General features: G+C 44.3%; 1 protein-coding gene, 1 long non-coding RNA gene and 5 gene segments (V, D, J or C); all 7 read right to left on the bottom strand.

Moving 5' to 3' along the window:
- Positions 1-353: 353 nt before the first annotated feature.
- LOC113010369 (T cell receptor alpha variable 12-3-like) lies at positions 354-843 on the bottom strand (the record flags this gene model as incomplete). The annotated part of the segment is given in 2 exon segments: positions 354-643; positions 774-843. Coding segments are annotated over 2 exon segments (330 nt in total), but the record flags the coding sequence as incomplete, so codon positions are not given.
- Positions 844-5,102: 4,259 nt separating this feature from the next.
- On the bottom strand, positions 5,103-5,709 carry LOC113010356 (T cell receptor alpha variable 19-like; the record flags this gene model as incomplete). The annotated part of the segment is given in 2 exon segments: positions 5,103-5,425; positions 5,511-5,709. Coding segments are annotated over 2 exon segments (369 nt in total), but the record flags the coding sequence as incomplete, so codon positions are not given.
- A 14,906-nt stretch (positions 5,710-20,615) lies between these two features.
- Positions 20,616-21,244, bottom strand: LOC113010349 (T cell receptor alpha variable 18-like; the record flags this gene model as incomplete). The annotated part of the segment is given in 2 exon segments: positions 20,616-20,953; positions 21,039-21,244. Coding segments are annotated over 2 exon segments (384 nt in total), but the record flags the coding sequence as incomplete, so codon positions are not given.
- A 17,403-nt stretch (positions 21,245-38,647) lies between these two features.
- Positions 38,648-39,198, bottom strand: LOC113010364 (T cell receptor alpha variable 38-1-like; the record flags this gene model as incomplete). The annotated part of the segment is given in 2 exon segments: positions 38,648-38,967; positions 39,089-39,198. Coding segments are annotated over 2 exon segments (363 nt in total), but the record flags the coding sequence as incomplete, so codon positions are not given.
- A 6,719-nt stretch (positions 39,199-45,917) lies between these two features.
- LOC113010393 (uncharacterized) lies at positions 45,918-46,834 on the bottom strand. The gene is made up of 2 exons (XR_003270333.1): positions 46,603-46,834; positions 45,918-46,506 (listed from the first exon to the last, which is right to left on the bottom strand). It is a non-coding gene; the product is annotated as an uncharacterized LOC113010393 (long non-coding RNA).
- A 5,362-nt stretch (positions 46,835-52,196) lies between these two features.
- LOC113010728 (stonustoxin subunit beta-like) lies at positions 52,197-53,155 on the bottom strand. The gene is made up of 3 exons (XM_026149932.1): positions 53,110-53,155; positions 52,915-52,961; positions 52,197-52,750 (listed from the first exon to the last, which is right to left on the bottom strand). The coding sequence occupies exon 3, from the start codon at positions 52,674-52,676 to the stop codon at positions 52,197-52,199; it is 480 nt and encodes a 159-aa protein (XP_026005717.1). The 5' UTR covers positions 52,677-52,750; positions 52,915-52,961; positions 53,110-53,155.
- Positions 53,156-58,768: 5,613 nt separating this feature from the next.
- The window catches only part of LOC113010729 (T cell receptor alpha variable 19-like), a 13,573-nt gene continuing 432 nt past the window's right edge, over positions 58,769-71,909 (bottom strand). Inside the window, 3 exon segments of the V gene segment in view lie at positions 58,769-58,797; positions 64,681-64,723; positions 71,801-71,909. The exon segment at positions 71,801-71,909 is cut by the window's right edge and continues 148 nt beyond it. Of these exon segments, the coding sequence occupies positions 58,769-58,797; positions 64,681-64,723; positions 71,801-71,909 (181 nt within the window).

The raw sequence follows: 71,909 nt of genomic DNA on the forward strand, positions 1-71,909 counted from the left end.
GGTGCAGCAACATGTCTTTGGAGTTATTAAAGCCAGACAGACAGCACATGAACAATGTTCTTCCACTGCAGCACAATGACCAACAAATAATGTCATTGGATGAGCTCAGGTTCAGTGGGCGGGGCCAGTTTAATAGCTGAGCCAATCAAACAGTTTTGTGCTTCCACAGCAGCTCTGTCTCTGTCTCTGATCTTTACTGCTTCATTTCTCTGTTGTCTTTGTCATCAGTCCAATGACACAAGAATCAGAGGTTTAACAGTGTGTGGCTCCCTCTAGTGGATGCTGTGGAGTATTCTGTTGTCTTTGCTCCAAAGGTTTTTGTACAGAGTTTTGCTGTTTCCTGTCACTGTGGGCTGCAGAGCACAGTAGTACACAGCAGAGTCAGACACTGCAGCAGAGGAGATCTCCAGATCTGCACGTTTCTCTGTTTTGTCAATGTGAGCTGAGAATCCCGACACAGCTCGATGAACTGATCCTCCCTCTGTGATGTAGAGCAGGAACTCTGGTCTGGATCTCTGGTATTGTCGGTACCACTGGATATTGTAGATAGAACCATCATATGTACAGGTCAGGTTGATGTGTCCTCGCTCTGCAACAGCTTCTTCAGCACGTTCCTGCTTTATGCTGTTCATGGAGCCCAAAGCTGCAAATGAATGATTCATGTCAGTCAGTCTTTTTCTTCCTTTGTGAGCATAATGAGATGAAGAAATCTGCTAATAATAACTCTGATCAAATCTTGTCACAATGAGACTTTTCTGTGTTCTAACACTCACCTATGCAGTGAGAGAAAAGTACCAACAGGTAAAGGAACATGTTTCAGGTGCTGAAGTCACACAGCAGATGAACAAAGTTCAGCAGAATGAAAAGACTAAGCAGCCTCTCTGCTGCACAGCCTTCTCCTCATCATCAGGCTGGCTGGAGTTCTGCAGGAAGAGACCATCTCATTGGCTGAGTTCAGCATCAGTGGGTGGAGCCAGACAGAAACCTGTTTAGAGTCTTTATGAACAGCAAAACATCTGCAAAGATAAGGTCAAAGGGCAAAAACATAAAGAAAAGCGACAGCCAAAAGAAAAACGTACAATATGTGAAATCCAGTAAAGAGTGAGTGTTCTGTGATACTCAGGGGCACTGTTATTACCCCATATTAATAAAAGTCAGGTTAATACAGCTAAACAAATAATGACAAACAATTAAAATGTTTTCAGCTGAGAGTGTTCGCTGAGCTTTCACTGGCTCTGCTCAGGTCCCAACACGAGGCACTCCTTTCACTTCAATAAGCTCACATTTGGAGATTTCCTTACAAAGCTGAATATGAAATCCTTCACATCCACTTCTGAACGCTTCTGACTCCCTCACTGCTGCAGCGCTGTCTGCAGGAAGTCTGGCAGGATTAAAACATTGCTGAATAATCAGTTTCCTCTGAACTACCAAAGTTTCCTCAGGAAGCCTCGCAGCGACAAACTTGAATCACCCCGGGTTTATTAAAGCTCTCCTAATTCTAAGAGAAGGAAAACTCACCTGAACAAATCTGTAAACTGTGAAAAATGAAAACGCTGCATCCTACAAACGAGCTCTGTGTCGTGATCAATAAAATCGAAATCAAAGTTCTCGTTTCTTACACGTTCTGACCTTTCTCCTTGTCCTGGTCAGTGACTCAGTGTTTTCTGTATTATTATTATTATTATTATTATTATTATTATTATTATTATTATATGATTTCATCATGGTTTATCACCAGGTCAGTCCTCCCCACAACACTGACCAGGCTGTAGAGCGCAACGTGCTGGCCCACCTGGCTAGATCAACTCAGCCTGCTGTCAGACATGGTAACTCCAGCATCAGCTTCGGTCTGTTAAACGTCCGCTCTGTCACTGGTGAGGGGCATCTCGTCCAGGATCTCCTCTCCGATCCTAAGTTGATGAAACAATCAGCCCAGTGATTGTTTCATTTAGTGACTCCACTCAATCTGAGTTTGTTTACACCTGTGGACCTCACAACTCGGGGAGGGGTGGGGGTCTCGCGATAATTCACTGGAAGCACTGGAAAGTTCTCCCTGTCTCTGCCCCTCCCTCCCATTCTTTTAAAAACATTGCATTACAGCTCCCTGGATCTACCCCCACCATTGTATGTACTGTTTATCGGCCACCTGAGCCAAATAAGGAGTTTTTAAATGATTTTTCTGCGCTTCTCACTCATTTCTCTGAACTTTCTCCAGATTTGATAATTGTTGGTGATTCAATATTCATATGGACAATGACAAAATCCCTCTTTCCAGAGATCCTCCTGCCTGGAAGGTTTTGGGCTTCTATAGTACATACAATGTTCTACTCATTCCAAAGTCACCGAGGACTTCTCCTGGACCCTCACACAGACACTGCTTTCAGGAAAGCTCGCCAGCGGCTTTACTTCCTGAGGAGGCTGAGGAAGTTTGGCATGAACGCCAACATCACCTCACATTTCTACAGGTGTGCGATCGAGAGCTTGCTGACGAGCTGCATCACAGTTTGGTACGAAGCTGCTCTGCCAGCAGCCGTGAATCATTACAGAGGGTGGTGAAGGCAGCAGAGCACATCACTGGCACGAGGCTTCCTGCCATTCAGGACATTTATCTCCAGCGATGCCTCCGTAAAGCACACAGCATCATCAAGGACCACAGCCACCCAGCACATCAGCTCTTCTCCTTGTTACCATCTGGCAGACGAGCCTGTCTGCTCCGACTACAAGACTCAAAAACAGTTTCTACCATCAAGCCATATGACACCTCAACCACAACACACACTCCACAGGACGCACTCAGAAGCTGTCCTACAGTTTCACAGGTACACTCTGCACTGGTCACTTCACTCTTATCAGTATTTAAATGAATAAAAACCTTACTCCGTGCAATAACTGCCACTCAAAATGTTTGCTTTACTCTTCCCTCCATAACTGACGTATCTAATCTTTTGTTTTGTTTTTTTTGTGTCCCGTTTGGATCTTTAGCATCAGAATTGTTGTCTTAAGGCCAAGAAAGATGCCAAGCGGATTTATTTTACCAAGTGGATCATCATGGCCTTGCCATATTGGTCCATTTGATTGACCTTTATTATAATTATGAATTTATTTTATTTTCAGTTGCTACAAACGGGACAGACATGACTGGGGGATAGGACAGGGAGAAAGAATGAAAGAAAGAGAGGGAGAGAAAGAAAACCAAAGGGGAGAAGAGACGGTGAGAAGGGGGGGAAGAAAGAAAAAAAAAACAAAAAAACAAACAAAAAAAAACAAAACACCTGGATCACCTGTATGGAGAAAAAAAAACAGAAGAGAAAGCAAACAACAAAGAGCAACATAATAAAAAAAAAAAACAGCACCATCACAATAAACTAGATATCAGTAGATACTAAATAATAAACGATATTGTGCAGCACGCAAGATAGACAGCGCACAGTGTGCTTTGAGGCAGCAGCCAAGAAAGCTGTAGTCCGCGTCTGTGAATACCCGTGTGTACACCTGTGTGCATACCTGTGTGGATCAGGTATCTACCTGTGTGACGTATCTAATCTTATTATGAAATCTAAATCATCCACCTGTCACCTTGACCCTCTCCCCACTGTCTTCCCTCATTAACTCCTCTCATAAAAAGTATTTTCCATTCCTCCCTGAATACGGGAATCGTTCCTTCATCTCTGAAAAAGGCTTCTGTTATTCCAACTGTCAAACAGTCTGGTGCAGATCCCAATAACTTTGGGGTTAGAGAGGTAGCTGTGTATATTTTTGGTTTAGATTGAGTGAAACCTGGAATTATTGTGTTTTTATTGCTTTACTTTTTTATTTAATATTTGACAAAACTTATGATTATGAATGAAACGTTGATTCTATGAGTGAGAATAAACCTTAATTCCTGGATGTAAAACCCTCAGTTTTTTAATCAATTCTCATTTCTTTAAATCAGAGAGATTTTATTTCCTACTGTCAGCAAAGCACCTTGAGGAAAGTGTTGCTGTGATTTGGTGCTGTGTAAATAAAACTGAATTTAACTGAATTGTTATTGTGGTTTTTATTATTTCTTTGTGTCTGAACGTTCCTGCAGTTGGTTTGTGGTTGATGTGGATTTGCTGCTCATGTGAATCCTCCCACAGTGTTTCATTAGCAGCTGTAACCACAGTGACTCTGATAAAACAGGAATTAGCAGAATCCATCTGATATGAAGCTGTGCTTTGAATACCACTTCCCTCCTCTTTGAAGAGTAGTCAGATATCTGTGTTCAGGTTTTTGTACAGCCTCTTCTACACTTTGTATCACTGTGTTTGTAGAGCACAGTAGTAGAGAGCTGTGTCTGCCAGGGTTAGGGCTGCTATGGTCAGAGTAGTTGATGTAGAAGATGTTTCTGATTTATAACGTTTATCAGGAATATATTCACCACTGCCTCCTTTTCCTTGTTTCCAGAGTATAAACTGAGGAGCCTGAAGGTCAGAATGATGTTTGTACCAGTGAAGCCAAGCATTACTATAACCTGTCTGATAGTTACATGTGAGTGTGACAGATTCTCCTTCTGTTGCAGTGACTTTATCTCGTTGAGGAGTGATTGAGTCTCCAGCTGTTAGTCCTGGAAAAAGTAGAAGAAATGAAGCCATCAGACTAACTGAGAGGAGAAGACAGTGGAAATGAGGAAAAGTAGGACAGAAGTAAAAATCTAAAATCCTCCAGACCAATGATTCATTTCTAGCACAGAGTTCAGAGCAGAGAAAGAAATGTTGCGTTCTGAGAAAGAGACAAAAGTTCACCTATGAAGTGAGATGAAAACAAAAAGAGGTGCAGCAACATGTCTTTGGAGCTGCTGAAGACAGACAGCACATGAACAACGTTCTTCCACTGCAGCAGATTCACCAGGTAGTGCTTTTATATCTTGAAACTTTTTGCTCTCCAGACAGAAATCATCTCATTGGTTGAACTTGACTTTTGTGGACAGGTCCCACAAAATAGTGAAGTCAGTGGAAGAGAAAAATATACAGAACTGAAAAAGTAAAAAGTGGTTTAACAGTGTGTGGCTCCCTCTAGTGGATGTTGTGGAGTATTCCGTTGTCTTTGCTCCAAAGGTTTTTGTACAGAGTTTTGCTGTTTCCTGTCACTGTGGGCTGCAGAGCACAGTAGTACACAGCAGAGTCAGACAGCTGAAGCTTCTGGATCTTCAGAGGAGCTGATCTGATGCTGGAATCCAGTGTGGATGAAAATCTCTCCTTGAACTCGTCTGCTGTGTTTCCATCATCCCTGCTAACACGACTCAGGATGAATTTGGGGCTGTTGTTTCCATCCTGTTTGTACCAGAAGAGATAATTACTTGTTCCACTGCTGTTATAGAGACAGCCAAGTGTCACTGTGCCTCCTGCAGCAGCAGTCTCTTCTCCTTTTGCTTGCAGCACGTTGTCTTTTTGTGCTCTGCATTCTGTAAAACACCAACAAACAGTATCAGTGTGCTGTTAAAGAATCACGTCAATGTTGATATCAAAGAAACAGAGTTGTGTTCATACCGAGGCACATAGCAGCCAGCAGCACTGAGATGAACAGAGGCGTCATATCTGCAGTGTAGAGTAACTGTGAGCTACAGCAAGTATAAAGAAGCTGTGATCTCTCTGTTTAGTCTTCATCAACACTAAGTTGGTGGATTAGAAGGAGGAGCCTGATCACAGTGACAGGACTCATTCACAGCCCTGTGTTATTCCCCCTGCTGACAGCTTCACACTCAGCACATCTGTCTGCTGCTTTCAGTGGATATTTGCTCCTATTGCAGGAAGCAGGTTTAACAGACTAAACTGTGAGTCGAGGAAGAAAGAAATCATCAATGGAGCTCTGATACAGGGTTGACCATGACAACGGGTAAACAAAGAGCAGAGCCTCCATCTTATGAATTTATGGATTTGATCAACTGGTCCCTGAATGCAACTGACACCCTCTTCTCGACGAGAAGCCTGGGTTCGGGAGAGCCCGTGTGTCCTGGAGCGATGTTCCCTGCCAGATACACAATGGATGGGTGGAAGGGCTGGAGGGCCGTGTGTCTAGCGGGACTGTCGATCGAGGACATTGAAGACATCAACCTTTTTGGAACCAAGATAACAGGGTTCTTGCTGCTCGGCGCTGGCTTGGCCCAGGCTAATTGAAGAACAAACCTGGGCCCCGCAAGACGGACCGGACTGTCGACCGCAATGTGCTGGCCCACCTGGCTAGATCAACTAAGCCTACTGTCAGACGTTGTAACTCCACTATCAACTTTGGTCTATTAAACATCCGCACTATCACTGGTGAGGGACATCTCGTCCAGGATCTTCTCTCCGATCGGAAGTTGGATTTTCTTCGCTTGACTGAAACGTGGCACCAGCCCAATGATTTTGTTTTTTTGTGACTCCAAATCTGATAAGTGTTGGTGATTCAATATCCATATGGACAATTGTTAGATTTGTATTGTTGATTGTCATTTATGCTTAGAAACATTTACCCACATATGCTTAGAAGTGTATAATCATTTGTAGATTGAAAGAATGTCTCATCCTAGGAGGTCTGTAACAGCTCTGTGTAGCATGAAGGGGGAGTGCGTTCACTCCTCTACAGAGTGTTCCGGCGTAGATCACACCTCCTAGGAGAGGTCGTATCTTTTCTTATTGATTTATGGTATAGCAAGCACACGTATATCTGTTTAAGTATAAGAGCCTTTTGTTCAGATGGACCGCTAGACTCCTGGCACCAGCTTTGGGGAGTCTTCACAGGGTCACATCTGGACAACACACACACACACACACAGTATTCTTTGTTCACATGTATACCTATGTAAGATGTCATATGTTAATGACCCTATGCATATTCATGTAACCACAATAAAAGGAGTGCTATGGGGAGCCTGGCTGAGAGTCTGACGGAGGTCAAGTGGTGGAACGACACTCGGCTCCAGCCAGCTTTCCCTCATGCATGAGTAAGACCAGCCTGCTTGTGTCTTGCTTTGCAGTGTAACTATATTGTCTTCAACGTTCCAGCGGATAGGTACAAGCTACAAACCCATCAACAATGACAAAATCCCTCTTTCCAGAGATTTTACCTCCTGCCTGGAAAGTTTTTTCCAGTTCAGCTCCATGGTTTAAATCTAAAGGACGCCAACTCGGACGTCTATTCAAGAAAACTGGACTCACTATACATAAAGAAATGTTTCCCCCACTGTTTTCCTGTCACTTATTTTCAAGCTTTACTCTTCCCTCCATAACTGACGTATCTAATCTTATTATGAAATCTAAATCCTCCACCTGTCACCTTGAACCTCTCCCCACTGTCTTCCCTCGTTAACTCCTCTCATAACCAGTATTATTCATTCCTCCCTGAACACTGGGATTGTTCCTGAAGCACTGAAAAAGGCTTCTGTTATTCTAACTCTCAAAAGCCTTTTGCAGACCCCAGTAACTTTCATAATCTTCACCCTATAATCAAATCTCCCCTTTATTTCAAAAATTCTTGAAAAAGTTGTCGCCTCTCAACTTCACTTACACCTCAATAACCATAATCTCTGTGAACAATTTTAATCTGGTTTCCGCCCCAATCATAGCAGAGAAACTGTTCTGTTGAGGATTACAGGATGTGACAAATAAAGGCTTTCTTGACTTTAATCCAGTGAATCAAAGAATGTGAATCTCTGTGTCGTAAGGCCCAGAGGCCAACACGAGAGATGGAGCCAAATGCATCAAACCATCTGAGACAGCGATGGTTTGAATAAGTGTTATATAAAGTTATATAGTGTAGTATTAAGTGGACATGGCCCTGAATAATATCATCATCATCATCGTTTTATTTATAGCACTTTAAAAACACACCTGGTAGACCAAAGTGCTGAACAATACAACTATAAATAATAACAATATAAAAACTCAAAACAATAAAATGAATAAAAATTACTAAAAATATCAGAGAATAAAAACTGGTCTTAAAAACTGGTACTGATGTAGCCTGTCTAAGATAAGATAAGATAACCTTTATTAGTCCCACACGTGGGAAATTTGTTTTGTCACAGCAGGAAGTCTAATGTGAAGAGGAAGATTGTTCCAAAGCAAGGGGGCCACAGCAGAGGACGCCCGGTCCCCTGAGTTTCAGCCGTGACTTAGGGACTGAAAGCAGCAGCTGCTCAGCTGACCGGAGGGAACGAGTGGGAACATGAGGCTTCAACAAATCGGACAAATAAGCGGGTGCCAAACCATTTAAAGATTTAAAATACATTAAAGAACTGATCCTAAATTTGATTGGAAGCCAATGCAGAGAGGCCAAAACTGGAGTGATGTGGTCGAATTTCCTTCTACCAGTTAAAATTCGAGCCACAGCATTTTGCACTAATTGTAAGCGGGTTCTCTGCCCAGCCCCTATTAACAGTAATCCAGGCGTGAAGTAATACAAGCATGAATTACAGTTTCTAAGTTACGTTTGGAGAGAAAGGGCTTGACCTTCGATAGACGTCTGAGGTGATAGAATGCTGATTTTACGTTCACGTGGTCAAAGGTAAGTGTCATGAATCGCCGTGCGGCAGGCAGGAGTAGGACCCAAAATGCAGGACTCACAGGCACGAGGGAATGAACTCAAAACTCAGCTTTATTCGCTGGCAGAACAAATATACAAACTAAACTAAACTGGGAAACCACAAACTAAAAACTCACAGAGAGACACAGGGAGATCCACACACGGCATGAGGGACGACGTCACAGAGAGCACAGGAAAACACAGGGCTTAAGTACACGGGGAGTAATCAGGGAATGGGCCACAGGAGGGAGACACAGCTGGGAGCAATAAGGCTAACGAGACAGGGGAGAGGTAAAACTGAACACACTGACATGAGACATGAACTTTCAGAATAAAACAGGAAACTGACACAGAGAATCAGACAGGACACTGAACATGACAGGCAGACTCATGAGCAGACACAATAACACCATGGACAGACAGAGGGAACACAGAGAAGTGGGAGCAGGCAGGCAAAGAACAGAAACCTAACAAATGGCAAAATCACAACAGAATACACACTCTGAATGAACAAAAGCATAAGGAAACACAAAACACTGAGTCCTCAGACTCAGGACCATGACAGTACCCCCCCCTCAAGGGCTGGCTCCAGACAGCCCAAACACAGAAAAACAAAACCAAACAGAAAACAACCCAGGGCGGGCGGCGGGGGCCCAGGACGGAGGGCCCGGAACAGAAAACAAAAGAAGAGCACAGCAAACACTGGAGCCCAAGAAAACAACCCAAACACAGAGCAGTTCAGGGGGCCGACCATGCGGAAGGCAACGGCGGAGACGTGGAACCAGTTCAGGGGGCCGACCGTGCGGAAGGCAACGGCGGCGACGCGGAAACAGTTCAGGAGGCCGGCCGTGCGCAAGGCAACGGCGGCGACGCGGAAACAGTTCAGGAGGCCGGCCGTGCGCAAGGCAACGGCGGCGGCGAAGGAGACGATGGAGCAGTTCAGGAGGCAGACCGCGCGGAAGGCAGCGGCGGCGGCGAAGGAGACGACGGAGCAGTTCAGGAGGCCGACCGCGCGGAAGGCAGCGGCGGCCCTCCAGTCTCAGGCGTGCTGGCCATGGCCTGGTGGGCACCGGACCAGACGAGGCAGAAGCGAAGGCTGGACCAGACGAAGCAGCTGATGAGGATGCTGGGCCAGACGAAGGCTCTGAAGAGGCTGCAGCAGACGAAGGCCCGGAGGCCGGGCCAGACGAGGACGAAGGCCCGGAGGCCGGGCCAGACGAGGACGAAGGCCGGGCCAGACGAGGACGAAGGCCCGGAGGCCGGGCCAGACGAGGACGAAGGCCCGGAGGCCGGGCCAGACGAGGACGAAGAGGCTGAGGCCGGGCCAGACGAGGACGAAGAGGCTGAGGCCGGGCCAGGCGAGGACGAAGAGGCTGAGGCCGGGCCAGGCGAGGACGAAGAGGCTGAGGCCGGGCCAGGCGAGGACGCAGAGGCTGAGGCTGAGGCCGGGCGAGGTTGCAGAGGCTGAGGCCGGGCCAGGCGAGGTTGCAGAGGCTGAGGCCGGGCCAGGCGGAGCTGCAGAGGCTGGCCCAGGCGTAGCAGAAGCGGTCGCAGATGGCGGCTGGACGGGCCCCTCGGACCCTCCAGCGGAGACGTGAGGCTGGACGGGCCCCTCGGACCCTCCAGCGGAGACGTGAGGCTGAACGGGCCCCTCGGACCCTCCAGCGGAGACGTGAGGCTGAACGGGCCCCTCGGGCCCTCCAGCGGAGACGAGGAGGTGCTGGCCGGGCTCACTGGAACCCCCAGCGGACGAGGTAGATGGCGGCGTGGGGGCCGCGGAGTCCTGGATGAGCACATCCGAGCTTCCAGCAAGAGCTGATGTAGAGCCAGAGAGAATTGGGACCCCGAGCTCAACGTTAAGCTGGCTAGAAAACCGCACTGCTACGGGGAACAGGGCCAAAGGTTCAGGTGGGACCTGAGCTGCTGGACACACGGGGACCTGAGCTGCTGGACACACGGGGACCTGAGCTGCTGTCTGTAGTAACGGTGGTGGTGAGAGTGGAGTAGGTAGTGGAGTTAATGACTTCACAGGGGAACGAACTAGAGGTAGTGACGGTTGTGGTGCTGGTGGTTAAGTGGGTGACTGTGCTAAAGGGGGCTGCACTGGGGACACTGGAGACTGCACTGGGGACACTGGAGACTGCACTGGGGACACTGGAGACTGCACTGGGGACACCGGAGACTGCAGTGATGGTTGTAGTGGAGGTGTAACGGGTGAAGGAGTGGCTGAAGTGGCTGTGGGTCGGACGGCTAGTGGCTCAGCTACGGGGTATGGTAACGGCAGGGCTATGGGTTGAATGACTGACTGAGTAGCAGCCTGAGTGGCTGGGTGTAGTGACGGTTGTGGTGGAAGAGAAACAGGTGGTAGTGTGGATGATGGAGCTAAGGGCGACTGAGTGGCAGACCGAACTGATGACTGAAGCGATGGTAGAGGTGAAAATGGAGCTTGTGGTGGAGTTAATGGCTGAGCTAGCGGGGACACAGGAGACTGAACTGAGGGTGGCTGCGAGGGAGCTAACTGAACTGAGGGTGGCGGCGAGGGAGCTAACTGAACTGAGGGTGGCGGCGAGGGAGCTAACTGAACTGAGGGTGGCGGCGAGGGAGCTAACGGGGCTGTGAAGGGCTGCGAGGGAGCTAACGGAGCTGTGAAGGGCTGCGCAGGCGATAAGCCGCTCGCATTGACTTCCGCCACACAAAACACAGCCCCTGAATGAACAGTCATAATGTCTGGAAAAGACACAGGGTTCTCACTCACCACAGCAGGTGAATTAGAAGGCCGAATGTCCGGCTGTGGGGTGGCGCGTCGGCGGCGTGAATGCCGTTTTCTTCGGGAAGCCGGAGGTGCGGTGATGGAGGAAACCGGCAACGACGGAGAGATCGCGGCCGGCTCCTCATCCTCCGACCACATTGCTGCGAGAAAAGCAGCGGGTGAGTGACAGTCAGAGTGGAGGGTGGATGGAGAGGAGTCCAGTGGCAGCAGCGTGGAAACGTTTCCCGATTGTGGCGGTCGCTGTTGCGGTATGACGAGCTCGCGAGTTTGTACTGTTTCCTTGGCTTTCTGCAGATTGGACAGTAGGCCCGAAAATCCTGAGAGCTCGTGGAGATGGGGATTCCCTTTGAGAATAGCCTCGATGGCGTTTATCCCAATGGACACGGCTTTAATGTCCGAGGCGTGGGAAACTCGCTCCCACAGGCCGAAGATGCGGGCCAAATCGCTTTCCCGGGAGGAGCCTGCTGGGTCCATGTCTGGTGACGTCGTACTGTCATGAATCGCCGTGCGGCAGGCAGGAGTAGGACCCAAAATGCAGGACTCACAGGCACGAGGGAATGAACTCAAAACTCAGCTTTATTCGCTGGCAGAACAAATATACAAACTGGGAAACCACAAACTAAAAACTCACAGAGAGACACAGGGAGATCCACACACGGCATGAGGGACGACGTCACAGAGAGCACAGGAAAACACAGGGCTTAAGTACACGGGGAGTAATCAGGGAATGGGCCACAGGAGGGAGACACAGCTGGGAGCAATAAGGCTAACGAGACAGGGGAGAGGTAAAACTGAACACACTGACATGAGACATGAACTTTCAGAATAAAACAGGAAACTGACACAGAGAATCAGACAGGACACTGAACATGACAGGCAGACTCATGAGCAGACACAATAACACCATGGACAGACAGAGGGAACACAGAGAAGTGGGAGCAGGCAGGCAAAGAACAGAAACCTAACAAATGGCAAAATCACAACAGAATACACACTCTGAATGAACAAAAGCATAAGGAAACACAAAACACTGAGTCCTCAGACTCAGGACCATGACAGTAAGTGCAGAATCGATCTTTACTCCAAGATTTGTGATCGAACTCTTCAAATGAGAGGTCAAAACAGCAAAATCAACATCTGGAGGGTTGGAAAATCGATTTGGGCCAAATAAAATTGCTTCAGTTTTAAAATATTAAAATGTAAAAAAAAAAAAAAAAAAAAAAAAAAAAAAAAAATTATATATATATATATATATATATATATATATATATATATATATATATATATATATATATATATAGATAGCCATCCATGACTTAACATCACTAAGACAGTCAAGGAGAGGTTGAATTGGAAAGGTATCCGCATGACTAAAAGGTAAATAAAGCTGGCAGTCATCAGCATATGAATGAAATTACACTTTGGGATTTCGGAAAATCGCACCAAGTGGGAGAAGACATAGCGAAAATAAAAGTGGCCCAAGAATAGATCCCTGTTGCACTCCCCCAAACCACAGAGGATGAAGCCGACCACAACATAATGCGAAAACTCTTGTTAGACAAGGGATGTATAACCGCGTGCTTAAACTCACTAGGTACTTGACCAGACAGGAGACTTGTGTTAATAATGTTCAGAATGGGAGGTCCAATATTAGGAGAAAGCGGGGATCAACCACATCATTCAGAGAACCACACAGTTTAGCGTTCAACACCGGTTTCTCTAAATCAGGCAGAACAATTAGCAGGAAGGCAGAAAGCAAACATGAGCAGGAAACATGCTTAGAAGGATCAGGTATAGAAAGAGTTGAAGGTCTTAGGCTAGCAACCTTGTCCACAAAGAAATGAATAAACTTATTGCACAAAGTCTCACAGGACAGCAAGAATCAGTTAACCAGGGACTAGCCTTGGACTTGCACTTCCTGAGTCTTAAAGGAGCAACAACTTCGAGAACACATTTACAAGCAGAATCAAAATAAGAAAGTAAAAACTCAGGAGGATAGGACATGACTTGATCAAACAGTAAGGAAAACCACTCGGCAGAATCTGAGACCAAAGCACGATGATAACGAACATGAACAGCCTGTTTAACAATAGAATAAGAACGTGCTGAAGAAGAATGTCACATAAAATGGGCATGTGGTCAGAGAATACAGGTACATTACAAATACTTAGACTGTACGATAAAACCAAGTCCAATGTGTTACCACGTTTTTGAGTAGCACCTTTGACAGATTGAACAAAATTAAGAATTCACTACGTCCAGAAAGTCCTTGGCCAAGGGCTTTCCAGGGTAGCAAACATGTATATTAAAATCACCAAGCAGAAGAATCTGATCATAGCCTGATGCACAGTCAGCAAGAAACTCTGAAAACTCAGCTAAGAACTCATTATATTTAGGGGCAAACTTCCGAAGCAGTAGCATCTAGATCCACCGGTCGAAGGTTAGTCTGGTCCACTCCGCGCCAACGCAGATGCCGAAAAGAAGGGGATTTGGCAGGACTCCTCTCAAAAGTTCCAACAACAGGAACCAGCTAGGGTGCACCGGGTTAGTGCCGTCAACCTGATGACATATGTGGTACTTTGTTAATAGTCTTTTATTTAATCATGTCTTAATTTTCCTGTTTTTATTGTAAAGCACTTTGGCGTACCACTGTTTTTTTAAATGTGCTATACAAATGAAGTTGTATTATTGTATTTAAAGCCTTTCACAGTACCGCAACTGCACTCTTAAAAGTTCTTAACGACCTTTTTTTTAGCCACTGACTCAGGTGACTCGGCTGTGCTTGTGCTCTTAGACTTGACTGCTGCCTTTGATACCGCATCACAGCATCTGGATCTCCCGACTGGAGCACTGCGGTATCAAAGACACTCCATTGGACTGGTTCAGGCCATGCCTCTCCGACAGGACTTTTTCTGTGAGCCTCAGAGATTTTATCTCTTCTTCAGCTGCCTTTACTTGCGGTTTTCCACAGGGATCTGTATTAGGCCCAATTCTGTTGTCTACCTATATGTTGCCACTAGGCTTAATCTTCAGGAAACATAACATCTGTTTTCATTGTTATGCCGACGACACTCAGATATATCTGTGGATAAAGAGTAACACCTCCACTTTGCTGGAATCTTCGTTTCAGTGTCTCTGCGAAGAGAAGACCTGGATGGCCTAAAACAAATTTTTATTTTAATGAGGAAAAAACTGACGTGATCATCTTTGGACCAAGCTGCCATTCTAGTACCCAGATCTTGACCTGCACAGTTTAGCACCTTTTGTTAAACCGCATGCAAAATATTTGAGGGTTATACAGGATAGTAAATTTACCTTTGAAAAACAGATTAACAGATTAACTCTGTAGTACAGCTGCCTTTTTAAAAATTGAGGCTCTTATCCAAGGTGAGATCATACTTACCTTTTAAAAACCTGGAAAGGGATATTCACGATTTTATTCACACTGTGGACTACTGCAATTCATTACATGTAGGTGTTAGCCTTGCTAGCTCTTGTCTAGCATGGCTCCAGCTGGTCCAGAACACTGCAGCTCGTCTCCTGACACACATGAAGAGAGATGAACGTATTTCCCCGGGTCTTGTCTCACTTTGCTGGCTCCCACTCCACTTTAGAATTATATACAAAATGTTATTGATGGCTTATAAAGGGCTGAACAGTCAGGCTATCTGTCTGACTTAGTCATTGGCTTTCTACACAGCGTGAGAGTGATCTATTTATCCATATACGCGTCAGCTACCAGGTATTTGTTATTTGTTACTGTGTAATTTTTTTTATCTTTGTACAGCACTTTAGCCAACATTTTGTTGTTATTAAATGTGCTATATAAATAAAGTAAAAACACCAGCCACTCACCCAGACAGTGACCATCTGCTTCTGCACAATCTTATGACAAGAAACACACTCAGTGGAAAGAGAGAACAAGCATGAGAGGACAGGAAGGTAACTTGAGAGCTGCTGTCAACACAGGGACTGACTCTGTCTCTGATCTTTACTGCTTCATTTCTCTGTTGTCTTTGTCATCAGTCCAATGACACAAGAATCAGAGGTTTAACAGTGTGTGGCTCCCTCTAGTGGATGTTGTGGAGTATTCTGTTATCCAAAGGTTTTTGTACAGAGTTTTGCTGTTTCCTGTCACTGTGGGCTGCAGAGCACAGTAGTACACAGCAGAGTCAGACACTGCAGCAGAGGAGATGCTCATCTTGATTTCTTTTCCCTCCACATGAATCTTCAGTCCACGAATTTTTTCTTCTCCTACTGATCCTGAAGGTGAGTGTGAGATGAGGAACTCTGGAGGTTTTCCTGGATGTTGTCGATACCAGAAGAAATAATTAGCACCTGTGGTGTATTTGTAGGTCAGAGTAACTGTGCTGCCTTCTACACTGGACTCTTCATCTTTGACTGGAGTGAGGTCTTCACATGTGACACCTGAAGGAAGAAATGTTGAATAGTTTCAGTGGATAATCGACATTCATATAAAGATTGAATTGAACATAGTTTCCTGTGTAGGTGAGCAGACCTGTGAGAGTGAGAAGAATCAGAGGAAACACACAGTGATGTAATGACAGCATGTTGAGGAACATAAAGTTTGTTTTGTGTTGAACTCTGTTGAATGTGGAGGTTTTTCTCTCTTCTATAGTTCAGTAACAGCTCAGCTCCTCCCTGAATCTCTGCTCCTCCTCTCTGCTCTCAGTCACTCCTCCTCCTGTGCTTCACACACTTTATAACCAAAATGATTTAAGGGAGCCGTGTGACACGTCACACAAGCAGAAGTCACATTAACCATGTAGACAGAGTCAGAGAGTCGCTGATACTCACACAGTTAAAAAGTCTGAAACTTGAGACATTTGGAGAAAAATGTGTAAGAAGTCCTGAATTCAAGAAACATCTCAGAATAGTTTGTGTATGTTGGGAAGGATTTTTGTTCACAACTGTTTGTTCAAATGAAGCATCATCTTATTTGATTGGATCTTCAAACACAAACCTGAGAGACGTCATGTCTGTGGACACGACATGCAGGAGTGTTGTGGTGCAGCAGCAGTCCCAGTTACAGCTGACACTGTTGGACACAACATCTGTTTTATTTTGTGGCTGTTTGGTCAGTTTGATGGTTTGTGATCCTACAGGAAATATTTACTTTAATTTACTTTACAGTTTATTTAAATGCTTCACTTATATTAAAGTATATTGTTGATAAAGCATATAGTTAGAGCTGGACCAGTGACCCTGAATCCTCCTTTAGTTAATCTGGACGTAGCATTTATGTCCAGATGAACAGAACCAACTTTTGGAGATTTACTTACCTGGATGTGTCATGATTCGTTGTGTGGCAGGCAGGAGAAGGACCCAAGATGCAGACTCAAAGACACGGGGATAAACTTAAAGATCACAGTTTTAATGCTGGCTTAAAGGTGAAACACAAAACAGTACTGAACTAAACTGGAAAAACTAAACATGAGCTGTACCAGGAACCACGGGGAGAATAACACACAACATGAGGGAGAACGCGACGCCGAACAGAGGGAGACGCAGACAGAAATACACAGAGGGTTAACGAGGAAAGTGGGAACACACGGGGAACACAGCTGACACAGATAATCATAACGAGACAGGGCGGGGTGAACATAACACTGACGGGAGACGGGCAGAGTCAAACAGGAAGTACACAGAGGTTCAGACAGGAGGAGAGAGCACGGGGAGAACACAGACATAACAGGCTGGGGAAAACATGGAATAAAACACGAAAGGGGACAAGGGCTCATGAATACATAGAGGGGCACACAGGGGGTGAGAGTCACAAAGGGAAAGCACACAGGGAACAACATAACAGGGCAACTCAGGAAACAGAACCTAAACAGGGAACTGAATACAAAAATACAAGAGAACTAAGAATACTGGGCCAACACGGCCCAGGACCATGACAGGATGACTGATTGTGCATCAAGACCTCCTTCAGTTACTCTACAGTCGGTGTCGGCTGCTGGGAGACTCCCATGATGCACTGAGATTTTCTTCTTCACTCACTATGTGTTTATACACCTCTCTGTATTGACTCATTCGTTATTATTCATCTCTGGCTCTCTTCCACAGTGGGTCTCTGTCCTGTCTTCCTCCCATCACCCCAACAGGTCACAACAGATGAGCCTGGTTCTGCTGGATGTTTCTTCCTGTTAAAAGGGAGTTTTTCCTTCCCACAGTCGCCAAACTGCTTCCTCATAGCGGGTCATGATTGTCGGGGTTTTCTCTCTTGTATTATTGCAGGGACTTCACAATGTAAAGCAACAACTGCTGTTGTTATATAAATAAAACTGAATCTACCAGAGTGAACATTTATAGAAGAAGAAATAAAGAATAAGACCTGCATCAGTGACCTTAAACAATAACATAAACACAATATATAAAAGTTAAAGCTTAAAAAACTAACTTGTCATTAAGGCGTGTGTCTTTGAAACACAGCCTCTGTCAAGTCAAGCGACATGAAAAAGAAAATTTAACTGGTCGTCAGATAACAGAGACCCAGACACGCTCTCGGCTCAGTCATCGGTTACTAGCGGCCATCATTTAACGTAGCTGTGATTAAAGCAGCAGTGGTGTCTTCCAGAGGGAGGGGCTAGCAAAGTAAAATGAACTGGATCATACCTGGATCCTGCATGCATGCAGCACAACACTGTAGCTTTAGCCCACATTAATGTTACCTTCATATTGTAGAGCTTCCTCTGATTGTGTGTCTTCTGAAACTTTTCCTGGACGAGTAGAGCCAGATACAACTCCTTTCCACAGTCCAGAGCAGGTCTGAGGATAAATCACTGACTAGTAGAACCATCGCTTCAGGAACAAGTGACAAATGCATTAATCTAAATCTAGAATAGTAATAGTACACTGGAAAATAAATGAATACTGAGTATTACTCATAATAATAATGGATTGCATTTATAAAGCGCTTTTCGAGGCCCTCAAAGCGCTTTACAATGCCACTATTCATTCACTCTCACATCCACACACTGGTGGAGGCAGCTACAGGTGTAGCCACAGCTGCCCTGGGGCAGACTGGCAGAGGCGAGGCTGCCATATCGCACCATCGGCCCCTCTGGCCATCACCAGTAGGCGGTAGGTGAAGTATCTTGCCCAAGGACACAACGACCAGGACAGAAAGAGCTGGGGATGGGTTGATGTTTGGTTTTCTTGTCATTTGGAGTTCTTATTAGATCGTTTAGTTTCTGTTTAGTTTCTGGATCGTAGGTTCTTAGTGATCATAGTTCTCCCTCCCTCTGAGTCTAATCTTCTCTTGTGGTTAGTCAGTCTCTCTCTGTGTTTCTTCCTGTCTCCCCAGTCGCTGCGTCAGTTTGTGTCTGTGTGTTTCCTGTTTTATTTTGATAGTCCCGTGTCCTGTGTTTAGTGCATTCAGGTTTGATTCCTGTGTCGTTGTATCAGATTAGTTCCAGCTGTGTTTCCCTCATTACTCTCTTGTATATTTAAGCCTTGTGATGTCTTTTGCCCTTTGTGGCATCGTACTGCCTCATGTGTGTAAGTCTCCTTGTGTTTGGTAAATGGACTCATTCTTATATAGCGCTTTTCTACTCCCCTGGAGTCCTCAAAGTGCTGTATACAGCATGTCTCATTCACTCATACAAGCACTGCTAAACACAAGTGCAAACTAAACTACATTCACACACATTCATACTCCGATGATCGGAGGGCAACTCGGGGTGAGTATCTTGCCCAAGGATAATAGGCATGCAGTCTGGGGAAGCCAAGAATCGAATCACCAACCTTCCGATCAGTAGCTGCTCCACCACCTGAGCCACAGCCACACTGTTTCAGTTTTAGTTCCACGTTTTCTCATTTCCTAGTGGTTTAGTTCTTGTTTCTCAGTGTTCTGTTCCTAGTTTTCATGTTCAGGGTTTCAGTTTGTTTTTTGTGAGTTAATGTTCTTGGACAATCCTCCCATCAATGAAGCTGCAGCCTTAAGTTTGCCTTTGGTGTTTGAATCCTGCATTTAGGTCCACTTCCTGCCTGCTACAGTCTCACATGACAGTTATTTGTGTTTATGTCGGCTTTTGATTTCCAGTTTTAAAAAAAATGACCTTTTTAGGAAAAACAAAAACATTTTCAGATTTCTGAACGATGATCAGGAAGTGATTCATTTCACAAATGTTGTTTTCTAAATGAAGTAGACAAAAAGTACAGATACAGAAACCCTGGACAGACACAGGTGACAGTGATCATCTCTGCTGTGGGTTCAACTTCAGCATGTACAGATGAGAGAAACCATACCACTGTATTTTGTATTTTTGCACAATGAAGCTGCTTTCCTTTCTCGTTGTATTTTCTTGAGCTGTGCTAAAGATGGCGCCGCTGTGATTGCAGCCATTCCCCAGCTCTCTGTGAATGGGACTCATGACCATTGATCAGTGGTTGTTGATCAATGGTGATGGATCAATGGAATTTGCATAATTAAGATTAAGGAACTGACCTCACAGCTCATTGTTCCTTCAGTGTGCTGGTTTCAGTCATTATGCAAATGTCCTGTTTATAAGATTGAGACCTGCAGTCAGCTGAGACTGAAGAAGCCACTTGGATGATGATGAAACGTTTCTCCCACAAAACGCTACGAACAGAATCAACTTTTGGAGATTTACTTACCTGGATGATTGAGATGCATCAAGACATTTAAACTGGTTATTTATGGTTGGTTTACACAGCTTGTGTAGGTTTGTGTATGTATGTTTAGCTCTATATATGTGTGTGTGTGTGTGTGTGTGTGTGTGTGTGTGTGTGTGTGTGTGTGTGTGTGTGTGTGTGTGTGTGTGTGTGTGTGAATTGTGTTGTTTACATTGTTGGGATTTACATTGCTGTGCTTGAGATTCACCATTTACCGAAACCAAATTCCTTGCATGTGTCTGTGCATATACATGGCCAATAAACGCAATTCTGATTCTGATAATATAAATATAACTAAACACCTGTCTAAGAAGCAACATTCATGAAATATGTGTAAGAAAAACATCTAGCAAAAATATCTGAGAGAAACATAGAATGATGGATGAAGATTAAAAGTCACTAACAGGTCTGCTACCATCAGGCTGTGATCTGCACATCTGATCATGAAGAGACAGTTTTAAAGAAACTGCAGTGAAGAGAGAGGAAGATTCATTTATGTGAGAAATCTCTCCTTTACGAAGTGAATTAAAGCTTCTGTTTTTATGCAAAAGACATTTTATTAACTGAGTGAAACAAACCAGAGAAGTTTAACAGTGTGTGGCTCCCTCTAGTGGATGCTGTGGAGTATTCTGTTGTCTTTGCTCCAAAGGTTTTTGTACAGAGTTTTGCTGTTTCCTGTCACTGTGGGCTGCAGAGCACAGTAGTACACAGCAGAGTCAGACAGCTGAAGCTTCTGGATCTTCAGAGGAACTGATCTGTTGCTGGAATCCAGTGTGGAGGAAAATCTCTCCTTGAACTCGGCTGCTGTGTTTCCATCATCCCCACTAACACGACTCAGGATGAATTTGGGGCTGTTGTTTCCGTCCTGTTTGTACCAGAAGAGATTATTACCTGATGGAAAGCTGGTGTTATACTGACAGCCAAGTGTCACTGTGCCTCCTGCAGCAGCAGTCTCTTCTCCTTTTGCTTGCAGCACGTTGTCTTTTTGTGCTCTGCATTCTGTAAAACACCAACAAACAGTATCAGTGTGCTGTTAAAGAATCACGTCAATGTTGATATCAAAGAAACAGAGTTGTGTTCATACCGAGGCACATAGCAGCCAGCAGCACTGAGATGAACAGAGGCGTCATATCTGCAGTGTAGAGTAACTGTGAGCTACAGCAAGTATAAAGAAGCTGTGATCTCTCTGTTTAGTCTTCATCAACACTAAGTTGGTGGATTAGAAGGAGGAGCCTGATCACAGTGACAGGACTCATTCACAGCCCTGTGTTATTCCCCCTGCTGACAGCTTCACACTCAGCACGTCTTTCTGCTGCTTTCAGTGGAGATCTTGTCTTGGATGTAGGTTTGTAGGTTCTCAGTCATCCAGGTGGTGGTAGTCTTAGGAGCTTGAAAGGACGGCGGCTGGACTTCATTATATTATCTGAAGGCGTCTCAAAGCTCATCCAAGAAGCTTCTTCAGTTCTAAATCCAAATGGTGGAGAGTCCCAGGGACTTAAAGCCCAGTGAGAGTTGCCCTTTAAGAAGGTCATTGATCCATGATTAATAATGTTTCTCATCATGAGCCAAGGTGTGAATCATCACCACCAGAGGTTCCAGTGAAACCATTCTGAGACCTCGTCCTATCATCTGATCTATTGAGATCACCTGACACAAGATGTGCGTGGGGGTGAGGCGTCTGAGAAGGATCTCACACTACACTGTAGGTAGCAGACGGTTGGCGCCCGCCCTCTATTTAAAGGGGGTCATTCACAGTGGACACAGATGCTTCTTTCCCTCCTCTTTCAAACCATCTGTCTTCTCTGCCCAGAATATGAACACTGGCATCCTCAAGAGTGATTTGACCTTTGACCTTTAGGTGCAGATGTATACCTGAGTCTTGTCCTGTTCTATGTTGTGTCATGCATTTATGGAGTGGCTGTTTGTTTTCTCCAGTGTAGAGGTGTGAGCACTCCTCACTCCACTGCACAGCATGCACTCCATTGTCTCTCTGCTGGACAGTCTAACAGATAGACTTTGCCCAATGTGTCCACATGTGTACAATCTAACATAGATATTATTGGGTGACCGTGGCTCAGGGGGTTGGGAATCGCATCTGTAGCCGGAAGGTCGCCGGTACGATCCCCGGGCTCTCTGTCCTGGTCGTTGTGTCCTTGGGCAAGACACTTTACCCTACCGCCTACTGGTGTTGGCCAGAGGGGCCGATGGCGCGATACGGCAGCCTCGCCTCTATCGGTCTGCCCCAGGGCACACACCAACAAACATCAAAGGTGACATAAAACAGGCCTGATGATAGTTAAAACTCATTTGATCCAAAAGTAAAAAATTGAGTTTGAAGACGCGATTTAAAAGAAGTACAGACTCAGAAGTGCGAACAGAAGCAGGGAGACTATTCCAGAGTGTAGGTGCTGCAATTGCAAAGGCCCGATCACCTCTGGACTTCAGCCGGGGTCTAGGTTGCTTCTAAGAGCATCTGGCAAGAGGATCTTAGTGCCCTCCTGGGGTCATACAGGTGGAGGAGTTCAGTCAGCTAACTGGTGCCAAATTGTTTTAAATTTTAAAAGTAAGCAAAGAATTTTAAAATCTATACGGTGTTTGACAGGGAGCCAGTGCAAATTAGCCAGAAGTGGGGTGATATGATCATACTTTCTGGTACCTGTTAGAAAGCGTGCAGCAGCATTTTGAAGTACCTGCAAGCGGTAGAGGGAGGATTGTTGGAGGCCCAGACACAGAGAGTTACAGTAGTTCTGTCTACAGGTGATAAATGCATGAATGAGTTTTTCAAGTACTTTTAAAGGAATATAGGGCTTCGCCTTTGATATCAAACACAACTGATAAAAGCTTGTTTTTACCACTGAGAACACTGGCTTCTCCAATTTCAGAGAGCTATCCAAAAAGACTCCAAGGTTTCTTACCGTGTGAGAGAGAAGCTGGCAAGAGGACCAAGGGTGTCTGTTCACTGACCCAGAGCGGTATGACTGTCAGAGACAATTACTTCAGTTTTATTTTCATTCAAAGTGAGAAAGTTTTGTTATAAACAAACGTTAACATCATGAAGACAGCTGAACAAAGGTTGTAGTGGGTCAGAGACATCCAAGTTCAGGGGGAAGTAAATTTGGATGTGGTCGGCATAGCAGTGGAAGGAGATGTTATATTTGTTGAAAGTAGAGCCCAAAGGCAGCATGTACAGGCAGAACAAAGTAGGACCAAGAACAGACCCCTGCACTCCACAGTGGACAGGGGCAGAAGAAGAAAAGTACTGGCCCATAGCAAGTCCTCTCTGAAAGAGATGATTTAAACCAAGATAGTACTGTGCCTTTGAAACCAACAACAAGCTCCAGCCTCGATAATAAAATGTGGTGATCAACCGTATCGAATGCAGAGGTCAAATCAAGTAAAACCAAAACCACAGAGCAGCCTGAGTCGCCAGTTAAAAGTTAAAAGTAAATCATTAAAAACTCTTACTAAAGCTGTTTCTGTGCCATGGCGAGGTTTAAAACCAGACTGGAACTTTTCACCAATATAGCGTCTAAGAAGGACTGAAGTTGCTTAAGAACTACTTTTTCCAAAATTTTTGACATGAAAGGGAATTTGGGAATTGGCCTGTAACTGGAGAGAGATTTTTCTTCTTAATAACAGGTTGTACAACAGCATGTTTCAAGGCAATCGGCACACAGCCTGATGACGGTGATGCGTTCAGCAATGGTAGAATATCAGGCCCAATGGTGTTCAAAGCTTCCTTGAAGAATATCATGCAGGGAATTAGAAATGATCTCCTTTAAGGTGGAGAAAGACACCGGCTCAAACTGATGAAAACAATCTGAACTTGAGAAGCAGGAACTTGACCAGCCAATGTCGGCAAGTATGGAGGCCTTAGGGCTGAGATTTTATCAGTGAAATACTGTAGGAAGTTATCACAGAGTGCGGGTGAAGCATCTCTATGAGTGATGACATCAGGGTTAATCATAGAGTTATGACTCGAGGCTTGTGACTGATTGTTGTAATTATACCTGACAGGAAGGCAGACTTGGCAGCTTTAACAGTCTTTTGATATTTTGATAAACAATTTTGGAGATTGTCAGAAGAGACCTGAAGTTTGTCCTTTTTCCATTTTCTCTCAGCATGATGGTAGTAGGTAGACGGTAGTTTGGTTCAGCCAGGGTTGACGTAACAGTTTAGTCCTTAGAGGAGCCACGGTATCGAGAACAGAGGAGGAAGCTGAGTTAAACAGATGACTGAGCTCATCAACCGAAAGATCCGCATTACTGTTAGCATCACAAAGGACAGAGTTAGTAAAAGCAGCAGAGAAAGGAGCAGTAGTCTGGGAATTAATCGTGCACCATTGGTGCAACGGACCCACACCGCTCAGCTCCACGTTACACACTGAAACGTTGTTGTTATTCTTTGATTTCTCCTTTGTCTATAACTTCTTGTATTCTGAGTTCTGTTTTTGAATTCTAGTTCTTAGGTTTAGTTCTGTGCCCAGTCTGTTTCCTGTTTTACTTTCATGGTCAGTTATAAAATATGCTAAATGTGAGATATTTGTTTATCAGAAGCTTTTGCTGTTTGACTGTATTCACTAATTTGTTTCTGTCTGAACGTTCCTGCAGGTGGTTTGTGGTTGATGTGGATTTGCTGCTCATGTGAATCCTCCCACAGTGTTTCATTAGCAGCTGTAACCACAGTGACTCTGATAAAACAGGAATTAGCAGAATCCATCTGATATGAAGCTGTGCTTTGAATACCACTTCCCTCCTCTTTGAAGAGTAGTCAGATATCTGTGTTCAGGTTTTTGTACAGCCTCTTCTACACTTTGTATCACTGTGTTTGTAGAGCACAGTAGTAGAGAGCTGTGTCTGCCAGGGTTAGGGCTGCTATGGTCAGATTAGTTATTGTTGGTGATGTTTGGGATCCATGTCGTTTATCAGGAATATATTGACGATCACTCTGTGATCTTGCTCCTCTCCAGAGTATAAACTGAGGAGCCTGAAGGTCAGAATGATGTCTGTACCAATAAAGCCAAACATCACTTGCACTTGTCTCATAGCTACATGTGAGTTTGACAGATTGTCCTTCTGTTTCAGTGACTTCAGGTTGTTGAGGAGTGATTGAGTCTCCAGCTGTTAGTCCTGGAAAAAGAAAGAAGAAAAGTAGTGAAATGCAGTCTGTATATCTGCTTAATGCAGCAGCTTCAACTAAACTTTAATCCCTGTTCTTAAACTCACCTATAATGTGAGATAGAAGCAAAAAGAGGTGCAGCAACATGTCTTTGGAGTTATTAAAGCCAGACAGACAGCACATGAACAATGTTCTTCCACTGCAGCACAATGACCAACAAATAATGTCATTGGATGAGCTCAACTTCAGTGGGTGGGGCCAGTTTAATAGCTGAGCCAATCAAATAGTTCTGTGCTTCCACAGCAGCTCTGTCTCTGTCTCTGATCTTTACTGCTTCATTTCTCTGTTGTCTTTGTCATCAGTCACACAAGAATCAGAGGTTTAACAGTGTGTGGCTCCCTCTAGTGGATGTTGTGGAGTATTCTGTTGTCTTTGCTCCAAAGGTTTTTGTACAGAGTTTTGCTGTTTCCTGTCACTGTGGGCCTCACAGCACAGTAGTACACAGCAGAGTCAGACACTGCAGCAGAGGAGATCTGAAGAGTCATCAGTGTTTGATCATTGTTCATGTTCACAGACAGTCTAATGACTGGATCTGATGTCAGCTGTCCTTTGTCTGAGTGAGAGATCAGGAACTCTGGAGTTTTTCCAGGATATTGTCGATACCAGAAGAAATAATCACCAGGAGCTGCTTGTCTGGAGTATTTATAGGACAGAGTCACAGTGCTTCCTTCTAAACTGGATTTCTGAGTGTCGATTGCTGTGAGCTCCTCACAGATCACACCTGCAGACAGAAAAAACTCAGTTAGAACATGGAAAAGTCCTACTGTCTCACACACAACAGAGAGAGTTATTAAATATGAACTCACCTGTTAACAGGAAGAGAAGCCAGTAAGGAAACAAACAGTGATGTAATGACAGCATGTTGAGGAACATAAAGTTTGTTTTGTGTTGAACTCTGTTGAATGTGGAGGTTTTTCTCTCTTCTATAGTTCAGTAACAGCTCAGCTCCTCCCTGAATCTCTGCTCCTCCTCTCTGCTCTCAGTCACTCCTCCTCCTGTGCTTCACACACTTTATAACCAAAATGATTTAAGGGAGCCGTGTGACACGTCACACAAGCAGAAGTCACATTAACCATGTAGACAGAGTCAGAGAGTCGCTGATACTCACACAGTTAAAAAGTCTGAAACTTGAGACATTTGGAGAAAAATGTGTAAGAAGTCCTGAATTCAAGAAACATCTCAGAATAGTTTGTGTATGTTGGGAAGGATTTTTGTTTACAACTGTTTGTTCAAATGAAGCATCATCTTATTTGATTTGATCTTCAAACACAAACCTGAGAGACGTCATGTCTGTGGACACGACATGCAGGAGTGTTGTGGTGCAGCAGCAGTCCCAGTTACAGCTGACACTTTTGGACACAACATCTGTTTTACTTTGTGGCTGTTTGGTCAGTTTGATGGTTTGTGATCCTACAGGAAATATTTACTTTAAGTTACTTTGCAGTTTATTTCAGTGCTTCACTTGTGTTAGACTACAATGTATATTTGATTGTTTTCATGACCCTTTGGGTGCAGATGTAATCCTTCTTTATTAATAACTGAACATCTGAGCCATTTTTATTATTTTGTCCAGTTTAACAGCTCAGCTGCAGAAGGCTGAACATTATGGGCTGCGATGAAACAAGTTTTCTAATTAGTTTAATTATTGTAATTAATTATTTGATCTTTACTTTAAACAGAACCACACACAAGAACCTGAAGAAGTTAGCAGAACTTAAAGAAATAAGGCAGCTGTAACACAGTGGGGATTCGCTGAAAAGAATATATCAATGGGCCAATAGTTTGACTATAGCAGCACAGGGTTGTGTTTACATGAGACACAGAGACATGAATGTTGCTCAAAAGAACCAGCTTTAGGGGTTAGGGTTTCGGCTTTAGTGAAATAAACCACAGGTTTGACAAACACATGTTAAGGTACTTTACAATTGTAGAGAGAAAACTTACAAAACATGAAAGAAAACTAAAACACATAAAACTACTAAAATAGTGACTTGGCCAAGTGTTACCTTTTGGTTTTCAGTGTTGGGTGCACCCTGACTCCTTAACTGTTACGGAAAACAGATCACTGAAATTCAATGTCCTTTCAAATAAAACTCTCACACTCCTTTCACATGTGGAGAATGTTCTATACAACAGCTTATTATTCAAAGTCCCAAGTAAAACATGTCCAAGGGGTAGAGTCCAAAGATTCCCAGGGTGTGAAAGAAAATAGGGATGAGAAAATGTCAGTCAGTGGTCTCATGTATAACCAGCTGTGTGGGAAAGTGTGAGTGATACAGTCCTACCACACCACAAGGTGCAGCAGATCATCAAGTGGAAAAGAAGAGATTCTCAGTCTCTCTAAGTCCAGGTGGGAAGGCTCGCCATCTAATTCAAAACAATAATAATAATAATAAATTTTATTTGAAAGCGCCTTTCAGAACACTCAAGGAACCTGTACACAGCAGAATAATGAAAGCACAAATTTAAAATAGCAGAGTGGAGAGGTTATGTGGGATAAGCTATTTTGAACAAGTGAGTTTTGAGTTGGGCCTTAAAGAAAGAGAAGGAAGAGATATTTCTTAAATCAGGAGGTCGGGAATTCCAGATTCAAGGAGCAGAGCAGCTGAAGGCCCTGCTCCCCATGGTGGCACGACAGGGAGAGGGGACAGAGAGAAGAGAAGATGATCTGCTAGATCACCAGTAGTGTCATTAGAAGACAAGAAGGGTTACACTGACTGGAGGAAGTATTGCATATGCAACAATTTTTACTCAAAACAATTCAGATTAATTCAGTTTCTCAACAATAAAGTGCAAAACAGACTAAAACTGAGACATACAGTATGTGCTCACCAATCTCAGTGCATCATGGCCAAAGACAATGGTATGGTATCTCTCGGTCTGAATATGCAGGGCTCTAAATAACATAACAGGGCATGTTTTTTACTCTTTCATGACAGTAATACGACGTCCCAATGTGAATACAAATAAGCAAAATTACACTTTAAGTGTTACCTTACTTCTGTAAGCAGATTGAGATGAACTTTCAGGCAGTTGATAATTTGGCAGCAGGAGGTGGGAATTCACAAATTGACAGACAACGCCACCCTGGGAATTTCACCCAGAGAATACTGGATATAAGTAATACTAATTTAATTCAATTTAATTTTATTCATACAGTGCCAAATCACAACAAAAGTCACCTCAAGGCGCTTTATATTGTACAGTAGATACAGAGAAAAACCCAACAATCATATGACCGCCTATGAGCAAGCACTTTGGCGACAGTGGGAAGGAAAAACTCCCTTTTAACAGGAAGAAACCTCCAGCAGAACTAGGCTCAGGGAGGGGCGGGGCCATCTGCTGTAACAGGTTGGAGAGAGAGAAGGAAGACAGGATAAAGACATGCTGTGGAAGAGAGACAGAGATTAATAACAGATATGATTGAATGCAGAGACGTCTGTTAACACATAGTGAGTGAGAAAGGTGACTGGAAAGGAAAAACTCAATGCATCATGGGAATCCCCGGCAGCCTACGTCTATTGCAGCATAACTAAGGGAGGATTCAGGGTCACCTGGTCCAGCCCTAACTATATGCTTTAGCAAAAAGGAAAGTTTGAAGCCTAATCTTGAAAGTAGAGATAGTGTCTGTCTCCTGAATCCAAACTGGAAACTGGTTCCACAGAAGAGGGGCCTGAAAACTGAAGGCTCTGCCTCCGATTCTACTTTTAAATACTCTAGGAACAACAAGTAAGCCTGCAGTGTGAGAGTGAAATGCTCTAATAGGGTGATATGGTACTACAAGGTCATTAAGATAAGATGGGGCCTGATTATTTAAGACCTTGTATGTGAGGAGCAGGATTTTGAATTCTGGATTTAACAGGAAGCTAAAACAGGAGAAATCTGCTCTCTCTTTCTAGTCCCTGTCAGGACTCTTGCTGCAGCGGTTTGGATAAACTGAAGACTTTTCAGCGAGTTTTTTGGACATCCTGATAATAATGAATTACAGTAGTCCAGCCTGGAAGTAATAAATGCATGAACTAGTTTTTCAGCGTCACTCTGTCAAGGGATATTTCTAACTTTAGAGATGTTGCACAAATGGAAGAACACAGTCTTACATATTTGTTTATTATATGCGTTGAAGGACATGTCCTGGTCAAAAATGACTCCAAGGTTCCTCACAGCGTTACTGGAGGCCAAGGTAATGCCATCCAGAGTAAGAATCTGCTTAGATACCATATTTCTAAGATTTTCAGGGCCGAGTACAATAACAATAAGCTCAGTTTGATCTGAGTTAAGAAGCAGAAAGTTAGCGGTCAATCAGTGATGAATAGTAAGATGTTCTGGCTTTGTGGAGGGCTTTCTTATAAATCAGCTCAACTATTTCTCTAGGGTAAATGATGATCCTCTAAATTTGTGACACACCATTTCCTCTCCATCTTACGAGTCATCTGCTTTAGGCTACGTGTTTGAGAATTATACCACGGAGTCAGGTACTTCTGATTTGAGACCTTAGTTTTCACAGGAGCTACAGTATCCAGAGTCGTACGTAGTGAGGAGGTAAAATTATTAACAAGGTAATCGACCTCTGTTGGAGTAGTGTTCAGATAGCTGCTCTGCTCTGTCTTGGTACAGGGCATTGAAGATGATAACAGTGGGTGGATTATATTCTTAAACTTAGTTACAGCGCTTTCAGAAAGACATCTACTGTGATAAACGTCTACTCTCCACTGTTGTGTAATCAATTATTGTAAATGTAAATGTTATCAGGAAATGATCAGACAGGAGAGGGTTTTCAGGAAACACTGTTAAATGTTCAGTTTCTATGCCATATGTTAACACAAGATCTAGAGTGTGATTAAAGTGGTGGGTGGGTCCTTTTACATTTTGAGAGAAGCCAATTGAGTCTAACAACAGATTAAATGCCATGTTGAGGCTGTCGTTTTTAGCATCTACATGGATGTTAAAATCACCCACAATAATTATTTTATCTGAGCTGAGAACTAAATCAGATAAAAAGTCTGAGAAATCAGACAGAAACTCTGTGTAAGGCCCAGGTGGATGATAGATGATAACAAGTAAGACTGGTTTCTGAGTTTCACAGCTGAGGTGGACGAGGCTAAGCATCAGGCTTTCAAATGAATTAAAAGTCTGTCTGGGTCTTTGGTTGATTAATAGGCTGGTGTGAAAAATTGCTGCCACACCGCCCCCTCGGCCTGTGCTTCGAGGTTTCTGAATCAGAATCAGAAAGGGTTTTATTGCCAAATGTTGAGCAGGTTTACAACATTAGGAAATTGCTGCGGTGCTTCCCTAACCCCTAACCCTAACCCTAACCCCAAACATACTGTCATAAATTACGCTAAAATAGACATGAAAATAAAAATAAGAATAAGAATTAAAAGTGCTAAGTAGATAGATATATACATGAGTGCAGGTGGTGATCAGTGCCAAACATGGAATGATGCAGTGAACACAGCGTAGGGTCATGTGTTAGTGGTGGGAACAGTCATAGGGTTATTGTTCATGTGTCCAACAGCAGAGGGGAAGAAACTGTTCTTGTGGCAAGAGGTTCTGGTGCGAATGGACCGGAGCCTCTTGCCTGAGGGGAGCAGGTCAAACAGACTGTGCCCAGGGTGAGAAGGGGCAGCTGAGATCCGAGCTGCACGCCCCAGTGTCCTGGAGGTGTACAGGTCCTGCAGAGATGGGAGTCTGCAGCCAATCACCTTCTCAGCAGAGTGCACAACACGCTGCAGTCTCTGTTTGTCCCTGATAGTGGCTCCAGCGTACCACACGGTGGTAGTTAGAATGACTCAGGGGTGTTGATTCATTTAAACTAACATAATCATCCAGCTGCAGCCAGGTTTCTGTAAGGCAGAGTAAATCGATTTGTTGATCAATTATTAAGTCATGTACTAACAGAGACTTGGAGGAGAGAGACCTAATATTTAATAATCCACATTTCACCGTTTTACTCTTTGGTTCAGATGTGGATACTGTATTGTTCTTTCTTTGTGATGGTTTATGTTTAAGTTGTTTATTGCTGGTTTTTAGTTTGTGTTTTGTCTTTTTGGGAGCTGACACAGTCTCTATGGAGATGGGTTTTTGGGGGGGTAGTAGGAGGAGAGAAGCTGCAGAGAGGTGTGTAAGACTGCAACTCTGCTTCCTGGTCCCAACTCTGGATAGTCATATTTTGGGGGGTTTAATAAATTTGTCCATATTTCTAGAAATGAGAGCTGCTCCATCCAAATTGGGATGGATGCCGTCTCTCCTAACAAGGCCAGGTTTCATCCAGAAGGTTTGCCAATTATCTATGAAGTCCACATCGTTTCTGGGACACCACTCAGACAGCCAGCAATTTAAGGAGAACATGCGGCTCCTGGTCTGATTGGGGAGGGGACCAGAGAAAACTCCCACATTGTTTGGCAAAGTTGCACACCGATTCAATATTGATTTTAGTGACCTCCGATTGGCGTAACCGGGTGTTATTACTGCTGACGTGAATTATGATTTTACTGTATTTACGTTTACCCTTAGCCAGCAGTTTTAAATTTCCTTCAATGTCGCCTGCTCTGGCCCCTGGAAGACAATTGACTATGGTTGCCGGTGTCTCTTGCTTCACATGTCTGAGAACAGAATCACCAATTACCAGAATTTGACCCCCGGCGGGTGTGTGGCCGAGTGGGGACAAACGGTTAGACACATGAATGGGTTGGTGGTGTACCTGGGGCTTCTGCTTAAGACTATGCTTCCTCCTCACCGTCACCCAGCCGCCCTCTTTCCCCAGCTGCTTGGGTTCTTTCGAGGAACAGCTAGCGGGGCCTACGCTATCGTCGGCTGCACCAGCTACAGGGGCCTGGCTAGCTACAGGTGAATGAAGGGTGTGAAGCCGAGTCTCCAATTCAGTAATCCTGGCCTCCAGAGCTGCAAATATGGGGCAATGAGGGTGCCGAAGCACAACAGGTTTAAATTTTGCAGGCAAAACAAAGTAGCTCACAATTGCTATTGCGCCATCCAATGGACACAATTGGAACAGCAGTTTCGTTATTGAAAAATTGCTGCTCATTTTTATACTTTACAAAATCATCTCACGGGCTGGATTAAACCTGTTTGCGGGCCTGTTCTGGCCCACGGGCCGTACGTTTGACACCCCTGCTTTAATGCAAACAGTCATATTTCACCAGAAATTCACAGGGACATATGTGCTGTGCATACTGTCATGGTCCTGGGCCATGTTGGCCCAGTATTCTTAGTTTTCTTGTATGTTTGTATTTTGTTCCCTATTTAGGCCATGTTTCCTGAGTCGCCCTGTTATGTTGTTCCCTGTGTGCTTTCCCTTTGTGACTCTCACCCCCTGTGTGCCCCTCTATGTATTCATGAGCCCTTGTCCCCTTTCGTGTTTTATTCCATGTTTTCCCCAGCCTGTTATGTCTGTGTTCTCCCCGTGCTCTCTCCTCCTGCCTGAACCTCTGTGTACTTCCTGTTTGACTCTGCCCGTCTCCCGTCAGTGTTATGTTCACCCCGCCCTGTCTCGTTATGGTTATCTGTGTCAGCTGTGTTCCCCGTGTGTTCCCACTTTCCTCGTTAACCCTCTGTGTATTTCTGTCTGCGTCTTCCTCTGTTCGGCGTCGCGTTCTCCCTCATGTTGTGTGTTATTCTCCCCGTGGTTCCTGGTACATCTCATGTTTAGTTTTTCCAGTTTAGTTCAGTACTGTTTTGTGTTTCACCTTTAAGCCAGCATTAAAACTGTGATCTTTAAGTTTATCCCCGTGTCTGTGAGTCTGCATCTTGGGTCCTTCTCCTGCCTGCCACACAACGAATCATGACACATACATACTGGCATATTTCACTTATGAATACAGAGACTAGAATATTCTTTTTATCATAGTTATAATAGTAATTTTAATAGATCATATACATTCTGTAGCACTTGTTTTGATTTAAATAATTAATGAAATTTAAGGTGCTTGTAAAGGTTAATGCTGAGTGTAATAATGATATCAAATATTGTATATATGCGGATGATTATTGGTTCATGAGTTCATTTATTGATAACTGATGACCAGGCCTGGTCACATTCAGTACTTTTATTTTTACAGGAGGCTGAGAGTCTTCCATGACTGGCACGGTCCAGAGTCGGGTGACTCCGTGTTTAAGTTTTGATTTTGTTCTTTGCTTTTTTAAACAATATGTTTATTAGTTGGGTTTTTTTTTTCATTTTCACAAACAATTGATAATTACATAACATAATATTGTGTACAGTTCACAGCAATACAAACAAACAAACCAAAAACTAAACACAAAACCAAACACCAGCTCAGATCCTTCTAAAATAAACACACTACAGTACAGCTGTCATGGGCCTGTGTCTGTGAGCCTGGGGTCACCTGTTAGTTTGGGTTAGATGAATATTTATTAGTTTCATTTGTCTTCTGGAGTGCTTATGGTTGGTTGTTGGTGTGAACTGCTCCTGGTCCCTCACTTCCCTGTTTATGAGTTGGAGTGAGTGTGTGTTGCGAGTGTGTGTGTACCATGGTATGTTGGTTTTGCTGCCACACCAGGCCCAGAGAGTCTCCCGCCTTAGAGCAAGCCACACCTGGGATTAATCACTCACCTTTTGCCGATCTGCCTAATCAAGCAGCCCTACTTAAGAGAGCAGTGGAGCAGGAACACAGTTAGTGGTCCAACGCATGTGATTGTGGTTTCTGTTTTCCCCTGTGGAATGATTTAAGTGTTGTTGTCAGATGGTGGATTGGACTGTACTGAATGTGGCGCCTCTAGTTTCTAGGTCAAATGTGAAAATGTGTGGAGGGAGCAGCACACTGTGTCCACAGGCAGCAAGGAGGACAAAACTTCACCACATATCAAGGAGAGGACCCCCGGCCTGGGAATTGGGAACACACTGTGGGTTGTTGGCACTCTTTCATAGTCTTTTTGTAAATAAACACACTTTTTCCATTCAGAACGTTCTGCATTTGTGTCATCCTTCAACCAACCCTGACAACAATACCTGTGGTCCCAGTAGTAATGTGCAGTTTGAATCCTTGTTGCATAATATTACAGACATCAGGTTCGACGTAATTCCACTTGTTGAAGAATTGGTCTGTTTTTGAGTTTAGTACACATGTAAGATATTCCAGTGGCACTAGATCCAACACTACTCTTTGCCAGCCTTTGATAGTTGGTCTTTTTCCTTCATCCGCTGCAGTAGAATATTCTTCCACACATGGGTGAGAAAACAATACAACCTGCTATTATTCTTTGATGTTATACGCCGGCTGTGGAGGCCCAGTATGAGAGACACAGGGTTCTAATTCACAACCCAAAATCTTCTCCATTTCGACGTACTGATCGCCAGACCTAAAGTGTATGAAGTGTGACTGGATTATCACAGCTCGATGTAACAACAGTAAGTCCACTTAGTGGACACTTTGAAAGGGAAGTTTCAATTCCCAACCAGATAGAGAGTGAGTTATTTGTGACCCAGGCATGAATACACCCCATGTGAGTCAATTGATATGTTCCAATATTTGGTAAAGACCCCCTACTGAACCTGGGCGCTGTAGTGTAGCCATCTTAAGTTTGGTATGTGTTTGCTAAAAATAGAAGAGCTTAGCCAGCAATTGAGATCCTTCATCACACTATTTGAAAATATAACTGGAATCATTTGGACAGGATATAACAATCGAGGCAAAATATTCATCTCAACCGAAGCCATATGTCCTAAGTAGGAAACTCCAAATCCGGCTTTACCTTCTCAAACAAGGCAAGGGAAGGGATATATATATATATATATATATATATATATATATATATATATATATATATATATATATATGCATATGCATATGCATATGAAGGCATGCCGGCTCGGACGTCGCCCGGATCAACAAGGTCCGCGTCAGGTGTTGAGGAACCAGGGCACCCTGACGAAAAGTGGGCTACTGGAACAAGAAGGCATCAGTGGGCAAGAGACGAAAACAGGGCGTTGTTGGAATGCTACTACGCAAGTAACCCCGGCGGAAGGGGCTACATGAATAGGATGAGGGACATATGGATTCTTCGATACCCAACATCCCCAATGACGGCGAAACAACTAGTAGCTCAGTGTTCCAACATTCGAAAGAAGGGACTGCTCTCACAGCTAGAGATTGACGAGATACAACACAAATGCTACGGCAAGGAGGAGTCAGGACGCCAGGTCAGGGGGGCGACATCATCACCCCCACCCGAGATTGGGTACATAGCCCCAAGTGAGATAGGAGAAGGATTGTTGAGTGTGAGAGGAACTGACCTGAAAAATAGGATCATGGCCAAGCTTGAAACCTGTATCCCCCGTAGCCGGTTACCAAGATTACGTGAAGTACCCTCAGAAGGTCTGCTAGATGATGTTAATGCAGCACTACGGGCAATACCTACAACCACGATTACCGACACTAACAAGCTGATCTACAATACGGCAGCAGTGATCAGTGAGATGCTTGGCTACAAGTTGAACAGCGACAAGGAGCAGTACCCTCCATGGAGAAGGAGGCTAGAGGGCAAGATCAAAGTAGCACGGAGGGAGGTTAGCCAACTAACGGAGTTGCAGAAAGGTGCGCCAAATAAGGTGCCTAAGAAATACAGCAAGCTGTCCATACCTGAGGCCTTGGAAACTGCCAAGCAAAGACTCACAGCCTTGGCCAGCCGCTTGAGGAGGTACACCAGAGAGATAGAAGGCAGGAGAATAAACCAGCTGTTCTCCACAGAACCAGCAAAGGTGTACTCTCAGTGGCAAGGGAACAATAAGAGAACAGCACCACCAAGGCTGGAGACGGAGCAATACTGGAAGAGCATATGGGAGAAGGATGCAACCCATAACGGCAATGCTCAGTGGCTAGAGGATCTGAGGGCAGACCACAGCGACCTCCCTGAACAGGGTCCAGTAACCATCACAGTGGCAGATATCCAAGAAAGGGTCTCCAGTATGAAGAGTTGGACAGCACCAGGGCCCGACATGGTTCATGCCTACTGGCTGAAGAAGCTGACTGCACTCCACGAGCGTCTGGCAGCACAAATGAACCAGCTGCTAGTTAACGAGAGACACACGGAATGGCTAACTGAAGGCCGGACGGTCCTGATCCCCAAGGACCCCAAGAAGGGACCGGTCCCCTCCAACTACCGACCAATAACCTGCCTCAGTACTACATGGAAGCTCCTGTCAGGCATCATATCGGCTAAGATGAACAGGCACATGGGTCAATACATGAGCGGGACACAGAAAGGAATTGGCAAGAATACCAGAGGCTCAAAACACCAGCTACTGGTAGACAGAACAATCAGCCGAGACTGCAAGACCAGACTGACCAACCTGTGCACTGCCTGGATTGATTACAAGAAGGCCTATGACTCAATGCCCCACAGCTGGATACTGGAATGCCTAGAATTGTACAAGATCAATGGGACCCTAAGAGCCTTCATCAGGAACTCAATGGGGATGTGGTGTACAACACTAGAGGCCAACTCCAAGCCCATAGCACAAGTCACCATCAAGTGCGGGATCTACCAAGGAGATGCTCTGTCCCCACTGCTGTTCTGCATAGGCCTGAACCCCCTCAGTGAGATCATTAACAAGACTGGCTACGGATACCGACTACGGAACGGAGCAGTTGTCAGCCACCTCCTGTACATGGATGACATCAAGCTGTATGCCAAGAGTGAACGAGACATCGATTCACTGATCCACACTACCAGGCTATACAGCAATGACATTGGAATGTCGTTCGGACTGGAGAAGTGTAGTCGGATGGTATCAAAGAGAGGGAAGGTAGTCAGAACTGAGGGGATTGAACTACCAGAAGGCAACATTGCAGACATAGAGGACAGTTACAAGTACTTGGGGATCCCGCAGGCGAATGGGAACCATGAAGAGGCCGCTAGAAAGGCTGCAACCACCAAGTACCTGCAGAGGGTCAGGCAAGTCCTGAGGAGTCAGCTGAATGGTAAGAACAAGATCCGGGCCATCAACACGTACGCCCTGCCCGTGATCAGGTACCCTGCTGGGGTAATAGGCTGGCCAAAGGAGGAGATAGAAGCCACTGACATAAAGACAAGAAAGCTCCTTACCATGCATGGAGGGTTTCACCCCAAGTCCAGCACCCTGAGGCTGTACGCTAAGCGGAAGGAAGGGGGCCGGGGACTGGTGAGTGTCAGCACCACAGTCCAGGATGAGACAACGAACATCCAAGAATACATTGGGAAGATGGCCCCAACTGACCGAGTGCTCAGTGAATACCTCAGGCAGCAGAAACCCAAGAAAGAGGAGGGAAACGAGGAACCATCATGGAAGGACAGGCCCCTGCACGGTATGTACCACCGGCAGATAGAGGAGGTGGCTGATATCCAGAAATCCTACCAGTGGCTGGACAAAGCTGGACTGAAAGACAGCACAGAGGCACTAATCATGGAAGCACAAGAACAAGCTCTGAGTACAAGATCCATAGAGGCTGGGGTCTATCACACCAGGCAAGACCCCAGGTGCAGGCTGTGTAAAGATGCCCCAGAGACAATCCAGCACATAACAGCAGGGTGCAAGATGCTAGCAGGCAAGGCATACATGGAACGCCATAACCAAGTGGCCGGCATAGTGTACAGGAACATCTGTGCCGAGTATAACCTGGAAGTCCCGAGGTCAAAATGGGAGATGCCCCCAAGGGTGGTGGAGAATGACCGAGCTAAGATCCTGTGGGACTTCCAGATACAGACGGACAAAATGGTGGTGGCTAACCAACCGGACATAGTGGTGGTAGACAAACAGAAGAAGACGGCCGTAGTGATCGATGTAGCGGTTCCGAATGACAGCAATATCAGGAAGAAGGAACACGAGAAGCTGGAAAAATACCAAGGGCTCAGAGAAGAGCTCGAGAGGATGTGGAGGGTGAAGGTAATGGTGGTCCCCGTGGTAATCGGAGCACTAGGTGCGGTGACTCCCAAGCTAGGCGAGTGGCTCCAGCAGATCCCGGGAATAACATCGGAGATCTCTGTCCAGAAGAGCGCAGTCCTGGGAACAGCTAAGATACTGCGCAGGACCCTCAAGCTCCCAGGCCTCTGGTAGAGGACCCGAGCTTGAAGGATAAACCGCCCGCAGGGGCGTGCTGGGTGTTTTTTTTTTATATATATATAATTTAACACCTGTCTTAGAAGCAACATTCATGAAATATGTGTAAGAAAAACATCTAGCAAAAATATCTGAGAAACATAGAATGATGGCTGAAGATTAAAAGTCACTAACAGGTCTGCTACCATCAGGCTGTGATCTGCACATCTGATCATGAAGAGACAGTTTTAAAGAAACTGCAGTGAAGAGAGAGAATGATTCATTTATGTGAGAAATCTCTCCTTTACGAAGTGAATTAAAGCTTCTGTTTTTATGCAAAAGACATTTTATTAACTGAGTGAAACAAACCAGACAAGTTTAACAGTGTGTGGCTCCCTCTAGTGGATGTTGTGGAGTATTCTGTTGTCTTTGCTCCAAAGGTTTTTGTACAGAGTTTTGCTGTTTCCTGTCACTGTGGGCTGCAGAGCACAGTAGTACACAGCAGAGTCAGACAGCTGAAGCTTCTGGATCTTCAGAGGAGCTGACTTTTCTGCTTTGTTGATTTTAGCTTCAAATCTGTCGTTGTTGAACTCTTCAGATTTTTCTGTTGTTTCTGAGAAACATTTGAGCATATACTTTGGGTAACTGTTCACTTCTTGTTTGTACCAGATCAGTGTAGGATTTGTGTAACTGGTCTCATATCTACATCGAAGTGTAACTGTGTCCCCTTCAGCAGCAATGACATCTCCTTGTTCCTGGATCACTTTGTCTTCTCCTTTACACTCTGAGGAAGAACAGAACATGCAGAGGAAGAGATGGATCAATAAACATGATTAAAAACTCACCATTAATCAGACTCACACATTTATTTAAGCAGAGGAAACATGTTGATGTTTGTATCTCACCAAAGAAAAGAGCAGCAAGAATAATCCACAGCCAATGTTCCATCTGTACAACAAGGTTTAAATCAACAGGAGAAACTAGCTGATGTTCAACATTCAGTCTGAGAATTGTTCTCTTCATAGCAGCACTTATTATTGACACAATGGTTGAACACAGTGCAGAAGGAGAGCCCCGCCTACTGGATGATGTCGCCCTCCAGTGGAGCATCTCTGTGGGTTTGCTGTCACTGTGGGCCTCACAGCAGAGTCTGTCACTGCAGCAGAGCAGATCTGAAGATCCATTCATCTTTGATCATCAACAACTTTAAGTCAGAACAGACAGAATAACTCTGTAACTTCATGATCTGTGTTCATGTTGAATATGTCAGCTCCCTCTGACTGTGAGCAGAAACAAAGTCAGAAACAGACTGAAGATCACTGACAGCCTGTGAGAGACAAAAATGTCTCTCACAGCTGGATTCATGTGACGGTGTTGTGTTTAATATGCTGCTCTCTTTTATCGCTCGTTTTCTCTTATTTTTTCTCACTGATCCGGGAGATTGTTTTTCTAAGTGCCCTTTCTCACTGTCACTCTTCCCCTCTGTTTTTCTTGTCCTTCATATTTCTTTCTCTCTTTCCTCTCCCACAACCATGTCTGTCCCGTCTGTAACAACTGAAAATAAAAATAAAATAAATTCAATAATAACAACAACAAAAGTCGATTAAATGGACCAACATGGCAAAGCCGTGTGATCCACTTGGTAAAGTAAATCGTTGGGTATCTTTGTTGGGCTTCAGACAACAATTCTGACGGCTAAAACAAACAGGACAGGCAAAAAAACAATGAGAACAACAAAGCAGCCGTCATTGTGCGATTTGGTGACAGAAAACACAAACCTGATAAAACAAGGGAAGAAACTGAAAGGATGTGACGTCTTCATGAATGAACATCTGACAAAACAAAATGCTGACTCACCAGGAAAACACGTTACTTGAAGAAACAGAGAGATAAATACATGGAGCACAAACTGTAAAGGATTCATTAAACTCAATGGAACACCAGAACAAGCCAAAGTGTTGGTCATCAGAAACATTTAGGACCTGGACAGATACTGATGTTCATCTTACTGTCACGGTTCTGGGTCATTTTGACCCAGCATTGCCTGTTTCTAATGTTTTGGTGCTTTTCTGTATTATGATTTATGTCTGATTCTTTATCCTGTTTTAATGAGTGTTATAAATCTGTTTCAGTTTGGTTCTGGTCATGAGTTTAGTTTGATGTTAATTCTTCTTTAAGTCTCTGTCGTCTCTGGGTTCCATGTCTTTTATTCTTTCAGTCTGTCTCTCAGTGTCCAGTCTGCGGGAAAATGTTCCAAGTTTCCAGAATTTTATTCAGTCACGTAAAAATCCACACGAGAAGTTAAACTCAGCAAAGCAAAAACATGAGATTTGTTGTTTTTTAGAATAATTAGATGTTGGATTGTAAATGTTGAGTTTAGTTAAGTTTGTTTTTTACTTGGATTTGTTTTAGATAAAGTTTTGTTCATGTTAGTTATTGCTTCATGTTGCTCAGGGTATTTTTGGATTCATTTTGGGTTTAACGAGAGTCTAGCTCTGCTGTGGACCAGCATGCATTGGCGACAGCTCAATGTTTTGCATTTTGAAGGTTTGTTTTTTTTACCAGTAAATGACAGGCAGAAGGAGCTGTGATGACATTTTTTTGCTTACCATGGATGAACTCCACAGATTTAGATTTTTGATAAATAGTCGTGACACAAAGTAAAAATCTCGGCCCTTAGATTGAAGGAAAGATCCCCTCATGGATGGATTTGTTTGTTGGAATCTTTCGATCTGATCTGTGCAGACTGGTTTATCCGTCCTTCACCTGCAGAGACTACACCAGCGGGCCCTCGCTGTACTCTTTGTACACATATGACTGTGTGGCCACTACCAGCTCCACCACCATCATCAAGTTTGCTGACGACACCGTCGTGGTGGGCCTGATCTCTGATAACAACGAGACGGCCTACCTGAAGGAGATTAGGAATCTGGAGAACTGGTGCCAGAGGAACAACCTCCTTCTAAAAGTCAGTAAGACAAAGGAGCTGATAGTGGACTTCAGCACTAAGCAGGAGAGGAACTACCAGACCCCCGTCATCAACGAGTGCCCAGTGGAGAGAGTGGACAGCTTCAAATACCTCGGAGTTCACATCACGCAGGACCTGTCATGGTCCTGTCACATCAACACCGTGGTGAAAAAGGCCCGTCAGCGTCTCTACCACCTCAGACGCTTGAGAGACTTCCAACTGCCCTCCAAGGTGCTCAGGAACTTTTACTCGTGCACCATAGAGAGCATCCTGGCGGGAAACATCTTAACCTGGTTCGGGAACAGCACCATGCAGGACAGACGAGCTCTACAGAGGGTTGTGCGGTCAGCTGAGCGCACCATCCGCTCCGAGCTCCCTGACCTGCACTCAATCTACAGCAGGCGGTGCTGGACCAAGGCCAGGAAGATGGTGAAGGACCTCAGCCATCCCAACAACAGACTGTTCTCTCTGTTGAGGTCAGGAAAGCGATTCCGCTCCCTGAAGACCAACACAGAGAGACTGAGGAGGAGCTTCTTCCCGCAGGCGATACGGTCTCTCAATCACACCACCACACAGTACTGACCCACACATACAGTTCTTACACACACACTGGACTTTCTGGACTTTGGTTTTGCACAACACTGGTCACTATATTCTTCATTTCCGGTTAATACTTGTACAGCTGCTGTTATTGTGTATATATTTATTTATATTTAGATTTCTTCATACATTCTTATATAGTTCTATATTGTGTATTTTGTTGTACAGTTATTTTATTTTCAACTTTAATTTATATATTTATCTTTATCTTATTCTTCCCAGTTAAATTTACCCTTCATTCTAATTTGTGTTGTACAGTTATTTCATTTTTAACCTTAATTTATATTCTATTCCTTCCTAGTTAAATTTACCCTTTTTAATTTTTCATATTTATTTCCTATCTTATTCATAGCCTTTTCCTTTTTTTGTTTTCTTTAGGTCACGAGCAGTTGTCCAAGCATTTCACTACATATCGTACTGTGTATAAGATAAGATAAGATAAGATAAGATAAGATAACTCTTTATTGTCATTGCACAGTCATACATAGTACAGTAGTACAATGAAATTGGAAAAACTGTCCTACGTCGGCACTACATATAACACAACACGACACGATATGACACATCACAACGTAACAAACAACACAACACAGTATAATAACTTAGTATAAAAAAGAAGAATAAGTGTATGTGTATTGCACACTGTTATTATTGCACATTAATTATTATTGCACCTTGTTATAAATATAAATATTATTGTTATCGTTTTAAACATTGTTACCTCCCCCTAAAAAGTCCAGGGAGGTATCCAGTCAGGTCAGCTATTTACATTGATCAGGGCTATTGCCCTGTTGTAAAAGCTGTCCTTGAGTCTATTTGTTCGGGACCTCAGCAGCCTGAACCTCCTGCCAGACGGCAGCAGCTTAAACACCCGGTGTCCTGGGTGTGTGCAGTCCCGTAGGATGCTGCGTGCCCTCTTGAGACAGCGAGTGCTGTACAGGTCCTTCAGGGAGGGAAGAGGATGTCCAATGATTTTTTGGGCCATGTTGATGACCCTCTGGAGTGCCTTTCTGTGTGCTGTGGTGCAGCTGGAGAACCACACACCGATGCAATATGTCAGCACACTTTCAATGGAGCAGCGGTAGAAGACGGTCAGCAGCTCCTTCTTCAGGTCCATTTTTCTGAGGATTCTCAGAAAGTGGAGACGCTGTTGGGCCTTCTTTAAGACCGCAGAGGTGTTAGAGCTCCATTGGAGGTCTGTGTCTATGTGCACACCCAGAAACTTGAAACTGGAGACCCTTTCCACGCACTCCCCGTTGATGCTGACAGGCTGCAGCTCGGACTTCCTCCTTCTGAAGTCAACTACCAGTTCTTTTGTTTTGGTGGTATTGAGGTCCAGGTTGTTGTCTGCACACCAATCTGACAGCCTCTGAACTTCAGCTCTGTATGCAGTCTCATCTCCCCCTGAGATGAGCCCCACCACAGTGGTATCATCTGCAAACTTGATGACTGTGTTGTCTGGGTGGGAACTAACACAGTCATGTGTGTACAGAGTGTACAGTAGGGGACTCAGTACACAGCCTTGTGGAGAGCCGGTGTTGAGGCTGAGGGCTGAGGAAAGATGAGGCCCCACTCTAACTCTCTGTACACGGTCTGAGAGGAAGTCTCTGATCCAGCGGCAGGTGGTGGAAGGAAGTCCAATTTCCAGCAGTTTATTTATTAGTCTGTCCGGGAGTATCGTATTGAAAGCAGAGCTAAAGTCAACAAAGAGCAGCCTGGCGTAACGGCCCTGCACTTCCAGGTGAGAGATGGTGGTGTGGAGCGTTGTAGCAATGGCATCTTCAGTTGATCTGTTAGCTCTGTATGCAAACTGGAGCGGGTCGAGTGTGGGTGGCAGGCAGGACATGATGTGACGTCGGACCAGTTTCTCGAAGCACTTCATTATAACAGGTGTTAGAGCAACTGGTCGGTAGTCGTTGAGGCTGCTAATGTTGGTACGCTTTGGCAGTGGGACAATTGTGGCTGACTTTAGGCACGGCGGGATGCAGGACTGGGACAGTGAAGTGTTGAAGATCTTAGTGAAGACCCCAGCCAGCTGGTCTGCACACTCTTTTAGGACCTTTGCGGTTACCCCATCTGGTCCGGTGGCCTTCCTGGGGTTCACTGCCCTCAGTGTGCGCCTCACCTCATATTCCTGCACTATGAGGCTTGGGCTGCTGCTGTCCGATGTTTTTGCTGCTGCTGCCTCTGGTCCCTTCACCTCAAAGCGTGCGAAGAAGTGGTTCAGCTCCTCTGCAAGCTCCGCGTTACCCTCAGTCAACGTGGTATTGCCAGGTTTGTAGTTGGTTAAGTGCTGAACTCCCTGCCATACCTGTCGTGAGTTGTTGGTGGTGAAGTCGTCTTCGATCCTTCTCTTGTACGCTGCCTTGGCCTCTCTGATGCCTCTTTTCAACTGAGATCTGGCTGCACTGTACTGCATACCATCACCGGATCTAAAAGCGGCGTCACGTTGCTTCAGCAGGACCTGGACCTCTTTAGTCATCCAGGGTTTCTGGTTGGAATACACCCGGAGACGTTTGTCCACAGTGACACTGTTGACACAGAAGTTAATATATGAGAGCACTGATGTTGTGTGCTCTTCAAGGTCCTGATGTTCGAACACGCTCCAGTCCGTGTTTTCAAAACAGTCCTGCAGCTGATGTGATGCACCTTCTGGCCAGGTTTTCACAGTTTTTGTGACTGGGGGGGCTCTTCTCCTAATGGGAGTGTATGCAGGGATCAACAGCATGGACATGTGGTCTGACAAACCTAGATGTGGTAGAGGGGTTGCTCTGTAGCCTTTTTGGATGTTGCTGTAGGCTTTATCCAATGTGTTTTTCCCCCTCGTTGCACATTTAATATGCTGTTCAAATCTGGGGAATACTGACCTTAAATCAGCATGGTTGAAGTCCCCAGCTATAATGTGCACTGCGTTTGGATGGGAGTTCTGCTGGTTGCTTATTGTCTTGTGCAGCTCCTCCATGGCAGAGTTAGCATTAGCATCGGGTGGTACATACACGGCCGTTACCATGACAACAGTAAACTCGCGAGGTATGTAGACGGGTCTGCACTTCACAGTCAAGTATTCCAAATCCGGGGAACAGTGGCTGTCTACAGTCTTTGTGTTTTTGCACCAGCTGTCATTGGTGTAGATGCATAAACCCCCTCCTTTGATCTTACCGGAGTGGCCGTTCCTGTCGTGACGGTGAACCGTGCGGCCTGCTAGCTCAATAGCCGAGTCCGGAATTGATGGCTGCAGCCAAGTCTCTGTGAGTAATATTATGCTGCTGTCCCGTACACACTTATTGACTGCAATTTGTAATCTCAGTTCGTCGATTTTGTTGGTTATGGACCTGACGTTGGAGAGAAAAATACTCGGAAGCGGTGGCTTAAATGGCTGTTTCTTTAGCCGAGCTAGTGGACCCGCCCTGCAGCCACGCTTTTGCCTCCTTTGTTTACGTTTCCTCTTTGTCTTGCCGCTGGGAAGAACCAACCACGGAGACCCTGGAGCTCTTATTATGTCCTCCGGAATGCTGTGAAAGTGGTGGTAGTCCGATGTAATGCTCCTTGCACAGCGTAATCCCAAACTCAAAAGGTCCTGACGACTGTAGGTGGACTCTACTCGATGTATAATGATAAAAAGCACACACATCCACACAGATACACGTAGAGAAAGTAAAAAACAAAACACCGAACGTGAGGAGCAGTGAGCCGCTGCGTCTGTGCGCGCGGCCATCTTGGTAATTTATGACTGTGTACGTGACAAATAAAATTTGAATTTGATTTGAATTTGGTGTCGGGCTGCATCGACAGCACGTTCAGTGTTCTTCTGGATCTACTGTGGTCATACTTTAAGAACTCTGTTGGAAAACCATCAAACGACTTAAGTTTGAAGTCTGGACTGCTGTGATTCCACAACAGCTTTCACAGCTGCACGCATCATTCATGAAAACATGAACAAATTGTTGACACTGAGAGGAGGAAACACTTAAACATGAGAGCAGGACAATGATGAAGGAGAGCATCATCATCTGATGTGATGAGTTCAAAAAGAATAAATGGAACAAGCATGAGATGGTCTTCCTGGTTGGACTTTTAGCTTCATGTGAGAGATTTTACCTTAAAGAGATAAACCTCTGTTACTCTGTTTATTTTGCTTCTGCTGCATTTCTGCATGTCCTCATCCACTAAATATAAAATAGTGTAAATGAGCAGCTTTTGATGTTTGACAGTTTTTATTGTGTCTGAACGTTCCTGCAGTTGGTTTGTGGTTGGTGTGGATTTGCTGCTCATGTGAATCCTCCCACAGTGTTTCATTAGCAGCTGTAACCACAGTGACTCTGATAAAACAGGAATTAGCAGAATCCATCTGATATGAAGCTGTGCTTTGAATACCACTTCCCTCCTCTTTGAAGAGTAGTCAGATATCTGTGTTCAGGTTTTTGTACAGCCTCTTCTACACTTTGTATCACTGTGTTTGTAGAGCACAGTAGTAGAGAGCTGTGTCTGCCAGGGTTAGGGCTGCTATGGTCAGATTAGTTGATGAAGAAGATGTTTCTGAGTCATATCGATTATCATGAATATATTGAGCCGCAGATCCTTTTCCTTTTTTCCAGAGTATAAACTGAGGAGCCTGAAGGTCAGAATCATGTCTGTACCAGTAAAGGTTAGCATAATCCGATGTTGTCTTATAGCTACATGTGAGTTTGACAGATTTTCCTTCTGTTTCAGTGACTTCAGGTTGTTGAGGAGTGATTGAGTCTCCAGCTGTTAGTCCTGGAAAAAGAAAGAAGAAAAGTAGTGAAATGCAGTCTGTATATCTGCTTAATGCAGCAGCTTCAACTAAACTTTAATCCCTGTTCTTAAACTCACCTATAATGTGAGATAGAAGCAAAAAGAGGTGCAGCAACATGTCTTTGGAGTTATTAAAGCCAGACAGACAGCACATGAACAATGTTCTTCCACTGCAGCACAATGACCAACAAATAATGTCATTGGATGAGCACAGGTTCAGTGGGCGGGGCCAGTTTAATAGCTCAACCAATCAAACAGTTCTGTGCTTCCACAGCAGCTCTGTCTCTGTCTCTGATCTTTACTGCTTCATTTCTCTGTTGTCTTTGTCATCAGTCCAATGACACAAGAATCAGAGGTGTAACAGTGTGTGGCTCCCTCTAGTGGATGTTGTGGAGTATTCTGTTGTCTTTGCTCCAAAGGTTTTTGTACAGAGTTTTGCTGTTTCCTGTCACTGTGGGCCTCACAGCACAGTAGTACACAGCAGAGTCAGACACTGCAGCAGAGGAGATCTGAAGGTTCAGACCGTTTCTGTCATCGACCATTCTGACAGAAAGTTCGGAATTTGTTGTGTTTTGTGTTCCCAAGTTAAAGGTCAGGAACTCTGGTGGTTTTCCAGGATATTGTCGATACCAGTAGAACTGATCACTTCCAGTTGCTTGTCTGGAGTATCTGTAGGACAGAGTAGCTGTGCTGCCTTCCAAACTGGACTCTTCAGCTTTGCTGGCAGTGAGTTGTTGACAGCTGACACCTAAAGAAACAGAAATCTGTAAATATTATACAAAGAAATCGTGAATAATAATTAAAATATTAGGATGAAGTTTTTTCACATGTACCTGTTAGAATCATGATGATTAACAGAGAAGTTTCATAACAGCCCAACAACAACATGTTGGACTGAATCTTCTGTGTTGAATGTGGAGGTTTCTCTGTCTCGTCTGCTCTTCAGTCGCAGCTCAGCTCCTCCCTAAATCTCTGTGTCTCCTCTGGTTTTTATTTCCTGATCAAATCTTGTCACCATGAGACTTTTCTGTGTTCTAACACTCACCTATGCAGTGAGAGAAAAGTACAAACAGATAAAGGAACATGTTTCAGGTGCTGAAGTCACACAGCAGATGAACAAAGTTCAGCAGAATGAAAAGACTAAGCAGCCTCTCTGCTGCACAGCCTTCTCCTCAACATCAGGCTATTGTTCTGCACAGAGAGACCATCTCATTGGCTGAGTTCAGCATCAGTCTGTGGAGCCAGACAGAAACCTGTTAAGGGTCTTTATGAACAGCGAAACATCTGCTGGTGTTAAAAGAAACTAAAGAGGTGCAGTTACAAGTACAAGTACATCCAGACAGTGACTTTTACGGCTGGCTTCTCCACATCAGTGTCTGCACAAGTTTCCCGTTCAGACTGTAAAGTTTGGGGAGGAGAGGATTCCCTGGAATCATCAGTGACAGTGAATTCACTGATAACTACACAATTATTTGACAGCAGGGAAAAAAGCATATCTGAACCTGTGTTTATGTTCGGCTGTGATAGTTGTAGCAGTCAGACAGTGAGTGAGAGAGACAATCTGCTGTGTACTTAGAAGCCATTCTTTCTGCTTCTGTTCTGATTCTGAGTTAATTTGGGTTGAACCCAGGACTGTATCGGCGTTGGCTGAATAGCAGTGGTGTTCACCTTGCGGTGTCAGAACACACAGGACGCACAAATAAGGTTATTCCGTCTTTACTGTGATTCTGTAGCTTAACAGCGCAGCACAGCAGCACAGTAATGCAACCGCAGGCTTTCAGAGGATGTACAAGAACTCGTAGGTGGGGGGGGTTAGCTGTTAGCTAACAAGAGCAGAGCATATACAAAATACTGAATATAACAAACATTTAAGTCATGAATTAAGATTCATGAGCTTTCTTCCAGTCTGACCAGAACTACAAATGGAAATTCCGATATGAAGATCTCCATGCACTACTCAGAAAACCTTACAGTCCATGACATTAATTGCCAATACACCCAACAACACAAAACAGCCAATCAACCAAAGCGGTCGCCCCATGATCGTAAGGTCAGGGGTTCGAATCCCCTGAACGGCTACCCTGAGGTACCCCTGAGCAAGGTACCATCCCCACACAGTGCTCCCCGGGCGCTGCACTGGTGTCTGCCCACTGCTTCACTGAGTGAATTTCCCCACGGGGATCAATACAAAGTGTGCATTATTATTATTGTGTACAACATTAGCAGCATGAACTAGCCACACAGGTGAACAGGCCAATACACATTGCACTTCTACATCCACTAAATGCCTAAAAGACTAAAGCTGTCCTTTCCAGGCAGGGCTCCACGTCCACTCAGTTCTTTAGCAACGCGCACGACTCACACTGTGTGTCGACATCCCCCACTGAGTCAGTCCGCTCAAACTCTGATCCCTGGAACATGTGTTCAATAGTGCACCTGTGCCCTCTCGCCACAAGGGGGCTCCCACACACAGTTGACAGCCTTTCCAACACAGAGGACAGATTCTGTAAAATATCGGCTGCACATGATCTTGGGTCTGATTATTGTAGGGTCTACCTCACAATATAAAGCACCTTGAGGGGACTGTTGTTGAGATTTGGTGCGATGAATAATGTTTGAACTTTTAAGGTTGTTCAACATTCGTAGTTCTGTTTTGCATTTGGGAACATTTAGTTGTTTATTATAATGCAGTCTTAAGGCTTTACATTACATATTTTGACTTTGTGTATCTGTGTTGGTAGGCAGGTTGGACTCAAATATATGATTTGTAAAGTTCATTGGAGGCGTATAGTGCTCCAGGGAGTCCAGGGAGGAAAGGAGTCCACACAACACTCTCTCAACTCAGGGTTTGTCTTACCACACACCTGGGAAGATCAAAACCAGGAGTCTACACAGAAGAAACACACAGCAAGTATCTTGAAGCATCAGAAGCAGCACAAACACTGAGCAGGAGGAGCCAAGGCTTCACTAACTCTAATCCAACAGTCCAGTGAAGAATGACAGCCAGCTCAATTCTGCATTTGAGATCATCGGAGACACGTGGGTCAGGTCAGAGGCAGCAAGCTGAGACGAGGCCCACTCAGGAACACAAACAACAACAAAGGAACACAAACAACAACAAAGGAACACAAACAACAACAAAGGAACACAGACAGAGGAGAGAGAGAAAACTAAAGTCCAGAGACAGACAGCAAACAAACCGAGAAATCAGCTGGAGACGACTGAGACCATCACATTTGGCTTTTAATTCAATGTAGGTTTAATAAGTTTTTAGATTGAGTTGAATCATTTCAGTTTAGTTTGCAATGTTTAAGAATAATTATTTTTAACTGTCATTGTCTGTTTTAGTTTTAGTCTTTATTAATTATTATTGCCTGGATGGCAAACGTCACATAAAGCCTCATAAAGCCTCATAAAGCCTCATAAAGCCTCATAAAGCACATTCTGAACGTTTTGATCAAATTCACAAATATTGAAACTACGGGGATTTCCACCGTTAATCTTTCTTTTTTCCAAGTTCACAAAATAATTTCAGGTCTAGTTTTTATTTTTGTTTTAGTTAACCAAAAGGCTTTTCACATGCAGATTATATTAGTTCACTATAATAACCGTGATATATACACAGTAAAGGTGTTCCTCAAAAATGCACTGTAAGTGTAAGAAGTGGACACGAGTGATGACGAGCAGGTCCAGATGCTTCTAAACACGGAAAGAAAGAAAGGAACATTTTGGCTTCATCTCAGGAGAAAGTAGCGCTGACTGAACTGGTTGTTGCTACTGCAGTGGTCTGAATGCTCCCATCTGTTAATCTACAGCAAAAATCATGACATTTCAAACGTGATCCAAATAAATTAGTTAATCCTGTGAAATTACACTGTCAGAGTGAGGGGCTGCATTAAAATAGGTGACTCTGAAAAATATTTGTAACACAAAGTATTTGCAGTAATGTTGTTCACCTGGTTCAGAGTTTAATTTGTTCCCTTTCCAATCGTGTCCTCTCGTGTCAGCTCCCCTAGTTAAAGGTTCTGACGTCCTGACGGTTGCTGGTCTAGTTTTACCTTCTGTCTCATTGCTTCTGATGATCCTCACCTGCGTCTTGTTACACTCTTGTTTCTCCTGATGCCTCTGACCCTCGGGTGTTTAAATAGTGCTGTTTATTCCTCAGTGTCTGTGTCAGTCTATGTTGACCTACCATCATGTGTTCCCTGGTTGACTGGAGATGAGTTTTCTGGAGTTCGTCTGTTGCTGCCTTCTTAGTCAGCAGTCTTATTGCACCGGTCACCCAGGTCACCACCATCACCGCTGCCACCCAGCATTCAAGCTGTGACGCTGGTGCCCAGCTTGTAAGAGCTCCTGTTATTCGGCATTCCAGACAGTTCCATGAATGAACCAGCTTCATCATTGGTGTGGTTGTGGTGGGAGGATGAGGAGCCATGCTCCCTCTTCCAGGAGGAAGAGTGTTCTTGTCACCGGTTCTCCCCGTGGTTCAGTCCAGATGAAGCCAGTGAATGTTGTGCCTGTTTACCCAGACTAGCTCAGTTAGGCACAACGAGAGCAGGCAAACCCTGAGAGTTTCCTGACCCCAGGCAACCAGCGCAGTGTCCGCAGCCTATCAATAAACACTGTTCCAGGTTTATGTAGACGACTTAGCTGCTGCTCCTCTCATTCAGTATTATTAAAGTGAAATTCTGTAGTCTGCATTTCATGTTGTGCAGCCTCATTTAACTACAGTTGGTGCTACAAGTTGTTGTATAAACTTCCTGAGATTAAAACCACTCGTGGCTCTGATCATGTTAATGACTATTACATATCTGGACTTCATATGATTGCTGGGTTTCTCTCTGCGTGTAATATTGTAGGGTCGACCTTACAATATAAAGCACCTTGAGGCGACTGTTGTTGTGATTTGGTGCTGTGTAAATAAAGTTGAATTCAATTTAAACATCATGATGAATTTCTCATCTAAAGCTCTCATTGAAAGGCTCCAGGTGAGGAAAAACGTGGTTGTTGTATCAGTGACTTTAAAATACTCGAAGCAGAAGAAACACACTTCACACAAAGCACATCAGTACAGAAAATTGAATATCAATATATATTTAGTCTCTATCACACAAAGAACATTGTTCAAGCAGGAATTTCTCTTTCTGATCAGCAGTGCAAAATATTTTCTCAGCCCCATGTCAGAAGAGCTTTGGTGCAGAGGTCAGCACCGTCACCTCACAGCAACAAAGTCCCGAGTCCAGCTTCACCTTCATGTGTGGAGTTTGTATGTTCTCAGCTTGTTTGTTTGGATTCTCTCTGGGTGCTCCAGCTTCCTCTCACAGTCCAAAGACATGCAGTTAGTGGAATGAAGTTAATGTCAGCCCTGTCTCAGATTGGTGACCTGTCCAGCTTGGACCCTGGCTCACACTCTACGGTTGCTGGAAGCTTCAATCTTCAACGGATTGAAATTAAGAAGGAATCATTTAGAGGAGTTTAAAACATTAAATCATTGAATCCATGAATCTGAAAGTGTTTTTGAGTGCAAGATGCAGACTGAAAGGTCTATTTAGCAGTGCTTCTCAGAGTTTTATACTGAACTAAGCACAGACTGACTGGAGAATTATGAAACCAAGCTTCAAATCCAGGATAGAGGTTGTTTGCTGTGCCAGCAGGACGGTCCACATACACTGCTACTCTGTTGGAGGAGAGCAGTGCACATGGACCGGCTTCATTATTCTCACTGAAGAATTATGAGACCAGACTCCAAATCCAGGATACAGAGGTTCAGTGAATGTGGTGTTGAAGGTGTGGAGGTGGATCAGAGAGTCCAAGAAGATATTGTAGAAGGACAGCGTGCCGGCAGGATGGTCCACATACACTGCTACTCTGTTGGAGACAACGTCTTTGGGGATGAAGGTTTCTGTGTTATTGTGCAAGACAGAGTAAGAGTAAGAGCAGTCCAGGCTCCAGGACTGACTGTTCAGTCCAAACAAGCAGTCATCACTGTGTCCTCTCCGTTTGATTCCTTTGTAGCTCACTGCTATAGAAACATATCCACTCCACTCAACCTCCCAGTAACAAGGACCAGTCAGCCCGTCTGTGCACAGCAGCTGAGGGCGGTCAAATCTCTCTGGATGATCAGGATATGGCTGCTGTGCATTCAAACGCATCACCTCTCTGTTGCTGTCAGACAGCTGGATCCATTTGTATACTGTGTTTGGGTCGATTGTGAGTTGATAGGAATCTGATAGAGAGAACAAATAAATCCAGCTGCAGTTATTGATCGATCATCTATTCGTTGATCGGCTCTTTGATGGTGACTCCTGATATCAGAGATATGAATGAGCGACACAGTAGTTTAAAGACGGTTGGATTTGTTTCCAAGAATCATCATAAAATCAAACGTACACTTCTTCAGATCCGAGCTCACCCGTCGGACGCCATCAGGCTCCACCCTGCAGGGAGAGGAGGGGTCAAACCAGCACAGTCGTTGGCAACATGCTAACATGGACATCATCACTCATACTGTCACAGAGGGAAGACTTCATGTAGCTCTTACATCTGCATAAAACAAACAGGCTGAGTGAAGGGATCTGTTCATACCTGTTTAGAGACTCCTTTCCTGCAGACCACTGCTTCACTTCTTCAGGTGCATCTTGAATCAGAATTGCTCTTTTAAAATCAAATATTACAATTTTCACAACACCTACATGTTTTGTTTTTTTGAATGAAACAGAACAAAAGTAGGAAGTCAAAGTGTTTTTTCCTCATATATCAGTTGAGTGGAAGCAGTAAAGCCACCAAGAGACTTTGATGTGCTGACATTCGTCCTCTGCTTGTCATGGTCATTTTTAGTCTACATAAACTACTGAAGAAGATTGATGGATTCAACGCATCCATCAGAATATAAATATGTGTGCATGTTAGATAGAAAGCTCTTATATAGAAAAGGTGAATGAGGCACGTTGTGTTGAGTTAAATAAGAACCAGTCCATTTACCGTTTATTCGATCTAAGCAGCTCTGGAAGACGGCGACTGGACCTCATGAAGCTTTTTGAAGAGGTTTCTCCTTTGGTGTTTAAACTCTAGTGGGAGTTGTCCACTTAAGAGGATCATAGGCACACTATTGATCATGTGCCTCATCACAAGATCCAAGTTATAAAAAAAGGTGTGGGTCATTATCAGCAGAGCTTTTGGATGAAACTATGGTGAAACCTTGCCTCACTCTATCATGTGACCCATTGAGACGCAAGATGTGAGTAGGGGTTGAGGTGCCTGGGAAGACTCAACATAACTGGAGCACGGATGGTACAGTTGTTGACAGCTGGTGTGTCGATCAGGTGAACTTCACAAACACAATGAAACACAAACACAATGAAACACTGTGAGCCATGCACCGGCTTCCTCAGAGCCTGGACCTCATTATTGAAGCCCTGTGGGATCATGGAGGACTCTCATATGGACTGATGCCACGCAGAACTGTCCACTGGGAACTTAATGCTGTGGGATGCTTTTCTGTTTTGTTCATCATCATCATCATCATTGCTCTTTAGTTCCATCAGTCGCTCATCGATGTGAATAAACCAGACTGAACATTTCATGCAGTCTCGTGTGTCCTGTCATCCCAAAACAACACAATATCTTAAAGTCACATCAAAAACCTGTAACACTAACTTTGAAACACGTAGAAGCGCTTTGTCAGAGTGTCTCTCTCTTTGGTTGGCATCTGCTCAGATGGGAATTCTTCAAAGCTTTGCATGACCTGTTGGTTAGACTGCACACACAGATAGATAGACTTTGTCCAATGTGTCCACATGTGTACAATCTAACATAGATGTTATTGGGCGACCGTGGCTCAGGGGGTTGGGAATCGCATCTGTAGCCGGAAGGTCGCCGGTACGATCCCCGGGCTCTCTGTCCTGGTCATTGTGTCCTTGGGCAAGACACTTTACCCTACTTGCCTACTGGTGTTGGCCAGAGGGGCCGATGGTGCGATACGGCAGCCTTGCCTCTATCGGTCTGCCCCAGGGCAGCTGTGGCTTCAACTGTAGCTGCCTCCACCAGTGTGTGAATGTGAGAGTGAATGAATAGTGGTATTGTAAAGCGCTTTGGGTGCCTTGAAAAGCGCTAAATAAATCCAATCCATTATTATTCATTGTCTGCAGGTGTCCCGTGCTGGAGCTGGAGGAGTTTTCCACAAAAGCTGGGTTAGAGTTACAGTAGTTCTGTCTACAGGTGATAAATGCATGAATGAGTTTTTCAAGTACTTTTAAAGGAATATAGGGCTTCGCCTTTGATATCAAACACAACTGATAAAAGCTTGTTTTTACCACTGAGAACACTGACTTCTCCAATTTCAGAGAGCTATCCAAAAACACTCCAAGGTTTCTTACCGTGTGAGACAGCTGCTGGCAAGAGGACCAAGGGTGTCTGTTCACTGACCCAGAGCGGTATGACTGTCAGAGACAATTACTTCAGTTTTATTTTCATTCAAAGTGAGAAAGTTTTGTTATAAACAAACGTTAACATCATGAAGACAGCTGAACAAAGGTTGTAGTGGGTCAGAGACATCCAAGTTCAGGGGGAAGTAAATTTGGATGTGGTCGGCATAGCAGTGGAAGGAGATGTTATATTTGTTGAAAGTAGAGCCCAAAGGCAGCATGTACAGGCAGAACAAAGTAGGACCAAGAACAGACCCCTGCACTCCACAGTGGACAGGGGCAGAAGAAGAAAAGTACTGGCCCATAGCAAGTCCTCTCTGAAAGAGATGATTTAAACCAAGATAGTACTGTGCCTTTGAAACCAACAACAAGCTCCAGCCTCGATAATAAAATGTGGTGATCAACCGTATCGAATGCAGAGGTCAAATCAAGTAAAACCAAAACCACAGAGCAGCCTGAGTCGCCAGTTAAAAGTTAAAAGTAAATCATTAAAAACTCTTACTAAAGCCGTTTCTGTGCCGTGGCGAGGTTTAAAACCAGACTGGAACTTTTCACCAATATAGCGTCTAAGAAGGACTGAAGTTGCTTAAGAACTACTTTTTCCAAAATTTTTGACATAAAAGGGAGTTTGGAACTGAGAAGCGGGAACTTGGCCTTTTATCAGTGAAATACTGTAGGAAGTTATCACAGAGTGCAGGGGAAGCATCTCTATGAGTGATGACATCAGGGTTAATCATACAGTTACGACTCGAGGCTTGTGCCTGATTGTTGTAATTATACCTGACAGGAAGGCAGACTTGGCAGCTTTAACAGTCTTTTGAAGTTTGTCCTTTTTCCATTTTCTCTCAGCATGACGGTAGTAGGTAGACAGTAGTTTCGTTCAACCAGGGTTGACGTAACAGTTTAGTCCTTAGAGGAGCCACGGTATCGAGAACAGAGGAGGAAGCTGAGTTAAACAGATGACTGAGCTCATCAACCGAAAGATCCTCATTACTGTTAGCATCACAAAGGACAGAGTTGGTAAAAGCAGCAGAGAAAGGAGCAGTGGTCTGGGAATTAATCGTGCACCATTGGTGCAACGGACCCACACCGCTCAGCTCCACGTTACACACTGAAACGTTGTTGTTATTCTTTGATTTCTCCTTTGTCTATAACTTCTTGTATTCTGAGTTCTCTTTTTGAATTCTAGTTCTTAGGTTTAGTTCTGTGCCCAGTCTGTTTCCTGTTTTACTTTCATGGTCAGTTATAAAATATGCTAAATGTGAGATATTTGTTTATCAGAAGCTTTTGCTGTTTGACTGTATTCACTAATTTGTTTCTGTCTGAACGTTCCTGCAGGTGGTTTGTGGTTGATGTGGATTTGCTGCTCATGTGAATCCTCCCACAGTGTTTCATTAGCAGCTGTAACCACAGTGACTCTGATAAAACAGGAATTAGCAGAATCCATCTGATATGAAGCTGTGCTTTGAATACCACTTCCCTCCTCTTTGAAGAGTAGTCAGATATCTGTGTTCAGGTTTTTGTACAGCCTCTTCTACACTTTGTATCACTGTGTTTGTAGAGCACAGTAGTAGAGAGCTGTGTCTGCCAGGGTTAGGGCTGCTATGGTCAGATTAGTTGTTGTAGGTGATGTTTCTGAGTCATATCGATTATCCGGAATATATTGAGCTGTCCCTCCTTTTCCTTGTTTTCAGAGTATAAACTGAGGAGCCTGAAGGTCAGAATCATGTCTGTACCAGTGAAGCACAGCAACACCTTCATCTGTCTCATAGCTACATGTGAGTGTGACAGATTCTCCTTCTGTTTCAGTGACTTCAGGTTGTTGAGGAGTGATTGAGTCTCCAGCTGTTAGTCCTGGAAAAAGAAAGAAGAAAAGTAGTGAAATGCAGTCTGTATATCTGCTTAATGCAGCAGCTTCAACTAAACTTTAATCCCTGTTCTTAAACTCACCTATAATGTGAGATAGAAGCAAAAAGAGGTGCAGCAACATGTCTTTGGAGTTATTAAAGCCAGACAGACAGCACATGAACAATGTTCTTCCACTGCAGCACAATGACCAACAAATAATGTCATTGGATGAGCTCAACTTCAGTGGGTGGGGCCAGTGTAATAGCTCAGCCAATCAAACAGTTCTGTGCTTCCACAGCAGCTCTGTCTCTGTCTCTGATCTTTACTGCTTCATTTCTCTGTTGTCTTTGTCATCAGTCCAATGACACAAGAATCAGAGGTTTAACAGTGTGTGGCTCCCTCTAGTGGATGTTGTGGAGTATTCTGTTGTCTTTGCTCCAAAGGTTTTTGTACAGAGTTTTGCTGTTTCCTGTCACTGTGGGCTGCAGAGCACAGTAGTACACAGCAGAGTCAGACACTGCAGCAGAGGAGATGTTCATCTTGATTTCTTTTCCCTCCACTTGAATCTTCAGTCCACGAATTTTTTCTTCTCCTACTTCTCCTGAAGGTGAGTGTGAGATGAGGAGCTCTGGAGGTTTTCCTGGATGTTGTCGATACCAGAAAAAATAATTAGCACCTGTGGTGTATTTGTAGGTCAGAGTAACGGTGCTGCCTTCTACACTGGACTCTTCATCTTTGACTGGAGTGAGCTGATCACATGTGACACCTGAAGGAAGAGAGAACGTTTTCAATCAATAATTGACGTTAATGAATCATTTAATTGAACATAGTTTCCTGTGTAGGTGAGCAGACCTGTGAGAGTGAGAAGAATCAGAGGAAACACACAGTGATGTAATGACAGCATGTTGAGGAACATAAAGTTTGTTTTGTGTTGAACTCTGTTGAATGTGGAGGTTTTTCTCTCTTCTATAGTTCAGTAACAGCTCAGCTCCTCCCTGAATCTCTGCTCCTCCTCTCTGCTCTCAGTCACTCCTCCTCCTGTGCTTCACACACTTTATAACCAAAATGATTTAAGGGAGCCGTGTGACACGTCACACAAGCAGAAGTCACATTAACCATGTAGACAGAGTCAGAGAGTCGCTGATACTCACACAGTTAAAAAGTCTGAAACTTGAGACATTTGGAGAAAAATGTGTAAGAAGTCCTGAATTCAAGAAACATCTCAGAATAGTTTGTGTATGTTGGGAAGGATTTTTGTTCACAACTGTTTGTTCAAATGAAGCATCATCTTATTTGATTGGATCTTCAAACACAAACCTGAGAGACGTCATGTCTGTGGACACGACATGCAGGAGTGTTGTGGTGCAGCAGCAGTCCCAGTTACAGCTGACGCTTTTGGACACAACATCTGTTTTACTTTGTGGCTGTTTGGTCAGTTTGATGGTGTGTGATCCTACAGGATATATTGATAATAATAATAATCATTTCCTGAGTGTTCCTGGTTAGTTTCTAGTTTCTCTGTTTATTGTTTTCTAGCTTCCAAGTTGTTAGGTTTCAGTTTATGTAATGTTGGTTTTTTTTTTGTAATGTCTGAATGTTTCCACAGCAAACAAAAGCATCTCTCAGTTGAACCTTTTCACTCATGTCCTGCATTTGGGGCCTACCTCTGCCTGCCTCACAGCTCTGCCTGACAGATTGTGTATCTTCTGACAACACAAGTTTCTCATTTTGATCTAAACGGAGCTTGTGACCCATAAACTCTTCACTGAGGTTGTCACCGTTGGCCAGCGTCAACCGTGGGGATGTGGGGAAAGGAGGACCCAGAACGCAGGACTCTTCACTGCAAGCGATGCATTTATTTACAGTGCAAAAAAGGCAATAAATCCCCCTGCTCTCCCTTTACTCCTGTGTCGTGTCTTCTTCCAAAAAACGTTAAGTGCTCTCTGCTCCTGTGTCTTCTGCACTCCCCGTGCTTACTGTTCTCTCTCGTCCCACACTGCTCCTGAGGGAAGCAATAGAGGCAGCCGTTAAACACTTTTCCCAGCAGGCGTACACTGACTGACTTTTCAACTAAACTAGAAGACTGACGTGAAGTCTAACGCAATAATCCCGTGTCGGTGGAAGCTCCATCGCTCTCCTAAATTGCTCCCCCGACGAGCTCTGATCAGCAGCAGCTGTGTGGCAAGGACTTCGGATGTGGCCAGTCCCCTAGCAGGGCCACACCCACCAGGCCACACCCACCAGGCATGAAGGTGGCAAAACAGCTACAGACACATGCACACACACAGCTGCCTACAAGTAGCAGTGCAGACGACACACATACCAAATAATATGATGATGATAATAATAATAATGATAATAATAATATAATAATAATAATAACAAAAACAACAACAATAATAGTCCACGCTGCTCACAGACCCCGAGTCCCCAGAGCCGGGTCCGTGACTGAGGTTCTGATTTCAGGCATCCTCAGTAACTCTTATGAAAAATACATTTGTGAGATTAAATTCTCAACACCAAACTCAACTGAAATATGAAAAAATGTTGGTTTTTCATTGTTAGTTTTGTTTGTTTTTGTGTGGACCAACAGAGACGATCTAAAAGTGGGAAAAAGCAGAAGATCAGTTTCAGGCTGGATGGAGAAAATGAGAAGCTTGTTGTGTTTGGAGGCCCCACAGAGACACTTTGATGCTTTCAGCAGAGACAGTTATTGTTATTGTTATCATTGTTATCATTATTGACTTTAAAGTGTAGGTTTATATGTCAGATATATAAATGCTTTAATGCAAACACTCATATTTCAGCAGAAATACACAGGGACATATGTGCTGTGCATACATACTGGCATATTTCACTTGTGAATACAGAGACTAGAATATTCTTATTATCATAGTTATAATAGTAATTTCAGTAGATCATATACATTCTTGATTTGAATAATTAATGAAATTTCAGGTGCTTGTAAAGGTTAATGCTGAGTGTAATAATGATATCAAATATTGTATATATGCGCATGATTATTGGTTGTTGGGAATCAGGCAGCAACATGAGTTCATTTATTGATAACTGATGACCAGGCCTGGTCACATTCAGCACTTTTCTTTTTACAGGAGACTGAGTGTCTTCCATGACTGGCACGGTCCAGAGTCGGTGACTCCGTGATAAAGTTTTGTTTATGTTCTTTGCTTTTTTTAAACAATATGTTTATTCGTTTTTTTCATTTTCACAAACAATTGATAATTACATAACATAATATTGTGTACAGTTCACAGCAATACAAACAAACAAACCAAAAACTAAACACAAAACCAAACACCAGCTCAGATCCTTCTAAAATAAACACACTACAGTACAGCTGTCATGGGCCTGTGTCTGTGAGCCTGGGGTCACCTGTTAGTTTGGGTTAGATGAATATTTATTAGTTTCATTTGTCTTCTGGAGTGCTTATGGTTGGTTGTTGGTGTGATCTGCTCCTGGTCCCTCACTTCCCTGTTTATGAGTTGGAGTGAGTGTGTGTTGCGAGTGTGTGTGTACCATGGTATGTTGGTTTTGCTGCCACACCAGGCCCAGAGAGTCTCCCGCCTTAGAGCAAGCCACACCTGGGATTAATCACTCACCTTTTGCCGATCTGCCTAATCAAGCAGCCCTACTTAAGAGAGCAGTGGAGCAGGAACACAGTTAGTGGTCCAACGCATGTGATTGTGGTTTCTGTTTTCCCCTGTGGAATGATTTAAGTGTTGTTGTCAGATGGTGGATTGGACTGTACTGAATGTGGCGCCTCTAGTTTCTAGGTCAAATGTGAAAATGTGTGGAGGGAGCAGCACACTGTGTCCACAGGCAGCAAGGAGGACAAAACCTCACCACATATCAAGGAGAGGACCCCCGGCCTGGGAATTGGGAACACACTGTGGGTTGTTGGCACTCTTTCATAGCCTTTTTGTAAATAAACACACTTTTTCCATTCAGAACGTTCTGCATTTGTGTCATCCTTCAACCAACCCTGACAACAATACCTGTGGTCCCAGTAGTAATGTGCAGTTTGAATCCCTGTAGCATAATATTACAGACATCAGGTTCGACGTAATTCCACTTGTTGAAGAATTGGTCTGTTTTTGAGTTTAGTACACATGTAAGATATTCCAGTGGCACTAGATCCAACACTACTCTTTGCCAGCCTTTGATAGTTGGTCTTTTTCCTTCATCCGCTGCAGTAGAATATTCTTCCACACATGGGTGAGAAAACAATACAACCTGCTATTATTCTTGGATGTTAAACGCCGGCTGTGGAGGCCCAGTATGAGAGACACAGGGTTCTAATTCACAACCCAAAATCTCCATTTCGACGTACTGATCGCCAGACCTAAAGTGTATGACGTGTGACTGGATTATCACAGCTCGATGTAACAACAGTAAGTCCCTTAGTGGACACTTTGAAAGGGAAGTTTCAATTCCCAACCAGATAGAGAGTGAGTTATTTGTGACCCAGGCATGAATACACCCCATGTGAGTCAATTGATATGTTCTAATATTTGGTAAAGACCCCCTACTGAACCTGGGCGCTGTAGTGTAGCCATCTTAAGTTTTGTATGTGTTTGCTAAAAATAGAAGAGCTTAGCCAGCAATTGAGATCCTTCATCACACTATTTGAAAATATAACTGGAATCATTTGGACAGGATATAACAATCGAGGCAAAATATTCATCTCAACCGAAGCCATATGTCCTAAGTAGGAAACTCCAAATCCGGCTTTACCTTCTCAAACAAGGGAAGGGATATATATATATATATATATATATATATATATATATATATATATATATATATATATATATATATATAATAAAGGCTGGGGTCTATCACACCAGGCAATACCCCAGGTGCAGGCTGTGTAAAGATGCCCCAGGGACAATCCAGCACATAACAGCAAGGTGCAAGATGCTAGCAGGCAAGGCATACATGGAACGCCATAACCAAGTGGCCGGCATAGTGTACAGGAACATCTGTGCCGAGTATAACCTGGAAGTCCCGAGGTCAAAGTGGGAGATGCCCCCAAGGGTGGTGGAGAATGACCGAGCTAAGATCCTGTGGGACTTCCAGATACAGACGGACAAAATGGTGGTGGCTAACCAACCGGACATAGTGGTGGTAGACAAACAGAAGAAGACGGCCGTAGTGATCGATGTAGCGGTTCCGAATGACAGCAATATCAGGAAGAAGGAACACGAGAAGCTGGAGAAATACCAAGGGCTCAGAGAAGAGCTCGAGAGGATGTGGAGGGTGAAGGTAACGGTGGTCCCCGTGGTAATCGGAGCACTAGGTGCGGTGACTCCCAAGCTAGGCGAGTGGCTCCAGCAGATCCCGGGAACAACATCGGAGATCTCTGTCCAGAAGAGCGCAGTCCTGGGAACAGCTAAGATACTGCGCAGGACCCTCAAGCTCCCAGGCCTCTGGTAGAGGACCCGAGCTTGAAGGATAAACCGCCCGCAGTTTTAAAGAAACTGCAGTGAAGAGAGAGGATGATTCATTTATGTGAGAAATCTCCCCTTTACGAAGTGAATTAAAGCTTTTTTTTTTTTTTTTTTTTTTTTTTTTTACTTTACCAAACTGACCATCCCAGCCTTGCCGTAATGGTCCATTTGATTCACCTTTTATTGTTTATTTTATTTTCACTTACTGAATACGGGACAGACTTGACTGGGGGAAAGAAGGGGAGAAAGAAAGAGGGAAAGAGAAACAGTTGAGAAGAGGGACGGGGGAGAAGGGCAAAAGACAAAAACCAACAGAACGGGCAGAGAAAAAAAATGCATATATCGATCACCTGGGTCACCTGCTGAGAAAGAAAAAAGAAAGCAAGCAGAAGAGAACAAGAGTAATAGAATAAACAACATCACAATGATATATGGGAATATGACAGTAAATACTAAATATTAAACATTATTGTGCAGCACATAAGATCAACAGAACACAGTGTGCTTTGAGGTAGGAGCCAAAAAGGGTGTAGTTTGTGGGTGTGATCACCCGTGTGTACACCTGTGAGCATGGACGCGCTTGTTTTTTGTTTTTTTAAAAGGTTCCTTCATGTAATAATCTGCTAGAGGGTGTGGGGGAGCCACAGCCCCGTCCTCCAGGGCGTGAAGCAGGTATGGAGGAGATCAAAACTCCAGACATCCAGAGGCCCCCAGAACACAAGAGACCAAGGAAGACCAACAGAGGGGCAGCTGCGCCACTGTCCCAGAAAGAGCTGAGGAGAGTCCCAGATGAGGGCTCACTCAGCAGCCGCGGAGCAGAAGCCAGGGGGAGTTGCAGTGACGCGCCCGTGAGCTCCGCCGGCAGCCAGCTGCGCCTGAGTGACCGAGCCCCAGGCCGAGAGGCCGGGGGCACCCCACCTCCGAAGTGGCCCGAGCGAGCCCCAGGCTCCAGGCCTCGATAAGCGGCCGCCAAGGAGTGAGCCGGTGTGTACCTGGACGCCCATCCCCGGACACAAAGAACCACCAACGCACCGATGTCTGAGGGGGTCCGCCACTGGCAGGGGATAGGGGGGGTAGGGGGAGATAGGCCTCCAAACCTTGGAGGGCCTGAGATGTCCCCAGAGAGGTGGCGCCTGACACCCAACCTGACATATAGACACAGACATACAGGCACACACAGACACAAACATCCATTCCCACCCTCATGCTCTCATATGCACTTACTCCACACTCAACCAACGTGGAGACAGACATAAAGAGACGTTGTACACACGATCACACTCCCCAAGCGTACTCTACAAACCGGGTCTAGGTGCCCTTGCCCCTGGAGGGGGGAACTGCACCCAGACCCAGGTGGTGTTTCCCTTTTCCCTGCGGTGGGGGGAGGCAGACCGCCCCGACTCCGCAGCAGCAGGAAGGCTCCACACTCCAGACCGCAGTCGGACGGCCAACTCCTCCTCCTAGTCCTAGCCCCCCTGCTCCAGCAGGTCGCAGAGAACGGGGGTGAGAGAAGACTCCAAACCTCCCTCCACCCGCTCATTGTAATGTTGATGCATGTGTGTTCTAAGGTGCAATTAAAACCCAGGAGGGCATGGAGCTACCTGCCAGAGAGCAGCAGGTAAGCGCATAGTCCCTCCTGCTAGCCCTCAATGTCTACGTGTATTTAAAATTGAGAGGTGGGCAATGATGCCAGGGGTGGGGTGTACACCCTGATGGTACTTTGGACTCCGTGTATCGTGCCCACCCCCAAGATCCTATATGTATGTGTAATGAGAGTGTGAGTAATGTGAATGTCTAAGTTGTGGGATAAAATTGAGGCAGAGGCATCCAGAAGGGGACGGGGGGGGGGGGGGGGGGGGGGGTAGCCTCCTCTGCACCCTGGTGACATACCCCTACTCCAAGGCCCTGCATGTGTGGGTGGTTGTGGTGGAGCGGGAAGAGGGAGGCAGCTGGAGATGGGGAGGGAAGGAAGGGAGGGGCAAGTGACCCCTCCCTGGGGCCAGCTCCCCTGCTGACCCCAGTAGGCACCCCCATACTCCGCGACCCGCCAGGGAAAGGGGGCCCAGGCCCATCCAGACCGGGCCCAGTGCAGCAGCACCGCCCGGCCCCACAGAGCCCGGGACAGCCCACCCAACCCCACCACAGAGAAAACTGCACCCACCCCACCATCCACTCATCTTCCAGACTACATAAGACAATAAACACACAGGCTGAGATCTTCCTCCACCTCTCCTGTATGTGAATTAAAGCTTCTGTTTTTATGCAAAAGACATTTTATTAACTGAGTGAAACAAACCAGACAAGTTTAACAGTGTGTGGCTCCCTCTAGTGGCTGTTGTGTAGTATTCTGTTGTCTTTGCTCCAAAGGTTTTTGTACAGAGTTTTGCTGTTTCCTGTCACTGTGGGCTGCAGAGCACAGTAGTACACAGCAGAGTCAGACAGCTGAAGCTTCTGGATCTTCAGAGGAGCTGACTTTTCTGCTTTGTTGATTTTAGCATCAAATCTGTCGTTGTTGAACTCTTCAGATTTATCTGTTGTTTCTGAGAAAGATTTGAGCATATACTTTGGGTAACTGTTCACTTCTTGTTTGTACCAGAACAAAGTGGGACTGGGGTCACTGGTTTCAAATGTACATCCAAGTGTAACTGTGTCTCCTTCAGCAGCAATGACATCTCCTTGTTCCTGGATCACTTTGTCTTCTCCTTTACACTCTGAGGAAGAACAGAACATGCAGAGGAAGAGATGGATCAATAAACATGATTAAAAACTCACCATTAATCAGACTCACACATTTATTTAAGCAGAGGAAACATGTTGATGTTTGTATCTCACCAAAGAAAAGAGCAGCAAGAATAATCCACAGCCAATGTTCCATCTGTACAACAAGGTTTAAATCAACAGGAGAAACTAGCTGATGTTCAACATTCAGTCTGAGAATTGTTCTCTTCACAGCAGCACTTATTATTGACACAATGGTTGAACACAGTGCAGAAGGAGAGCCCCGCCTACTGGATGATGTCGCCCTCTAGTGGAGCATCTCTGTGGGTTTGCTGTCACTGTGGGCCTCACAGCAGAGTCTGTCACTGCAGCAGAGCAGATCTGAAGATCCATTCATCTTTGACCATCAACAACTTTAAGTCAGAACAGACAGAATAACTCTGTAACTTCATGATCTGTGTTCATGTTGAATATGTCAGCTCCCTCTGACTGTGAGCAGAAACAAAGTCAGAAACACACTGAAGATCACTGACAGCCTGTGAGAGACAAAGAGAATCTGTGTCTGCATTTAGTTATAGCCGTGAAAGATGAAGAGAAGATGTTTTTTACATGGAAAAGAGTTGGGGATGAAATCAAGATCAAATTATGGATAAGAGTTGGAAAGGGCAAAATAATTTGGGGTTGTGGTTTGATGAAAGGGTGACATGGATATCATATCGATTATCAGGAATATACTTTAGATGACTGTCTGATCTTGCTCCTTTCCAGAGTATAAACTGAGGAGCCTGAAGGTCAGAATGATGTTTGTACCAGTAAAGCCAAGGATCACTATCACTTGTCTTATAGCTACATGTGAGTTTGACAGATTCTCCTTCTGTTTCAGTGACTTCAGGTTGTTGAGGAGTGATTGAGTCTCCAGCTGTTAGTCCTGGAAAAGTAGAGAAAATGAAGCCATCAGACTAACATTGTCCATGAGGCTGAGTATCTGTGAGTATTACTGTGTTTTGTTTTGTTTTTTAACAGCTTTTACTTCTGATTTCTCAGACGTTTCTCTGATTTCACAATTGAAATATTTTTCTGTTTAATCATCAATCCAAACTGGATCCGTAACGCTGTAAACATGTCTTTGAATTTCAGGTGTTCCTGTCAGAAACATACGTACCTACGAGAGCTGCAAAGATCCAAATCACAGCCAGTTTTTCCATGTTTCCAGAGGAGAAATGTTGGAAGTGATGTTCACTGGGAGTTAGCTGTGAGTGGTCTGATGTTCACAGCTGGAGTCAGACAGGTTTCTGCAGTCAGGAGGAGGAGGAGGCTCAAATCACATTAACTTCACCTGAAGCTCTTCATCACAGCTGTGTTATGTGTTAGTCTGTATCCTAACAAAGATGTGTGGCTCCCTCTAGTGGATGTTGTGGAGTATTCTGTTGTCTTTGCTCCAAAAGTTTTTGTACAGAGTTTTGCTGTTTCCTGTCACTGTGGGCTGCAGAGCACAGTAGTACACAGCAGAGTCAGACACTGCAGCAGAGGAGATGTTCATCTTGATTTCTGTTCCCTTCACTTGAATCTTCAATCCAGGAACTTTTTCTTCTCCTACTGATCCTGAAGGTGAGTGTGAGATCAGGAGCTCAGGTGCTTTTCCTGGATGTTGTCGATACCAGAAGAAATAATCACCAGTTGACACTTTGTAAGTGTAGGTCAGAGTAACTGTGCTGCCTTCTACACTGGACTCTACACACTAACTACACAAGAACATAGACATAACAGGCAGGGGAAACATGGAATAAACACAAAGAGAGACGAGGGCTCATAAATACACAGAGGGGCACACAGGGGGTAAGAGTCACGAAGGGAAAACATTTGGGAACAACACACCAGGACAACTCAGGAAACATGGCCTAAATAAGGAACGAAATACAAAAATACAAGAAACTAAGAATACTGGGACCACATGGCCCAGGACCATGACACTGATGGAGAAATCCCTCATCTTTGGAAAAGAGAGTTTATTACAGAGAAATGGCTCTTTCCAAAATAAAAGCTATACTATCCGCTTCTTCTGGGCTATATTCTCAGCAGCATATTAAACATATCAGGTCCCCATAAGGAGAATCCTGTGCTAACGGCTGTCTAAATGACTCGGGTAAAGTTTGTAGCATGTGTGCTTGTTGTTTTTGTCTGTTTCCACTTGTCTTTGCACTAGGATGATGTCGGCGTAAATGTGCAGTCATATTCGTTGTGTTCCCACTAGTGCTGTCAGCGTTAATCTCGTTAAAATGACGTTAACGTCACAACACGGCAAATCTCCGTTAACGAGCTACCGCGGATCGCCCCGTGCGTGGGGCTGGACGGCGTCAACACATTAACGAGCTAACTGCGCTAACACACTAGTTCCCACCCATGTAATTGAGCATTGCGTGGCACATCCGACATACTGTTTTACTTTTGTCCATGACGCGCTTACCTTCAGGGTCATACGTCACATGAAAACCAAAATAGTTCCAAAGGCCAGATCTGAATAGAGATTGACAGACCACGTGACTTTTGCGCATTGCATGCCGGGAACTAGTGGCAAAACAAAACAAGTATCGCATCAAATGCAAGCATTTGCAGCACCGCAAAATGTTCATTGTCCGGTTCCAATACCTTCTTGCTTTTTGTTTGCCCCCCAAAAAAGTTATGTACAAAACGAAGGAGAACAATGCCGGTCAAAGACAGACTCGACGAAAAGGCAAAGAAAAGATACGAGGAAAAAATCAAAGGAGTGAAAGGGTTAGACCCTTACGAGCACACAGAGTGGACAAAAGACGTTAGCGTGCTGCCCAACTTTCACCACGCTCAGATTTATAATCATACGGTTCTTGGAGTGAGTGCATACACTCATGAAGTTTAGTAACTTCAGGTCACTGCAACAAGCCCAGGTACAGTTTACCGACGGATGGGTGCAGGACCTTGAAATGCACCGTGTAGAACGAAAGACCATCGTAAGAACAAAGGTAAGTTTACCAGTCTCACAAATCGTCGTCATAAATACACATTCGTTAACCGTTTATTAATATAACCTTTGAGCTCAACGGTAATTAATTAGCAGTGGAAATAATTTCTGGTAGCATCACAGAAATGTAGCAGTGACAATAATATTGTATGCTGTAATCATACTGTGCAATTAATGATACAAAAAACCTGTTTTATCCTGTGAATAAAAGTACATGTTTTTGTCAATGTACCATAATAACAGAAGCGAAACGCAATATTGTGTCAGGACAATTCACTATTTATGCACAATAAATAAAGGAGCATAGCGCGACAATTTCTGTTCAGCGCCAGACTTGCTTGTAACCTATATCACCAATTATGTTAAGAAAAATGACGTAATAACTACAACAGCAGACTGACCTCTGTGGGAATGCTTGGAGCAGACTAACCTGTGAGCTGGAGTGTTCTGAGACGTTATATTTGGTATATCCAGACCATCCGTCGGCTCTTTTTACTTCGGAAACATGGCTCGAACAATTTCTCTTCAACGATGTAATCCGATAACAACCGATCTCTTTACCCGTCAGCTTCCCGTGGCTGTCATGCGACCGACTATTGCAGTTAATAATACAACAGCTTCTTGCCATTTTTTGTGTTTCTTTTTATCGCTGTGTGACTGATTTCAATTGAAAGCCTGGGTGCACTAGTACCTCTTGCCACTGGAGTAAACTCTCGACCGTCTCACACTTCTGTTTAATCAGTTTTCTGTTTAACGTTTATTCAGCTGTGTGAAAATCCCAGAGGAACCCACCCGAGGGATTAATAAAGTTTTATTTAATCTAATAATCGAATAACTTTAATCTCAGCCAAACTGATTTACTCCGGAACAAATAAAACACAGAAAAAAGGCAAACAATTAAATTTTTAAGTTATCCGAGTGACTTATATATCATGTTTAACCTGAATAGTGAAAGAGCGGGGGTCTGAAAACGATGAAGCCGGGAGTCCGCTGCTCTCGCCGGCTCGAGTGACCATTGAACCCCCCGGCTTGCTATCGAGCGGGTGGGTAACAGACGTCTCCGAAAACGTCGGCACACTTTTGCAAATATACGATGTCTTGATAAACCAAGAAGATATTTGAAGTTTACACAGCTACTTTCTCACCTGAAAATATGGTAAAAGTTTATTTTGTGACCCGGAAAGATTAATAAGAGTAATTTTAAAACTTAGTAGCGGCCGCCATTGTTGGCAGCTGAAATTTGGCTGGGCCGCGCTATGAATTCTGGGATATGGTGGGCCACGAAGGACACACCCGACCCATCCTTCAAATTCGGGGAAATGAAGGACGCATTTGTCGGCCGCATTTGAAGGAGTCGACGCATTGGGACAGCCTTCGTTGCCTGGCTGTGGCGTAATCAGCCTTCAAATGCGGCCTCCAGAGGATGCAGCCGACGTTTTGGGACACAGCTTCTATGAGGGTGGGGGAGGTTCAATTTGCCATGTTGCAACGAGCTTAGCTTCTGTCTTGCTAGCTTGCGCTGCGCTCAGTGGATCTGCGCTCAACAGTGCAGCCTAGGCGGAGTAGTCAAACGCAGATCCACTGAGCGCTCAACACAGACAGCATCGTCAGAAGGAAAGTTGATAAAAAAAATGAAAAATTTTGTATTGTTCATACATATGCGTACCGAACCGAAAGCACTGTATCGAACGGTTCAATATCGATACGAGTATCGTTGCACCCCTAATACATATATATATCTATATATATATATATATATATATAGATATATATATAGATATAGATATAGAAAAAAAACACCCAGCACGCCCCTGCGGGCGGTTTATCCTTCAAGCTCGGGTCCTCTACCAGAGGCCTGGGAGCTTGAGGGTCCTGCGCAGTATCTTAGCTGTTCCCAGGACTGCGCTCTTCTGGACAGAGATCTCCGATGTTGTTCCCGGGATCTGCTGGAGCCACTCGCCTAGCTTGGGAGTCACCGCACCTAGTGCTCCGATTACCACGGGGACCACCGTTACCTTCACCCTCCACATCCTCTCGAGCTCTATATCCATAGAGGATAGATATATATATATATAGATATATATATATAAATATATATATATCTATATATATATATATATATATATATATATATATATATATATATATATATATATATATATATATAAATATATATCTATATATAGATATATGTATATATGTATAAAGCTCTGACTTGTATTATGAGTATGTGGTCTGGTAGCTACAAAGTTTTTTGCAGCTATGTTTTTTTTTTTAAATGCAGCCAATGCGCTTTAAAATAAACATTTCAAACTATTTACAGAACAATCAGCTGTTCTGCATCAAATCTGATGCCACACAAATTATTTGTGCCGCTCCAAAAAATAATTCCTGTCCACTATGAGATGAAGGAGAACAACAGCCTGATACCTGCAGGCCTGACAGCAGCAGATGTGTCACTGCTGTAACACCTGTAACACTCAGCAGTCGCCTCATTGTTCTGACACACAACAAAACTACTGACTACACTACACACTAACTACACACTAACTACACACTAACTACACACTAACTACACACTAACTACACACTAACTACACACTAACTACACACTAACTACACAAGATTTGCGCTAAATGTCGCAAATCTCTCACATCTCAAACACACCGTCACTCCTAAAACTTCCTCCCTTCCTAAACAATTAAAGGCCATGTTGCCATATCATTTTTTGATTGGTCCACATGGTACATTGTTCCACCAATAGGAAAGGGTGGGATTTTTTGGTTTTGCTCACAGGCTTTCGAGCGTTTTCCTTATAAAACGCCGTTTTTATGTTTCTTCCCGCAGTAAATATAAACAACGACAGTATTCAGGAAGAAAATCAAACATTGCAGATATTTTATCATAACTCTGGTTTTACGTGGCCGATCAACACAATTTAAAAACTGGTATAAAGTCCACACTTTTCCCATCAGTTGTTCCGTCTGTCCTGCTCACATCTCCAATGGTTGTACACGTTGTCATTAACGTGGCTTCACTCCACATCAGCCGCTTTGCTAAAACACCGGTGTCGCAGATAAGGACGCTGTCATAGCTGCGTATATATGAATGTGAATCGCATTATTGGCTGGACTGTGGGATAAGGTGGCATCGTTCTGATCCCATACGGGAGCAGCCAGTCACTGACTAACACTGCAAAGCAGAATTGTTAAAGTTTTAATTTTAATTTCAATTCAGGTTAGATTTTTTTCTGTACGCAGAGAGCGTGCCAGCAGTGCGCAATTGTGCACGTGCGCAGCTTAGAGGGAACATTGGTGAGAAGTGAACCACCATCGTAGCACTGGATAACACAAAGTAGTGCACGGCTCTGATGACTGCAGCTGTGTTTAATCATGGAAGACACATCAGCACAGTCCCAGAAAACACAGCAACTACATGAGAGGCGTCGACACATTTGTAGTGTAAAAGTGTTTTTCAGAGGGTCCAGAGACACAGCAAAATAATATCTATAATATCAAACTTTCATAAAACAATTCTTCATATTATACATAATGTAAGAAACACAGGAAACATCAAACAACAGCACAGTAATAAGATGTAACATAACGAGTTATAGATAAGACTTTGTTTAATCATAAGAACAGAGAATTCAGACCTAAAGGTGACAGTTTAACAGTGTGTGGCTCCCTCTAGTGGATGTTGTGGAGTATTCTGTTGTCTTTGCTCCAAAGGTTTTTGTACAGAGTTTTGCTGTTTCCTGTCACTGTGGGCTGCAGAGCACAGTAGTACACAGCAGAGTCTGACAGCTGAAGCTTCTGGATCTTCAGAGGAACTGATCTGATGCTGGAATCCAGTGTGGAGGAAAATCTCTCCTTGAACTCCTCTGCTGTGTTTCCATCATCCCCACTATAGCGCATCAGGATGAATTCG

This window comes from Astatotilapia calliptera, chromosome 18, assembly GCF_900246225.1.
Source record: "Astatotilapia calliptera chromosome 18, fAstCal1.2, whole genome shotgun sequence".
Classification (NCBI taxonomy): domain Eukaryota; kingdom Metazoa; phylum Chordata; class Actinopteri; order Cichliformes; family Cichlidae; genus Astatotilapia; species Astatotilapia calliptera.

Bases quoted from the DNA above. Each gene is read 5' to 3' on its own strand.
- LOC113010728 (XM_026149932.1), bottom strand. From the start codon at position 52,676: ATGCGTTTGAATGCACAGCAGCCATATCCTGATCATCCAGAGAGATTT.